Here is a 72,089-nt window from a genome sequence, read left to right as displayed (position 1 = left end):
GCCGCTCTCAGAATAATTTCAAAAACCATGTCAAGAGGCATTAATTTCCTCCATCGGTACTTCCGTCATGGTTATTACCCCCTTTGGATTGCTCAGTTTTAATGCTCCTAGTTTAAAAAGGGTGTCAAAGTAAGTCTCACTGACACTACTTGGATTCTAAGATCCTGCCCTGTGTAGTTATTGTTTCTTCATCTCTTCGAATTCCCTCTGGTGGGAACTCATGATTATAGCATTCCAGGTTTCTGGTTTAGCAAACCATTTGCTTCAGTTTTTGCCTGGAATTCTCATACTACTCAAACTTCAGAATTCTTCATAATCGAGGAACTCCTTCCATGTCTTATCAGCTCACTTTTTGTGGAAAGTCTTCGCCTATGACTGGATTGCCTCTTCAAGTTTTCAATCCATTGGACCGCTACCCTCATTTTGCATAAGCCGGCTTCTTTGGTTATCGACTTAGCAAATACATGACTTTATCTAGGCCGCCCTTTCGGGTTTTCAACCTAGTGGGTCTTCAGACTCTCGTTCTTTTCATTTCTTTCTGTTTTTGTTTTCAATTGCCTTGAACCTTTGCTCGTTTCACCAGAAGAACTTTATAGGTAGGCTCGGGTTCAAAAGGGTTGGATATCAGAAGTTCAAACGATTTGGACCGAATCTGGTCTTGCCAGACTACCTACGTACCCCAAAAATGGAGGATCAGATCCGCGTAGTTCGCTTTGGGTTTAACAAAGAATGGTTTAGCTTTTTAGCTTCAAAATTTTGGAAGGGGAATGATTTAGCTTTTATCCCCAAGGTTTGACCGAACCTGAATTGATCAGGTTGCCTACGTACCCCCGAAGAGTTGGGGATCAGGTCATGACGTAGTTCAGGTGCATAAAATGCCCCTGGTTTATAATGTGGTTGAAAGAATTATTTGGTTTTAAAATGTTAGCTCAAAGGGCTCACAAAAGGATTTTTTTTTTTAAAACATTGGGATTTTGGCTATAAAGGCTCAAACGTCCAAGAATGGCCTCCTGGTGTTTGGATGTACAAGCTTTTGAATGTTTAAGGTTCAAGACTTTGAAAAAAAAAATATTTTTTTTTTTTTTTTTTTTTTTTTTAGAGTCTGGCAGTATTTGCAACGAAGACTTCAACCACGGTGCTCCACTTAAACTTGTGCGCTTCTCGAATATCTTGAATTTATGCTCAAGATTATATCGCTCTCGATAATCTCCAAATGTCGGAGACAATTCTGATATTCAATCTATCTCATAGACTCCATCACTTGGGTCTTTGATTTTTCTAAGGAGTTGTCTATGGGACACATTCCCTTCTCCTTCTTGTCTTTCTCAGGCTCTTGTTTCTTTTAGATGTGCTCTTCCTTTTGGACATAAGAATTGTCCCTACTATCTGAATACAATGACTTCAAATCCCACCAAGATGTACAACACAAATGCTCTTCTTGGGGATCAAGTCTATGACTTTCTTTTTTGAAAGTCATCTCTCAATGTCTTCTCATCAGCTCGACTGGATGTCTGATGCTCATTTCTCTAACATTTTAGCTTCTGACTTGATGTCTAAAGCGGAAGGAGTCTTGCTTTTCGCAACAACAGGGCGTTCACTTGGTTTATCCTTATAGGATCAAGCAAGACTACCTCAAACCCCTATAAACAGGTTTATCAATTCTTCGCTCTCCTCGGGAGATAAAGTTTTGCCAATCCATCTTTCCCGAGTTTCGGATTTCAATACCACTATCAACAGCTTTGATTTCTTCTTTGAGTGGCTATGCTCGACGTTCTTCCTCTCGTTTGATCATGTTTCAGATTTCAAGGGGAATTTCGTCTGCATTCTCATCCGAGAAGGGTGTGTTTAATCATTTAAGCATTAGATCTAAGAGTGAATCACAAGAACACTGATAATGCTAGAATCAAATCTTTATTTCAACAGAAATTTCAAGTACAGTGATGACTTTTTTTTTTTTTTTTTTTTTGTTTTGACGCACCTCAATGGGTTCTACATTGGACTTGACAAAGACGATACATTGACTTTGAATGAACAAGACTGACAAACATGACTCTTTTCTCTTTCTTTTATCGACACAGTGAGACTTACCAACTTTGAGAGAGAAAAGTTGGTGTACACTCAATGAAAGACAAACCTAACAAACAGGACACTATTCGTCAGTAATGCACTGGCACTGAAAGGTTATGGGTGGCACTCCTTCCTCCATGATGTCCATAACTAGGGTTTCAACCCTGGTGCAGGTTCTGTTGACCTGGCTGGGTGAAATGAAAGGAAACTGGTTCAACAAATGGGTGAAGTCAATTAGGTCTGACTCCTGTCATGGAAATGACAAACACTAATTTTAGTGTGAGACAATCTCGTTGAATGTTATACACAAGTTGAAACAAGAGATAATACAAACACATCTCTCCCTTGGGTAAGAACCAACAGCATACCAATTGGAAGAAGGATTATGGTAAGATAAACACATGACTCATCAACAATCCCAAAAGATGGTGATCACATTGAAAATGTGTTGGGTAAAAATTGGCAGCATGACGGCCACACAAAAGGGACCCCACAAGTCATCTCAAGGGTATATGAATAATCTCAGTAGTATAGAACTCCCAGCAAGGATACTTGCACTCAAATGTTGGTAGCAAGATAGGCTCATGAGTGAAAAATAGAATATGGTCATCGGAGGGATGTGAAGGGCTGACCATGAATGACGACATTTAGAGATGGGTTGAATTTGCAACCAAAAGATCTAAGGATAGATCGTGACCATAAGAATGATGATTAGAAGCCATCGATCTGATCATAATCTAAAAGAATGAATAGATAGGGATAATTGATTAGATTAGGAATGAAAACCTAACTAAGAGGTAAACCCTAATCTAACAATGAAAAACATGGATCAATTTTAAGACCAATAGATCAAGGAATAGATAATGGATAAAGAACCAATAATCTAATGATAATCCACAGAATGGATAAAATAGAAAGGATTGATTAGATTACGAAGGAGAACCTAACTAAGAGGTAAACCCTAATCTAATAATGCACATATAGGATCAATGATACAAGGTATGAACCAGATCTATGATCGAAAGATCAGAACAAAGACCAAGGTCATAACGATGACAAATAGAAGTCACTGACCAAATCTAAATCTCAAAGAAAATGACTGATTGGATTAGATAGGAAACATTACAAAGGAGTAAGCCCTAATCTAATAATCAAATATATACATATATACATATATATCCTAACCAGGGGCACCAGCCCTAAATATAATTCCGCAGAGTCAAGAAGCTTGACTCAAGACAGACATGTGAGTGTACTAGGACCGCGTTGTAGCCACATAAGGTGAGCTACAATAATCTATGGATATGATATGGCTCCTAAATCTAGGCTCCAACATGTGTAAGCAACACATGTTCGTCCTTATATGAATGCAATATATATATATATAAGCACATGCAGATCCTAATTGGGTTTCACTAAATCAACAAATATATCCATGTACATAATATATGTAAAATGAAAGTAGAGCTCCGGACTCAATATATCAGGTACTATGCTTATGATCCATACTTAAAATGTATAACACAAGTACGCCTAGTGTTATACATAGTATGCTTCATTGCTCATCGGCTGCTGTAAACACAAGTACGCCTAGTGTTTACGACTGCAGCACTGGCGCATAGCTTGGTAATAGATACAACAGCACCATCTGGATAGTGATATCCCATGAGGTACGCATTATATCTATCCCATGGAGCTAATAATAAGAAAATCAATAAAAGAGAAAAGAAAAAAAATAAAATGATGTATGCTGTGCAGTGTGTGAATCCCTTGTTTTAAACACCCATCTGGTGCCCCTGGATTCTAAGCGATTGAATTCCTATTTATAATGATTTTAGCCCAAAATTCTTCAAAATTAGTAACAAATAGCATTTTAACAGAGTTAGGCAATATCTCGAAAGAGAATTTCCCCAGCAGAGTCGCCAGCCTGTGGACCCCGATCCGAGATAGGCGTGCGGTGAGGGACGTGCCCCCACGCGCTAACAGTCTCTATGGATCATCCACGTGAATGGAGAGCTCTACCAAGGAACTCTCGAAAGAAGTGCCCCTCACAGCATGAGTGGCGATACAAAAGGTGAGATACCTCTCGATTCGGGGACTAGCCCAGATTCGAGGCGTACCTTAAACAAAGAAGAGTCGCCATCCAATGAAAAAGGCAAATGGGCCTTGGATCCCATACTATGCTCTGTTGCAACGGATAACCAGAGATATAAAATAAGGTTCGTGCCTGGTTACGAATTCGGAAGGTCTAAAGAGCACCTCATCCGCCCAAGTGCAAACACCTGGTCTCTTATGCCATTTACTTAATAATTTTGAAGAACTTTGGGCGAAAATCATATGAAATGGGAATGAATATCTCCGAGAAGACGTCTATCTAATCATGCATGTCTCGGAGATGAAATCAAAGGCACACAAGATAAAATAAAAGAAACATGTGTCACCTAAGCATAGCTAGGTTATAAGTGACATGCCTAATGGGTGTCTAAGTTCTGATGAACAAACACATGCACGACACACCAAAAAAGTATAAGGTCTGCGCAATAAAGTAAGAAAACACTGCAAAACATAGAAAAATGACTCGATACCATACAACCCTAAGACTCTAATCTATACCTAGGCCCGAGTCTTTAGATGATCTGATGTTCATCCAAAGAAGCCTACGTATCCCCGCCTCCACGAGAATCAAGGCAACGTAGTTCTTCGCACCTATTCTAAGCTATGATGCCTAAGACATCTAGACCTCTATCCTAGACTCGATCTAAAAGACCGGACTAGCTCTTAAAGCTTCTTATGTGATTATTTAAATTCCAATGAATTGCAGATTTTAGAACACCCTATATGCCCTAACTAAATGCAGGTTAGCCCTAAGCTAATGCAGGTGGTTCCTATAATCTATGTGTAGCTAGGCTGTATATCCTAAGGAAAACAGTAGGATCTATCGCATCTTAGACCTAGTCATCAATTGGCGATGTGGATCGCCAACTGACCGGACGGAGGCGCTCCTATAACTCTAGGACAAACTCCTAACTCTAACACAAACACAAACAAACCACACAACACATCAAAGACAAATTCAAAACTCTAAAACTCTTTATCTAGGACAAACTACTAACTCTAGAGGAAGATCTTGTTGAAAACAAGGTTTTGAAGATTTTTGGTATTTTTTCTTAAAATGGGTAAATGATTTATTTACAAAGGTTTGGCTGGACCTGAGATAAGAATCTCAAGCTGCACTACGTACCTCGTGGAAGAGGATCAAGCCAACGTAGTTCGAAACAGATTTCCTAACTACTTCTAATGACTCAAGATTTTTGAGATTTTTGGTTTTTCAGATGTTTTTGTTGTTTTTAAGTGTTTTTGACTCAAGGGGGACAAATCCTGTCATCATAAGGGGAGGACAGACTCCTGATATCCCGCAAAGGTTGGACAGCATCCTATGCTTTGCGGGGGAAAAGAACAGAAACACAGCTCTGCAAGGGTTGGACAGCATCCTATACCTTGCAGGAGCGGATAGAAAAACATGATACGATGAGAAGTTGGATAAAATCCTAACCCCTATGATGATAGAATTTGATTCCTGAACAAGAGGACTGACTCTCTAGACTAAGGACGGATTCCTATGCTAGTGAACTATCAAACTAAGATAAAGCTCAACAAGTAATAAGGAAAAAGAGACCTTGTGCATATTTGACAAAGGTAAAACACCCAGCCGGGCCGGACAGCTACCTAGCCCTAGGGTGCAACAAATGTGCAACCCAATACCCATAAGGGTCGGGGTATGATGCCAAGCCGAGTAAGGTGTTCTCCCAAAAACCAAAAGACGCACAAAGAGGAGGATGCTAATAAGAAAATGAGACTGGATAAGTCTCTTAGACATAGAGGTAGGATAAAGAAAAATGCTAGCAAGACTGGGCAAGTCTCCTAAGCACAAGGATGGTCTCCAAGAGAGGTGCTGACGAGACATGGCATGTCTCCTAAAGGTGAACCCTCTAATGAGACAAAGCTTGTCTCTAAAGGGTATAACTTTTCTTATATGAGACATAGCCTGTCTCTCTAAATTGAGGCTCTAAATGACAAAGTTTAAGGGTATCTCAAAAGACTGGGCACGCCTTAAAAAAAAACAAACGAGGGGAGGGTTACTCGGACTACGAGAGTCCCCTAAGGATGGGCTTAGGCTAGCGCCTTCATCGCCCTACAAGAAAAGGGATTCTAGTATCTAAAGAAAATTAACAGCAATCTATAAGACTGTGTTAGTCTATCAAAGAGAGAAGAAAAGGCTACCAGATAATCGCAAATTCCACTCTATTCTTATAAAAATAACTCAAGTACTAAACAAAGAAAAAATTTCAATAAAACAATACACGATCTATAGCAATTATAAAATGATAAACAACATTAATTAGTCCAGACCAGCCGCTGGATAGCCTAATAAAGTAAAAACAATATCAAACACTTCAAAACCAACCACAAACCCCAATACGGGGACTCCAATGAAATCAGATGATGCCAAAGTAATCATCTGATATCAAATACACATGATAATATTTCTATATCCCGCCTTGAGATCAGACAGTACTCATGTCGATAATATCGAATAGAGTAGTCATCTGATCTCCTTCTTCCTATTAAACAATTTATTTAAATAAAAAGGAATGAGTATAATAAGCTTTGAGATAATCTCACCTGAATAATCCATTTATCTTCAGAATCTAACTCAAAACTATAAGATGAAAGAGAAATATTAAATTTCCAACAGATTATAGAAACACATTAAATGATATTTACATCACCCTAAAAGATGGGCTTGGGATAACTCCTTCATCGCCCCATTTAAATCTTACACAAAAATAATCAATTCACCATTCAAGGAATACTTCTAAAGTTCATATCTTATTCACATGTCATTATGCTACTAAAATCACGACATCAGAAAAACAATTTAGGACAAAAATATGTTCGTCATGAGCAGCACAAGATGTAACTGTAGCTTATGGAAATTAACTTCTTATGAACAATGGATTAAATGAAAATGAACATTATATATCTGACATGTAAATAACCAAACTTATAGAAAATGAATTTCATAGTAATTAACCTAGAAGCATAATTTGGGTATGAGACTCTGCTCCTGTCTCTTCTATGTGATAAGGTTTTTGCATCAAATGTTAAGTATTTGAAAAACAGCAAGCTACCCAATTAGATCCAATCTAAGCCTTAAGAGCTTGGATCAAATATGGGACTCATTCCCTTGAATTTCCGCAATCAAATCATGTTGGATTTGCTAGACCAAACAAATTTTACTATCAACAGTGATTATAAACAAACCAAATGTAGATCCAAACTAACCAAATCAGCAAGAACTACACATTAAGCATGAATTAGAGAGGAGGAAAAAGAAGTACCTGAGTTGTTAGTGATATTGCCAAAGAACTGAATCAATCAAAAGTTGCGGGTACTCACTAGATCATTAGGCTGGCCTTCAGATGTCTTGATTACTCTCATATCATTAGGTTCAGTCACAAACTTCTAATCCGATGTTGAAATGATTTCATGATCTTGCGGGTTGCCGGTTGAATATGGAGAAGCATTACAGTGCACAGGCATGTCGGGCACATAACCTTTCCAGCCCTTGAGCAGTTTGAACACCTTTGAGTTGTAAGTGCCCGCAACGGACGATCAGAGCCACCGGAAATTGAAATTGCCTCAATGCTTAAAGAAACACCACTCGCAGAACATCGAGCACATGCCAAATATATGGTTCCAAGGCAGTACTTGCATCTTTTCTTTTCTTGTTGCTCAACATTGTTGACCTCAACCAAAATTAACACTGAAATGATGCTCACTGCCCCACCCGAAAAGGATGCCATGATGAGATCGACCTGACTTAGTTGCAGTGGCAAGTGCAAGTTGCATATAAAATCTTCATATGAGGTATCTCCCAATCCAAGTTTCAGCTCCAGAGATGGTGCAAGTAGGCCTCCAAAGACAATTATCCCAGATATAAATGCAAAGCTTGTCAAGTAAAGCTGCTTCAATGCTTTCATTGTCATATTTGGTAGAAAGGGTATAGATGATGGAATGTCTAGCATCTCATTCGGTGCCTCGCAGTTCTCGTAGATATGCTCAGCATTCCTTATGCATTGTTGTACCCTCAATCTCCTGACCTCTTCCATAAACAATAGATGCATCAGAAACTGCCCATTCCCCTCCTTTTTCTTCAAGAAAAAAAAAATGCGCATTCCAGCATTTACAATTGCAATATCATCTTCCCTCCGGTGAGCCTGCTTGAATTCTTTTACAAACTCAAAAGGCCTAGTCCATGGTAAGAAAATAGAGAGTAAAATTTCATTATGTCCCAGATCCACCTTGCAGTAACCCAGAAAGAAATCCTTCGCCAAAGTAGTTCTGAGCTTCCCTTTGCAATCCACAATACAAAATTTTGCTCCATTTTAGCTGTTCAACAAACGCCTCACAGGATGAAATCGCATGAGAATCAAACTCTGCTAGAACCTTCTTAAGAACTTGTAGGAGCACTGTAAGTCTTACACCAGCACCAATCTCCAGCCCGTTATCCTCAATATTACCAATCACTAATTTTGCATCTGGATATCTTAATTTAAGAACCAACACATGTTGAAGTCTAAGAGGTCGATACCACTTGAGTCCACCAAATCCACCCAAACTCAAAGGCACAATCTTTCTCAACAAAAGCTCTGGAGGAAAAATAAGCTCATTTTCACTATATGAGCTTCCATCCATGTCGCTGTAAGAAATACGTTGGTAAATGTTGGAACAGGTTATAAGTTCAGTGGATGTTCCATTATGGTTTACAGCATTTTCTCCATAGGAACATGGTTTCCCAGTTGAGGGGCAAACAAAACCACCACCCGAAATGCTAGCAGAAAATTTAGTAGACATGGCATCATCTGTTTTAGCAAAAACACTGAATGCATCAATAATTGGTCTGTATCCTGTGCAACGACACAAATTTCCACCAAGGCTTTCTTCTATTTGCTCTTCACTAGGTGGCATTTCACTTGATCTCAATAATGCATACATGGACATGATAAACCCAGGAGTACAAAATCCACATTGTGAGCCGTGAGCTTCGGCCAAAGATTCTTGGATTGGATGCAAGCAATGGCGCCGATTCCCAATGCCCTCCACTGTTATTATGTGCATCCCTTCTACAGAATACAATGGAGCCAAGCATGCATTGATTGCATAATGCGCAATTTTCTTCAAATGTGGATCATAATAAGAAACCATAACAGTGCAAGTCCCACAACCACCTTCACCGCAGCCTAGTTTTGTTCCTGTGAGATCTATATCTGAGATTTCAAGACTCCCTGCAATAAATCCACTCCGAGACTTTCTCCAAGCAACCAATCTTTTATGTGAAAAAAAATTTAGAATCCGCTGATAATTGCTAGCTTAAGAGGATGAGCTCGATCTATACAAATTATTAGCAATTCTTTGGAACAAAGATTAGATCTAACAGAGGAAAGAAATAATCAGTTGATTTAAAATTTTTTTAAGGCATGGATCTGAGGACTATTCGAAGGATAACAGCAGATCTTGGTTTAGATTGAAGAAAATCATGAATCAACAGATTTTTAACTTAGAAAACAAGATTTAGAGGTATGGATCTAGGGTTCCTAGAGGAGAAACAGATAGGATTTCACAATGAAATTAAGAAATGAAGCGAGAAAACGAAGATTAGCAGAGAAATAAAAGGGAAATACTGGATAAGAAGATGATCTGCCGGATTCTATGTTCGTCGGAGAAGATCGATCGGAGAAAAGAACGGCGAGATCTACTTTCTCTCACCAGCTTTCTCTCTCTTCTGTGTTCCTTTAAATTTCACCACCGCCATAGCCTTGCAAGGGGAAATCACCTTTTTCTGCCTCCGATCTGATGAGAAAACGAAGATTTGTTTGAAAATGCAGAAAATCTGAGAGAAAAGCCTCCGATCGGATTAGAAAATCAAAAAATCTGTTTGAAAAAGTAACAGATCTGAGAGAAAAGGGAGATGAAAGGTTCGGCTTTAGAGATAAAGAAGGAAGAGAGGCACGGCCGGAGGTTTGGACCGGAGCTCGCCGGAGATCCCGTCGGAGAAGGTAGGTTTGGGGATTTCTCTCTCTCTCTCTGCCGATTTTTCTTTTTTTCTTTTTTTTTCAAAAAACGAGCGAGCTGCTCTAATATAAGAGGAAAATGAAAATTTTTCCACCCTTATCAGCTTACTTGGACAGCCCTTTCTATGATAATCCACTCCCTTTTCTGGTTTACACTACGGTCTTCTCGCGGTTTGTTCGCTAAGCAAACGCACTCCGATTTCAACGAAATTTTATGGGGACCTAGCCGGGACCTTGACCTAGCTAAGGGTGGAGTTTGGGACCCTACCTAGTTGATTTAATGGGGTTTTGCGCAAAATCGGAAGGATTAGGGCACAGTCAAAATGGGGTGTCTACACCCATTAAATGTACGGTTTGGATCATCCTATGGTAAAGGCCGTAAAATATTCAATACAATTTTTTTCTTTTTTGATAGGTAAGTTGGGGTTTTGCGGGGACCCCTACCGGCTTATTAAAAAATACTTCACTACATGAGCTTAGACCATATATATTCTAACAAGAATTTTGTGACAAAGCCTACAAACCAAAAACATATTTCTTACACTCCCTATTAAAAAAACAGTACTGTATAACTTACACCATAGGATGATCCAAACCGTCCAATTGATGGGCCACATCGTAAATAGGGTGTTCCCAAAAAACACATTTCCATGCGATGATCCTAGCCCTGCAGTCTATAGAGGAACGGCATATTTAGGAAACATTTATTGGTTGGAGGGTTGTAATTATGCTATGGAAATGAATTTTCGCACACAACTTGTTACATTGTGGCCCATGAAATGGACGGTTTGGATCATCCTATGATGTAAGACATACAGTACTTTCTAAAAAAATACTCACTATCAAGACTTACACTATATAAAAACTCTCATAATCACATCATTTCCCTCTAAATCATGGGGAAATGGGTGAAATAGGCCGGGTCAAAATCATACGGAAATGGACGGTTTGGACCATTAAATGGACGGTTTGGATCATCCTATGGTGTAGGCCGTAAAATATTCAGTACAATTTTTTATTTTTTGATAGGTAAGTTGGGGTTTTGCAGGGACCCCTACCGGATTATTAAAAAATACATCACTACATGGGCTTACACCATATATATTCAAACAAGAATTTTGTGACAAAGCCTGCAAACCAAAAACATATTTCTTACACTCCCTATTAAAAAAAAACAGTATTGTATAACTTACAGCATTGGATGATCCAAACCGTCCAATTGATGGGCCACATCGTAAATAGGGTGTTCCCAAAAACACATTTCCATGCGATGATCCTAGCCCTGCAGTCTATAGAGGAACGACATATTTAGGAAACATTTATTGGTTGGAGGGTTGTAATTATGCTATGGAAATGAATTTTGGCACACAACCTACTTATATTGTGGCCCATGAAATGGACGGTTTGGGTCATCCTACGATGTAAGCCATACAGTACTTTTTCAAAAAAAAAGTATTCACTATCAGGACTCACACTATATAAAAACTCATAATCACATCATTTCCCTCTAAATCATGGGGAAATGGGTGAAACGGGCCGGGTCAATATCACCCGGAAATGGACAGTCTGGTAAATGGACGGTTTGGATCATCCTATCGTGTAGGCCGTAAATATTCAGTACAATTTTTTATTTTTTGATAGGTAAGTTGGGGTTTTGCAGGGACCCCTACTGGCTTATTAAAAAATACTTCACTACAGCAAACCAAAAACATATTTCTTACACTCCCTATTAAAAAAAAAGGTACTGTATAGCTTACACCATAGGATGATCCAAACCGTCCAATTGATGGGCCACATCGTACATAGGGTGTTCCCAAAAAACACATTTCCATGCGATGATCCTAGCTCTTCAGTCTATAGAAGAACGACATATTTAGGAAACATTTATTGGTTGGACGGTTGTAATTATCCTATGGAAATTTTGGCACACAACCTACTTACATTGTGGCCCATGAAATGGACGGTTTGGATCATCCTACGATGTAAGCCATATAGTACTTTTTCAAAAAAAAAAAAACTCACTATCATAGTCACATCATTTCCCTCTAAATCATGGGGAAACGGGTCAAATGGGCCAGGTCAAAATCACCCAAAAAATTTTATGGGTCATTGGGCTTGGACTCGCACCCGGCCCGTGTGGGTCGGGTTGACCTGCGGGTCAACCGGAATTTTGATGTTTTTTTGAAGATATTTTTTTTGTATAGAGATTTGCTAGCCACCTTTGCCAAGGCTACTTGTCTGCCTGTCGCCCATCCTTTGCTGCAAAGATTGGCAGAAGTACGATTTGTGCAAAGGTGGCTAGCAATACATAATAGCAATAAATAATAATCATGCAGGTACTAAGTTTTAAATGAAAAATTACAGGAAAATATAAGCAAAGTAGCAATAAATTAAGAAAAAAATACCGAAAGAGTGTAATAAAATATGACAATTACGGGAAAAAGTACAAAGGAAATTCAAAAATTATGTCAATTACGGGCAAAAGAGTCATAAAAGGAGACAGCTGGGGTCTTTTTTTTTTTAAAAAAAAAAAAAAAACTCATGTGCAAGGGTATATGAGAAGCGGAATTGACGAAAAAGAAGTAGTGAAAAAGGACATATGTAGGAGTTTGACGGAAATTAAGGCGGGACGCATAAAGCAATAGCAGGAAAGAACGTGCGAAAATATAGGATTCTCGCTTTTAGTATAGTAAGGATTTGATTTACCGCCTCTTCTATTTTATTTGTTTGTGATGCAATATATCCATTTGGGGAAGCCTGTATTAATGCTCTTGTTTTAGTCCAAGTAGACGGTTAGGATCATTTGATCATCTCGAAACATGACCAATCCAAGGTTGGGCTAGCTAGGCGGACAGTCTGGGGGAACCCTAAACGAAGCTTGATCAAGTCTCGATGGACCAATAGCTTAGGATCATCTGATCAAGGTATTCTCAACATGGTGTAGACCATTCGGCCATGAAGCCACTTGTGCGGTGAGATGGGCCATTAGAAAAATAATAATAATAATCTCTGAACAGGGGAAAAATAACTTGAAATACCTTCCAAAAAGTTGCATAAAACTCCTTCCTATTTGGATGATCTTAATCATTCATTCAATGGTTCTCCAGAGAGAGGGTTCCACTTCTTGGGACCCCGGGTAGAACTTATCCTTAAAAGCTAGCGATTAAGTGGAGGCGTCCAAGTCCTTATAAGCCCTTCTACATCCATACCCTTTTTCGATGTGAACGGAAGCCCCAACCTCGATATCTATCATTTTTTGAAGTTTGTAACCATGTGTCACCCACACGGACTAAGGGTGTTATGATCTGGTAATGTTTATGGCCATCAACAACTTGATATGTTTTTTCTCTATTTAACAGGTCAAAAGTTTTAATGTTGGAAAAGGACTGCTTCAACAGGGTGGGAGAAGAATGCTTCAATAGGGAGTGACCTCATTGTAATACTGAGGCACGCTGCAGTGGGTCCCACCTTGATCTGAGCCATCATCTGAGAGGCCATGCATTGGATCCCTACGACCCAAAATACACATTATATATTGGAGATTGCACTATTGGAGCGTTCCCTAGCAAGGCAAGAGGTCTCACAAGTATTCACCATTGAGCTTGTGCTTTGATTATTCTTGTCCAAATTGCAATTTCTTAAAAGAAAACAACCATGGGATAGTTATTGTGAGGATAGATGATAAGAGGCAACTTTTGGGCTCACCAAATTTTAAGGGGTGAACCAATCGACTCATTGCACACTATGGAGGATCAGGATAATCAATATAGTAGGCTCTAACTCACGCGTAATGATGCAAAATCATACTGGTTGGGTCTGTTGATCAAAGAGGAAATCATACTAGTTGGTTAGTTTTAGACATTATTGGACATTGCATTGTATTACAATGAGGTGGCGCACTATTGGAGCGTTCCGCAGCACTAGTATTCACCATTGCACTTTGATCATTCTTTTCCAATGCGAAATTGAGGGGAAAAAAGCACCATATGGAGGATCTGGACCATCTATTGTAGGCTCTAACTTGGATGTGCAATGATACAAAATCATACAAGTCAGATTGAAATCATACTCAGTCGGTTCATTTTAGAAATTTAGGGGTAGTTAAAAACTTAAAATGGCCGCTGGTAAAAAATCAACTTTCCTTGCATAATCAGATTTGTTGACCTGAGAGGAAACCAGGCCAGATGCCATTGAGATCATGTTGATTCGATAATCCTATGCCGTGATCCACAATCCTCGTTTAGGTCTTGGCCAAGAATAGTTAAACCATTGATTTTCGTAGTCCTTTATCTAACCGATGGAGGTGTCCCTCCAGGATGGGACAGAAATCACTAGGTTGGTTAATATATAATGTTATACAAGATCGACGGTCTTGATTTTACATTAATGGTATCCAAAACGGGAGATGATATTTTCACCCCCTCTGCAGTACGCATTCGCCCCCTTATAACTATAACACTTTTCGACGTCAAAAAACACGTTAAAAGGGGGGGCAGGTGAAAATATCATTGAGCTAAAAATTAGCTTCCATCTTTGATCGAGAAAGTGATTTAGAGAAAGGTAAAGATATTAGTATTCTACTATTCTAACTTTCTAAGAGATGGTTTCAAGTTCAACGGCTAGAAACAGCAAAGAAACTTCCATTTTAAATCTATTTCTTTCCCATTTTTACACCGACTCTTGTCTCTCTACGCGTAGTGTGGTCTCTCTCTCTCTCTCTCTCTCCGCGGACTCTTTCTATTCTAAGAAAATAACGCTCTTTTCCCTCTATAAATTTCCTCATCTCCACCCCTATACTCATCATTATCTCTCTCTCTCTCTCTCTCTCTCTCTCTCTAAGAATCCCTAAACCCCTATCCCTCTCTACAGAAAAAAGAAGATGGGTTTTTCAAGCAGGACCATCCTTGCAATCCTAATGATGGTGGGATTGTTCACAGGATCCGTTCTTGCACAGTCTCCCAGTGCTGCTCCTGCCATGGCTCCAACATTGGCGCCACATCCGGTGGCTCATTCACCCATCTCTCCGGCACCGGCCACTACTCCTATTGCTTCGCCACCGAAAGCCTCAGCTCATGTCCCTTCATCATCAACACCCACCTCTCCTGCTCCTTCCTCACCATCTCCATCCATCGCTATGCCACCATCTTCTGATTCTCCGGCTGGAACTCCCTCTGCCGCCGCTCTACTCACCTTCAGCCGAGTCGTAGTTGCCGGATCCGGCATCCTGGCCGCTGCCGTTCTCTTGCTTTAAATCCTCACCGTCCGATTTCAACCATTATCCTCCAATTGATCTTGGATGGTTTTTGCTACTTGATTTCTTTTATTTGTTTATAATAATAATTTCATCTTATAGAGAGACTGAGAGAGAGGTGTTTGATTTTTACCCATTATTATTGTAATTTGATTTATTTATTCATTGGAATATATATTGGTTTATTTGACCGGAAATTCCACTTTTTTATTCTTTTTGATGTCAGATGTGGATCAACATTGAGCCACATGGGGACATGTGTCTGCAATCTACACCCCCCTTTTTTTTCTCTCTCTTTTTTTGAATGGTAATCTACAGCGTTCATGGTAACCTAGGGCGAAACAGAAAAATACAATAAAAAAACATAACCTTAAGAAAATCACGATAAATTAAAGGATGGAGATCGTGTTCAGTTGGATTGCAAAGGCCTTAACCCTAACCCAACCTGAAATTAAATCTGGTTGGCTTTTCCTAACCATAAACCAACCCAAACCAAGCAAATGCCAACCCAATCCGATCCAAAATCGGGTTGAACACGTGCACCGGCTGGCAACTTGGGTGAATAACGAACCCGGCGCAATGGGCGCTAAGGAAATGCAGCAGTATAATGTGCGATGGATATCATCGCCATGATGACTTTACATGACTCTCGGCAACGGATATCTCGGCTCTTGCATCGATGAAGAATGTAGCGAGGCTTAGCCCGATCCAATTTGCACCCTATTTGTCTATTATCTCAACCCGCATCGGATGATTCTAGACCTTTGATCAAGTAGGGAAACTCTGAAATGGGCATTTAGATCAACGTCCCCTATATCATGAACCACTTTTTCCACGTGGATCATGGTCGTTTTTGTTCATTAAAACAAGATCCTCTTTTTCAGTTGATCACATAGAAATACCTCAAGTGTGAGGAATGGAAAATCAGTCGACCATCTCTTTCTTGGTTGCTCTTACACTAAGGAGGTTTGGTGCCGCATCCTATATAAGTTTGGGATTTTTTTACACGTAAAATATTGGAGCTAGCAAAGTAGAAGAACGTGGTGACATGATGCCGGCCCTTTTTACTAAGAACCTCGTATTTTCTTTAGTAGACCAGGTGTCATATGTGGGAGCCACCTCCCTAATGCATGATTGGTTACGGTGGAAATCTTTTCAAGAAAAATATTTCTTCATGCATGTGAAGCCAGGGGAGAGTATGTCCAAAATCTGAAACTTGACTTGAAAGTCTTCATGAAGGAAGGGTAGTATATGAAAAACAAAACTTCCACAGTTTGGTAATCCATTTTTTTGTGAAATTTTTTTCATAAAAAAACTTTCATCTAGAAAACTCATGCCATATATTCAGTTCTTTTTTTCTCTATTAAAACTAGAAAAACATGCTCATTATTCTTCCTGTTTTATAAGAGGTTCATTGGATAGCTCAAAAATATTATGTGTAAATTAATAATATTATAATTAATTATGATTTTTTACTGATAATGGTTATAATATTTTGGAAGGGAAATGATATATTTGTCCCTATTTTTTTTAAATTGGGACAGCCCCCTCTACTGTGAAAGAGTAGTGGGGCAGTCCCAAGTAAAAAAAGGGACGAATCTACCACTCATTTTGGAAATGATATAGTTAATTGCTTCCAACTAGGCCTTAATGCCCATTTTTTAACCTACCAAAAAACATAGAGTGGCATCCAAAGAGGCCCCACTTTGTTTGATTGCTATGTCATGAACTGATGCTTTCCTTAATTGATTATCAACTGCTCTCTAACTAAAGTCTCAATGCCCGTATATTAGGCCAGGCACCCTGCAGGGAATCAAACCGGGTAGAACTCGCCCCTCCACTCGGCGGTAACGTGGGAACCACGAGATAACTACACTGGGTTTTCCAGATCTTTCCCGAGGGACATTCTCACCCTCGGAGGCAAACCATGGTTACCACGACCTAGCTCTAATACCACTTGTTGAGAAAATTCGCCGGACAAATCAATCTGATCGTGCACAACTTAAACGGAAAGTAAAATAAACAAATCAAGCCACAAGATGAACCTCAAGATTTTACGTGGTTCGGCCAAGCCTACTCCACAGACGAGAAACACGATCTTTCACTATGAGGAAAATAATATACAAGGATTAAAATAAATTAATCACAAACCCACAAACCTGAAGTGCGAAATAATCTCAGATGGCAATAAAATTAAGTTCTACTCAGTTCAACATCGACAGATTTGACAGAAATTGCAGTTTCATCCTATGGCAGATGAGGGTGAATGACATCTTTGTTCAACAGGGCTTGGCTAAGGCGTTGAAGGGAAATGATGGGAAGCCGGAGAAGATGATGGTGCCGAGTGGGAAGACATTGAGTCGAAGGCGGTCAGCATGATTCGACTATGTCTGGCAGATAGCGTTATGTTTAACGTCATGGAAGAAGAAGATACGCCTAAATTATGGGAGAAGTTGGAAAAGCTTTATATGTCAAAAAGCTTGGCCAACCAGTTGTATCTGAAGCGGTAATTATACGGCTGAAGACGCAGGAAGGCGAAGATCTTCTAGAATACATCACAGTGTTCAACGGGCTTGTGGATTAGCTCCACAAGGTTGACGAAAAGTTGAAGGAAGAAGACAAGGCCATTTTGCTTCTTACTTCTCTTCCTGATTTGTATGACAACCTGGTGACGACTTTGTTGTATGGTAAGGATACAATAACATTACAAGAAGTCACGGCATCACTCTTATCGAATGAGATGCGAAAGAAACCTATTCTAAGTGAAAGTGAAGAGCATGGGTTAGTTGTTCATGGTGGGAATCAAAGAGGAAGGTCGTTTGACAGGGGATCGGGGAAAGGCAGGTCAAGATCCAGGGTTGGCAGAAAAGGCGTGCAATGTTACCGTTGCAAGGAATATGACCACATCAAGCTGGATTGTCCAAAGCGAGATGACCAGGTGGACAATAGTTCTACGAATGCTGTGGTGGCTAGGGGTGTAAACGAGCTGAGCCGAGCCGAGCTTGGCCAGGCTCGGCTCGGCTCGTTAAGCTCAAAAGCTCGGCTCGGGCTCGGCTCGGCTCGGCCAGGCTCGCGAGCCTTACCGAGCTTGGGTTATATTAAGTTCACACCCCTCATCTTCCTTGGACAGCCCTATAGAGTGTAATTTGACTACTTTTTTTACACTATGGGGGGTGGTCCAAGTAACAAATGGGGTTCCTAAAATGAAGTGACATATTTTGCCTCCCCCTTTCACTCCCTGGACAACCCTTTTAGTGTATATATTAATATATAATATATATATTTAAATATATTAAATTCTTAACGAGCCTTAACGAGCCGAGCTTGGCCTAAATCGGGCTCGACTCGTTAAGCTTAACGAGCCTGGCGAGCCGGCTCGGCTCGTTAAGGATTCGAGCCGAGCTCGAGCCGAGCTTTTTTCGAGCCGAGCTCGAGCGAGCTTCCAAGCCCAAGCCAAAATTGACACCCTTAGTGGTGGCGGGTGAACAGAGCGAAGTGTTTGGAGACGTTCTCACAGTCTCCTCAAGTAATCACACTTCTCATGATGAGTGGATTTTAAATTCATGGTGCTCTGTTCATGTATGCTCCAGGAGGGAATATTTTGATACGTTCCAGGAGACAAGCACAGGTGTAGTGTCCTTGGGTTGACAAGTCTACTTGTGACGTTACGGGAGCTGGGACGGTAAAGATCAAAATGTTTGATGGAGTGGTTCATACTTTGGGTGGTGTGGCGTATGTCCCAAAGATACGGAAGAATCTAGTATCTATTGGCCGGTTGGACTCTAGGGGTTGCAAGATTTCAGCTGTAGGTGGATCCATAAAAATCACACACGACTGTATGGTTCTGATGAAAGGAGAGAAGTATGGCGGACTGTATCGTCTGGTCAGGAACACGGTGATTAGTGTTCCTAAGATCTCGATGGTTAGCTGGAAACGGAGTGGTAGCGGGTGCACGCGTAGGGTCTTTTGCAGTTGGTTCAGAAATAGGTTTCCGGGTTTCAAACGATGGTGAGAGGATGATCGTACCTGCGTTGGGGAGGATGGATCGAGATCCCTCTCCAAAGTTGACTGGGTAAGTCAACGGATTGGCAGCTACACAGGTGCACTGGCCGTGTTGATCGAATCGGAAGGAGTCAGAACAGGGATAATTCGAGGGTGTGTAGCTGGTACTTCAGAAGGCCAATGGTGGTTTGCGGCGATTGGGGACCGGTGGCGACATCAACAGAAAATCTTCAGGTGGCTGGGAAATAAGGCAAGGTGGAGATTGTTGGAAAGTTGTCTTATTTCCCACTCACATGGGTTGTCTTGGGTGGGAAGGCAAAGGCAAATTAAGAAACATGTTTTTTTGTTTCTTAATATTTGTTAGGTTTTGGAAAACCCACAATAGACATACTCTTTGAACGTCAATAGTAGGATTGCAGCAAGAGTGTGGGAGTTCTCTTGGGGAGAGGTGTGTCAGCTTCCTCTTGAGAGAGAGAGAGAGACGAAGAAAGTGGGGTTTTTTTTCTTGGGATCCTCTTTGATTTCTTGTTGGGATTTTCTCTTGGGTTATTCTCTTGTGAGGACTTGGGTGAGAGAAGCAAGGAAAGGGTTGCGGGTTTGTGGGTTTGTGATTAATCCCTTCCAAAAAGTTGCATAAAACTCCTTCCTATTTGGATGATCTTAATCATTCATTCAATGGTTCACCAGAGGCAGGGTTCCACTTCTTGGGATCCCGGGTAGAACTCATCCTTAAAAGCTAGCGATTAAGTGGAGGCGTCCAAGTCCTTATAAGCCCTTCTACATCCATTTCCACATCCATACCCTTTTTCGATGTGAACGGAAGCCCCAACCTCTATATCTATCATTTTTTGAAGTTTGTAACCATGTGTCACCCACACGGACTAAGGGTGTTATGATCTGGTAATGTTTATGGCCATCAACAACTTGATATGTTTTTTCTATTTAACAGCTCAAAAGTTCCAATGTTTGAAAAGGACTGCTTCAACAGCGTGGGAGAAGAATGCTTCAATAGGGAGTGACCTCCTTGTAATACTGAGGCACGTTGCAGTGGGTCCCACCTTGATCTGAGCCATCATCTGAGAGGCCATGCATTGGATCCCTACGACCCAAAATACACATTATATATTGGAGATTGCATTATATTACAAATGCGGTGGCGCACTATTGGAGCGTTCTCTAGCAAGGCAAGAGGTCTCACTAGTATTCACCATTGAGCTTGTGCTTTGATTATTCTTGTCCAAATTGCAATTTCTTAAAAGAAAACAACCATGGGATAGTTATTGTGAGGATAAATGATAAGAGGCAACTTTTGGGCTCACCAAATTTTAAGGGGTGAACCAATCCCGACTCATTGCACACTATGGAGGATCAGGATAATCAATATAGTAGGCTCTAACTCACGCGCAATGATGCAAAATCATACTGGTTGGGTCTGTTGATCGAAGAGGAAATCATACTAGTTGGTTAGTTTTAGACATTATTGGACATTGCATTGTATTACAATGAGGTGGCGCACTATTGGAGCGTTCCACAGCACTAGTATTCACCATTGCACTTTGATCATTCTTTTCCAATGCGAAATTGAGGGGAAAATAGCACCATATGGAGGATCTGGACCATCTATTGTAGGCTCTAACTTGGATGTCTTAGAGAAAGGTAAAGATATTAGTATTCTACTTTTCTAAGAGATGGTTTCAAGTTCAACGGCTAGAAACAGCAAAGCAACTTCCATTTTAAATCTATTTCTTTCCCATTTTCACACCGACTCTTTGTCTCTCTACGCGTAGTGTGGTCTCTCTCTTCTTCTCTCTCTCTCTCTCTCTCTCTCTCTCTCCGAGGACTCTTTCTATTCTAAGAAAATAACGCTCTTTTCCCTCTATAAATTTCCTCATCTCCACACCTATAGTCATCATTATCTCTCTCTCTCTCTCTCTCTCTCTCTCTCTCTCTCTAAGAATCCCTAAACCCCTCTCCCTCTCTACAGAAAAAAGAAGATGGGTTTTTCAAGCAGGACCTTCCTTGCAATCCTAATGATGGTAGGATTGTTCACAGGATCCGCTCTCGCACAGTCTCCCAGTGCTGCTCCTGCCATGGCTCCAACCTTGGCGCCACATCCGGTGGCTCATTCACCCATCTCTCCGGCACCGGCCACTACTCCTATTGCTTCGCCACCGAAAGCCTCAGCTCATGTCCCTTCATCATCAACACCCACCTCTCCTGCTCCTTCCTCACCATCTCCATCCATCGCTATGCCACCATCTTCTGATTCTCCGGCTGGAACTCCCTCTGCCGCCGCTCTACTCACCTTCAGCCGAGTCGTAGTCGCCGGATCCGGCTTCCTGGCCGCCGCCGTTCTCTTTCTTTAAATCCTCACCGTCCGATTTCAACCATTATCCTCCAATTGATCTTGGATGGTTTTTGCTACTTGATTTCTTTTATTTGTTTATAATAATTATTTCATCTTATAGAGAGACTGCGAGATGTCTTTGATTTTTACCCATTATTATTGTAATTCGATTTATTTATTCATTGGAATATATATATTAAAACCAGAAAAACATGCTCATTATTCTTCCTGTTTTATAAGAGGTTCATTGGATAGCTCAAAAATATTATGTGTAAATTAATAATATTATAATTAAATACGATTTTTTACTGATAATGGTTATAATATTTTGGAAGGGAAATGATATATTTGCCCCTATTTTTTTAAACTTGGGACAGCCCCCTCTACTGTCAAAGAGTAGTGGGGCAGTGAGGCAGTCCCAAGTAAAAAAGGGACGAATATACCATTCATTTTTGAAATGATATAGTTAATTGCTTCCAAAGAGGCCTTACTGCCCATTTTTTAACCTACCAAAAAACATAGAGTGGCATCCAAAGAGGCCCCACTTTGTTTGATTGCTATGTCATGAACTGATGCTTTCCTGAATTGATTATCAACTGCTCTCTAACTAAAGTCTCAATGCACGTATATTAGGCCAGGCACCCTGCAGGGAATCAAACCGGGTAGAACTCGCCCATCCACTCGGCGGCAATGTGGGAACCACGAGATAACTACACTGGTTTTCGACATCTTTCTCGAGGGACATTTCCGCCCTCGGAGGCAAACCATGGTTACCACGCCTTAGCTCTAATACCACTTGTTGAGAAAATTCGCCACGCAAATCAATCTGATCGTGCACAAATTAAACGGAAAGTAAAATAAACAAATCAAGCCACAAGATGAACCCCAAGATTTTACGTGGTTCGGCCAAGCCTACTCCACAGACGAGAAACACGATCTTTCACTATGAGAAAAATAATATACAAGGATTAAAATGAATTAATCACAAACCTGAAGTGCGAAATAATCTCGGATGGCAGTAAAATTAAGTTCTACTAAGTTCAACATCGACAGATTTGACGGAAATTGTAGTTTCACCGTATGGCAGATGAGGGTGAAGGACATCTTAGTTCAACAGGGCTTGGCTAAGGCGTTGAAGGAAAAGGATGGGAAGCCGGAGAAGATGATGGTGCCGAGTGGAAAGACATTGAGTCGAAGGCGGTCAGCATGATTCTACTATGTCTGGCAGATAGCGTTATGTTTAACGTTATGAAAGAAGAAGATGTGCCTAAATTATGGGAGAAGTTGGAAAAGCTTTATATGTCAAAAAGCTTGGCCAACCGGTTGCATCTGAAGCGGTAATTATACGACTGAAGATGCAGGAAGGCGAAGATCTTCTAGAATACATCACAGCGTTCAACGGGCTTGTGGATCAGCTCCACAAGGTTGACGAAAAGTTGAAGGAAGAAGACAAGGCCATTTTGCTTCTTACTTCTCTTCCTGATTTGTATGACAACCTGGTGACGACTTTGTTGTATGGTAAGGATACAATAACATTACTGGAATTCACGGCGTCACTCTTATCGAATGAGATGCGAAAGAAACCTATTCTTGGTGGAAGTGAAGAGCATGGGTTAGTTGTTCATGGTGGGAATAAAAAAGGAAGGTCTTCTGACAGGGGATCGGGGAAAGGCAGGTCAAGATCCAGGGTTGGCGGAAAAGGCGTACAATATTAGCGTTGCAAGGAATATGACCACATCAAGCGGGATTGTCCAAAGCGAGATGACCAGGTGGACAATAGTTCTACGAATGCTGTGGTGGCGGGTGAACAGAGCGAAGTGTTTGGAGACGTTCTCACATTCTCCTCAAGTAATCACACTTCTCATGATGAGTGGATTTTAGATTCATGGTACTCTGTTCATGTATGCTCCATGAGGGAATATTTTGATACGTTCCAAGAGACAAGCACAAGTGGTGTCCTTGGGTGACAAGTCTACTTGTGACGTTACGGGAGTTGGGACGATAAAGATCAAAATGTTTGATGGAGCGGTTCATACTTTGGGTGGTGTGGCGTATGTCCCAAAGATACGGAAGAATCTAGTATCTATTGGCCGGTTGGACTCTAGGGGTTGTAAGATTTCAGCTGTAGGTGGATCCATAAAAATCACACACGACTGTATGGTTTTGATGAAATGAGGGAAGTGTGGCAGACTGTATCGTCTGGTCAGGAACACGGTGACTAGTGTTCCTAAGATCTCGATGGTTAGTTGGAAACGGAGTGGTAACGCGTGCACGCGTAGGGTCTTTCGCAATTGGTTCAAAGATAGGTTTCCAGGTTTCAGACGATGGTGAGAGGATGATCGTACCTGCGTTGGGGAGGATGGATCGAGATCCCTCTCCAAAGTTGACTGGGTGAGTCAACGGATTGGCAGCTACACAGGTGCACTGGCCGTGTTGATCGAATCGGAAGGAGTCAGAACCGGGATGATTCGAGGGTGTGTAGCTGGTACTTCAGAAGGCCAATGGTGGTTTGCGGTGATTGTAGACCGGTGGCGACATCAACGGAAAATCTTCAGGTGGCTGGGAAATAAGGCAAGGTGGAGATTGTTGGAAAGTTGCCTTATTTCCCACCCACGTGAGTTGTCTTGGGTGGGAAGACAAAGGGAAATTAAGGAACATGTTATTTTGTTTCTTAATATTTGTTAGGTTTTGGAAAACCCACAATAGACATGCTCTTTGAATGTCAATAGTAGGATTGCGGCAAGAGTGTGGGAGTTCTCTTGGGGAGAGGTGTGTCAGCTGCCTCTTGAGAAAGACGAGAGAGAGAGAGAGAGAGAGAGAGAGAGAGAGAGAGAGGGGAAGAAGAAAGTGGGGTTTTTTTTCTTGGGATCCTCTTGGATTTCTTGTTGGGATTTTCTCTTGGGTTATTTTCTTGTGAGATCTTGGGTGAAGAAGCAAGGAAATGGTTGCGGATTTGTGGGTTTGTGATTAATTCCTTCCAAAAAGTTGCATAAAACTCCTTCCTATTTGGATGATCTTAATCATTCATTCAATGGTTCTCCAGAGGGAGGGTTCCACTTCTTGGGACCCCGGGTAGAACTCATCCTTAAAAGCTTGCGATTAAGTGGAGGCGTCCAAGTCCTTATATGCCCTTCTACATCCATTTCCACATCCATACCCTTTTTCGATGTGAACGGAAGCCCCAACCTCGATATCTATCATTTTTTGAAGTTTGTAACCATGTGTCACCCACACGGACTAAGGGTGTTATGATCTGGTAATGTTTATGGCCATCAACAACTTGATATGTTTTTTCTATTTAACAGCTCAAAAGTTTCAATGTTTGAAAAGGACTGCTTCAACAGCGTGGGAGAAGAATGCTTCAATAGGGAGTGACCTCAATGTAATACTGAGGCACGTTGCAGTGGGTCCCACCTTGATCTGAGCCATCATCTGAGAGGCCATGCATTGGATCCCTACGACCCAAAATACACATTATATACTGGACATTGCATTATATTACAAATGCGGTGGCGCACTATTGGAGCGTTCCCTAGCAAGGCAAGAGGTCTCACTAGTATTCAAAATTATACGAGTCGGATCGAAATCATACATAGTTGGTTCATTTTATACCGCGGATAATTATTATACTTAGGGGTAGTTAAAATGACCGCCGGTAAAAAATCAACTTTCTTTGCATAATTAGATTTGTTGACCTCAGAGATGGTTTCAAGTTCAACGGTTAGAAACAACAAAGCAACTTCCATTTTAAATCTATTTCTTTCCATTTTCACACCGTCTCTTGTCTCTCCACGCGTAGTGTGGTCTCTCTTTTCTTCTCTCCTCTCTCTCTCTCCGAGGACTCTTTCTATTCTAAGAAAATAACGCTCTTTTCCCTCTATAAATTTCCTCATCTCCACCCCTATACTCATCATTATCTCTCTCTCTCTCTCTAAGAATCCCTAAACGCCTCTCCCTCTCTACAGAAAAAAGAAGATGGTTTTTTCAAGCAGGACCTTCCTTGCAATCCTAATGATGGTGGGATTGTTCACAGGATCCGTTCTTGCACAGTCTCCCAGTGCTGCTCCTGCCATGGCTCCAACATTGGCGCCACATCCGGTGGCTCATTCACCCATCTCTCCGGCACCGGCCACTACTCCTATTGCTTCGCCACCGAAAGCCTCAGCTCATGTCCCTTCATCATCAACACCCACCTCTCCTGCTCCTGCTCCTTCCTCACCATCTCCATCCATCGCTATGCCACCATCTTCTGATTCTCCGGCTGGAACTCCCTCTGCCGCCGCTCTACTCACCTTCAGCCGAGTCGTAGTCGCCGGATCCGGCATCCTGGCTGCCATGCTCTTGCTTTAAATCCTCACCGTCCGATTTCAACCACTATCCTCCAATTGATCTTGGATGGTTTTTGCTACTTGATTTCTTTTATTTGTTTATAATAACATCTTATAGAGAGACTGAGAGAGACGTGTTTGATTTTTACCCATTATTATTGTAACTTGATTTATTTATTCATTGGAATATATATATATTGGTTTATTTTTCCGGAAATTCCACTTTTTTATTCTTTTTGTTGTCTCTTGAACACCGTATTGATTTTGGAAGAGTTAAAGTTGGTAAATAAACCGACATATCACATGGGATCAACATTGAGCCACATGGGGACATGTGTCTGCAATCTACACCCCCCCCTTTTTTTTTTTGAATGGTAATCTACAGCTTTCACTATAACCTAGGGCGAAACAGGAAAATCGCGATAAAATTAAAGGATGGAGGTCATGTTCTGGTTGGATTGCAAAGGCGTCAACCCTAACCCAACCTGAAATTAAATCCGGTTGGCTTTTCCCAACCCTAAACCAACCCAAACCAAGCAAATGCCAACCCAATCCGATCCAAAATCGGTTTGAACACGTCTGGGTTCAGGTTGAGCCCGACCCAAGTTGCACCCCTAATTGCCAATTATCTCAACCTTCATCGGATGATTCTAGACCTTTGATCAAGTGGGGAAACCCTGAAATGGGCAGTAAGATCAACGGCCCCTGTATCATGAACCACTTTTTCCACGTGGATCATGGTCGTTTTTGTTCTTTAAGACAAAGATCTTCTTCTTCAGTTGATCACATATAAAATCCTCAGAGTGTGAGGAATGGAAAATCAGTCGACCATCTCTTTCTTCGTTGCTCTTACACTAAGGAGGTTTGGTGCCGCATCCTATGTAAGTTAGGGATGCCCTGAGTCTTTTTCTCGTCTTTCTTGTTGATTTGCACTTCCCCTGGCCGTTGAAAGGCCTTCTTAAAATATCACCATTTCAAAAAACAAGTTTTTATCATGTGGGAGTGGAAATGCTAAGAAAGGGGCTGGACTAATCATTTCCTTCATTATTAATAGGTGTAAAATCCGATCCAATCGTGCACCCATCTATCCATATGATGACTGTCATAACCCAAAGATACACCAATCAGATGATCCTGACCACCCATTTGGAAGAAATCCGAAGATTGCAGATGGATAAATCCCTCCAATCGGACCCTCGGCAGCATCATATCAATATGACTTGTCGGCAAAATTATCAATGGAATCCCAACTAAGAATAGGGAGAGAAGGGACTGGCTTTATTGAATATTAGTTTCGAATATTAGTATTTTGCAAAGGCAGTAAGAGAAGGGACTGGCTTTATTGAATTACTTGGATGTATGAAAATGTTATCCGTGATTTGAAGCACTATGTATTGTACACTAGTTCCTCAGACAGAAAAATTAGAGGTTCTTAGATTTTATTTTTTTTTGTGTGTGTGATGATCTTACATTAGAGCCCCCCTGATTCCCAATATCCCTGTTGGGCAGCCTTTTTAGGGTTATGGTTGGCAAGATTTAGTCCTAGATGTGGCAAATTGGGGTCCTCCCAGCAAAAGCCTTCCTTTGGGCCAACTATCTCTGTTTGTTAATTTCGTGGTTTTGCTTCGAGAAGAATGGCAGAATATGGAGCAACATTATATATGCCTCCGGTAGCAAGGACACCCTTTGGTATGAAATCATTCGGAGAATCAAGTTTAGTGTCTGCCTGCAATTAAACAAACAGCACAATAGTTTTGTGAGCTTAATCCGAAGATAAGCACATAATTTAGTAGTAATGTTGCTTTAGGTAACACAAACTATCATAACCATTCCTATCTTAGGCCACAGATTCCATTAAGAAGAAATGCTAATTTGAATTTAGGAAGGCTACTTGACTTTGTGGTCTCATAATAATTCATGGAAAAATATTTTTACAAATCCTTATTTAATTCCATGTGCTTTATAGTTCCATAAGACTTTTCTTGGGAACCCATTTTACAAAACCTTATTTTCATGTACTGAAAGCTAAGCTTCACCAAAATTAAGTTGCACATGTTGAGCTTATCACATATGACGAGAAAATGGTCAGACTTGTGAAGGGTCAGTGCCTAATTAGTTAATGATGATGAATTTTTTGGAGAGATGGGAGAAGATAAACAGACACGCACAAAAGCTCACATGATCTCTCTTGTTCGCAGTGAGTAGAGGAAGAAAGACTGGGTTAGAGAGATTGTAGGATTTTCATCATGAGAAGAAGAGAGAGGGTTGTGGTTAAGGTCAAAGGGGATTGTGTGGGATCTATTGTAATCCTTGTATTTTATTATTTTCTCATAGTAGAAGATCAATCTCGCCCCTGGACATAGGCGTTGTTTCTGAACCACATATCTGTGTTACTTGCATGTACTGCATTTCTTTGTATTTTCTTGTTTTATTTACTTTGGTGTGCAGGTGAATTTCGCTGTACAAATCTCAACATATTGGAGAAGGCAGAGGAAATGTCCCAGAAAGGGCCAAGTGTCGAAGTGAAAAAATAATGGTCATTCAAATTGAATAGTAATTTCCATGAGGAATTGTCCACTTCAAGTGATCCATATATTCTTTTAAGAATCTTTTCGAGATAGAATGGACAAGATTGTGTGTATGGGGGAAAAAACCTAGACATAGTGTTACAGTAAGAGACTTGGGAGAGAAGGTTAAAGTTCATATTGGACAGGTTGGGCTTGACTGAGACTACTACTCATGTGCTGAGACCCAAGAAGAGTTAAAAGGGTGTTATTGTCTCTTTGTGTAAATGTATGTATTTGGCACTAATCTCTGAATTGACAGTTTAGCGTGTAACATTTGACACTTTCAGTTATCAATAATATACATAGAGAGACTAAAGGGGTTGGCCTCGCTGTTCTCAATTGAATCATTTTGCTTGGTGCGTAGCTGAGATAATCTGGCAGTTATAATTTTGTAATCAAGTTTTCCAAAAATGTACCAAATACATACATTTCCAGTTTGTCAAAAAGAACCTAATTTACAAACATGTTAAGATCTCACATATAAAATGAAGAACCAATTGATGTAAATCTTAACCAAGGTGGTTTAGGATGGCTGAAGTTTATAGCAGATAAGTTGGGAATTGACATGTATTCGTGGACTAACTTGAGGGTGATGTTAAAGACACAACTCCTCAAAGGTACTATTCATTTTGTATTTGTAACTAGCACTGTATTAAGGCTAAAGTTTATAGCTGACACAAGTTGGGAATTGACACGTATTCATGGACTAACTTGACGGTGATGTTAAAGACACCACTCCTCAAGGGAATTATTCACTCTGTATTTGTAACCATTGTTTTAAATTTCGGCCGAAATCCGAAATTTCGGTTGGGTCTGAAATCTGACAATTTCGGATTTCGGCTGAAATTTGGTCATTTTGACCGAAATTTGAAAAAAAATAAAAATCGGACCGAAACCGAAATTTAAATCCATGTGTGTAACTAGCACTGTATCCATAAAGTAACTTATCATTAATATAAAGCCGGAAGCAAAGGGGTCATCCCGGACTATTTCCTTTCAAATCTTCTTGGTGATTGTGATTCACATGTAATCTATATTTAACTACAGGAAACAATAGAATGATGGGAGGAATGATATTTACAAAATGACAGAAGTGATGCAATGATTTGGGTGAAAGGAAAGGAAATATAACGTATTGAAAAAAATTTGATGAGATATAAATTAATATGATGAGAGCAAAAAAAAAAGGTGAGAGAAGAAAAATGAATGAAGACAGGTGATGGATGGAGAAAAAACAGAATGGCAGAGTAATATGGATATGATCTAGAGAGGTGAAATGAAAAAGGAAAGCTCCAATGGAAGCAAATTTTAGGTTCTGTCAAAGAGATCTGAACGAGTTCCTAAATATGGGTGGGTGTTATTTAATCCCCTGGTTTGAAAATGTGATTTCACGTACAGGAGAACTGTATCAATAGTATGCAATGGATGAACTGTGAGCTTAAAGATTTTTTTGTGTAGCAATGCATAAAAGTTTTATCCGTTTTAAGGACCTTCACCACCAGCAAGAACACTGACTGTTGGTTATCTTTTGGGCTACAAATAGGAAAGTCCACAGTTTAGTTTTGCAGGGAAACTTTTTAAAGTGGTGAATTATGTAGAACACATGCAATCAATTTGTAAGAATCAGAATTACACTCTGGTGATGTAAAATATTTAGTCAATGAGTTAAAAATAGAAGAAACCATACCACTCGGTACCATTGCCTCTTATGTGGCGGTGAGGGTATTGCAGCTTTAACAAAATAATCATGTGAATTGAAAGCCAAGTATATGTCTCCAGAATTTCCACCATGAAGCCTACAAAATGAATCGTTCACCAATGATAAGCATGGTGAGAAGATTAATGTTTCTGCCCAATGAAAATTAGTTTGTCGTTGTCATTCAATTCAGGATGAGAAGTGGAAAACCAAAAATAATGTGTTACAAGAATTTTCAGTCCAAAATTTAATCAATAAGAAGAAGGGTTTCCTTACGTAAATGCAAGGAATTTGCTCTCATAGTTGTCCCACTTATCCTCATGCCAAGTGATATCATTCTGCATGGATAGTTGAATAAGATTTTTCGACAAGCAATAGATGAATCAATGTTACAAAATATAAGTCTAAAACAGAGTGATAATACATTGGAAACAAAAAGACCTGTAGATAAAAGGCAATGCAGGACCTATCTTGCTTGACAGGTTAGCCCTTTAGAAGGGGGATCACTGATATTGCACAAGATGGCAAAAGTACCTCTTTGTGTCAAGAAATATTATGAGCAACCTATCTATTTATGGGAACTTAACAAATTATAAAGAAACATGTGAATTGGTTTTTTCTCAATTTTTCAACATTTTCAAGATTATTGTACGTTTTAGAAAGAAATAAAAGGGACTTTTGGTGATTCTTCTAGCAGACGAAACAAATGAACATGACGGAATGCTCCAAATAATGGTTCCCAAACATGCCCTTGGGCTTTCAAGCATCTTATGGGATTCAGACCAAACTTTTAGAATGTTTAGATCAATTGTCAATAAGGTTATCCAGTGTATCTTGAGAAGGTTGATATAGATGTACGGTTGACTAAACTTATTCAAATTTGCAGTATGCGTGTAGTAATTCAGTGTCATGGCACGTGTTCTTACTGCCAGAAGCCAAGTTTCTCAGCTGGTATGTCTGGTTATAGGGACATATCCATGATTGACTTGCAACTACTAGAAGGAGCCAGGACATATGATCACAGATTTTACAAGCTACAATTTCCAAGTTCTCACCAGAAGTCAGAGATGGCTCACTCCGCCGAGACCCCACCAACTACATTTGAAACACATGCCACCATTTAAACTTTGCAAGGCCATATCTATGTTTCCCATTAACAACAAACGGCCATCTACTGTAGAAATCAGATTTTAATTGTACTGCTGAATTTAACTGAACCAACAAAACTCTCATCACTGTTGCTTTAGTATGGGAATCTGTGTTAAATTCCTAACTTTGTAAACTTTGGAAGGAAAAGATATTGAGGATTTTTCAAAGTGACACTCGGAATTCTCAAGTTATGATGGGCATTTGTACCAATGGATTCCAAAGTTATGATGCAGGAATTTTCAGGCAGTCTTCTTGCATTAATCGATGCAATAGAGGCCAATAGAAGGTACGAAGGAAGGGTCTCATGTTGGTTTTAACGTACTCTTTGGTTACCAAGGGAGGTGCCCTTAATGTCATTAGATAGTCTAAGAGAGCTGCCTCAATTCACTTTTTTGGTTCGACCTGTAATAGACATTCAAGAAAGAGAGATGTCTTCCAACCAACCACTCTATGAAAACCTAACTTTATAGCCACTAGAAACAAGTTAACCAGACAAATAAGAAAATGAACAAAAAGCAAGTGCCAGCACTTGTATTGTGTAAACAGGAAAGCAGCCACTGTAAAGAAGAATTGCTGGCTTCAAGCAATTTAATATTCCTCAACATTGCAGAGTGAAGTTAAAGTAGAAACTTTGATTACTAATTCTAACTAAGCAATATTGAAAAAAAAAAAAATTCTAACTAAGAAAAAATGACACAGATTAACTTCCAACATGATCAGGCTGAGTCCATGATGCGTCTAGATAGATTGCACATCATCAACCTTTCCTCAATATATATTCATGTGCTCCACTAGATGACAAAAGCATCGAAGAACTTGCCGAAATTTGTATTTCTTGTTCATATAGAGAAATCAGTTGCCTGATCACGCGAAAACTAGGAAGTGGAAACATTAGATCAATGACGCTTATCAAAGGATAAAATACAATTCTACACAGTTTTAAGTACTTCCGGCAACTATAAAACAGGAAAACTATTTTTTTTAATTCTTTTTTTTTTAAAGCTCAGGGTGATCGTGGGAAGTGATTTTTTTAAAGCTCGGGGTGATCGTGGGAAGTGACTGATGAAAGATGTATACTGCATGAATCCTATTAGTAAGAAACTAATGAGATTTACCTTGTCAAAAAATTTATCACGCCCCAATATAGGATGCTTGTGGCGAAACTTTATTGTCTCCGAGAAAAATCTAAATTGATTACTTTTCTTTGCCTCCAACTGCACTTAAAGGATTAGCTTGTCTAATTTTTTTCATGAAATGAGTTTCAGGAATGAAAAAAGCAACATATAATTTTACCTGTCCCCATTGGAAATGGTTAATAGCAGTGTCAAGCCCATAGCTGTTGTTGTTTCCAAAGCGGGTATGGCCATACTCATCTCCCATTAGCATCATTGGTGTTCCCTATTTAGAAGTACGCACAAGCACTTAGCAAATAACTAAGTACTTTAAAAGGGCTAGTTATTTAATCAAAACTCCATGGTCAACCAATCCTGAACATTCAAATTTCTGAATAAAAGAATATGTTCCTGAGAATCTTGTAAATGGTAGTAGGTGCAGCAATTTAAGAAAGAGCAATGAATCTTTAGACAACCAGAATCTTAAGGCTTGATGATGTATGTTTAAACGATATCTATTTTCCTTATATAATCAAGGTCATCAAAAAAACATTCTAAAGTTATCCATAACTGATAGGCAGATAGCTGAATTGCTGATTTTCTTTACCAAATAGCATATTCACTTGGACAACCTCCCAAGACACGCTATATTGTGTAGATAAGAGCATTCCTCTCATCAAAATGAGAAAAAGAGTCCCCGTTTGAATCACAGTGCATGCTACGAACAAATGAGAATATTGGGATACCATCTTTCATTTTGAATTATGTGGTTCTCACACAGTTCTAATGTTTTACTGCTAAACGATGGAATAGAGCTTTTGGTTAGGTCTCCACACATATATTTCTTCTTAGAACTTACTAAAATCCCTCAAGGAGCTTAGCAAATTGATGCAGTCTCCTTATTCCCCTCTCCGAGGCATGGTACCAGAGGCTAAAGCCGAATGATCAGTGACGAGTAGTATACTGTTGCAAAAAGCATGATGAGGGCCACATCTGGACATGGCCGACCAAGTGGAAGAGGAGGTGTTGCATGAGCTTGGACACCCTCAGGCCCATAGGAGATCTCGGCTAGACTCAAGGAAAAGGCAACTAGGGACATGGAAAGGGCGGCTAAGGAAATGGCCCACATGTAAGAGGAATGGAATCACTTGTAATAATTAGTTGTAGTAGGATGCATTTGTACTAGGGGCATTCTTGTAATATAAGTGATGTAGTGAGGCCTGTTGTATTTGAGAGAGAATTAGACTTGGAGGCCTCCTATAAGTAGGATTTTTTTTAGTTGTAGGACTTTTGGCTCTCTGCTCATTTACTGTCAATGACAGCAATTTACTGTTTTTTTTTATGTAAACAGCAATTTACAGTTTTTGAGCTATTTTTGAACTGTTTTGAGCAATTCCTTTCATTCTATTACTGTTTTGCATTGTGTTCTAGCTTGTATTTTGATTTGATCTAGTAGTTCAGAAGTAGATTTACACAAGATCAACAACCAATTTGGTATCAGAACCAGATCTGATCGAAATTCTCATTTCGACACAATCCGAATTGTAATTTTCATTCGATTTCCAGCTATGATCATGTGATCTGAATTTTGGACGATTTTGGACTGATTCTATTACATTGCTACTAGAATTGTCCTGAGAAATTTCCAAATTACTACACGAATTTAGGTTTCTCCATTTCTGCCAGTTTCTTATCCAACTTTCTTCAATTTCGACTTGAATTCGAAAATTTGCATTGATTCTTATTGTTTTCTTCTAGATTCATTGACTTTTCATAATTTCTCCACGAATTGCATTTTTCGAAAGGCTTATATTAAAAAAAATTGCCGCCTAAGTCAATTTTTCTGGCAATTTCATTTTCTCCTAGTATTCTTTGAAAAGTCAACTTGCAATCTCTTCGTTTCCTAATTTCTATTTCTTTTATTGTAATTTGACTAGAAATTCTCTTAAAATTTGGTAATTGGCAAGCAAATTTGAGTTACACATAGTTGCCAGGATTGTCAAATCTCCTTGTGAACGTGTTTTCCACCAATTCGATCAGGACAAATTCACTTCCCATTGTTTTCTTTCAGTAATTTCTATTTCATTCTGAATGTTTACCATCATTTGAGCTTAGCCTCCACGAAATTTACTTTTCCCACCTCAATTTCCATTCATTTTATATCCCACCTGATTGTTTTCAAAAGTTAAAGGCTATCTCTGCGAAATTTCCTTGTATTTTCCTCTCCAGGCAAGCTTTGAACTGTTGAAGTGAACCCAGCTCCCTTTGACAGTTTGAACTATCAGTGCTGTTCATTCTAGAACATTGGAGACACGGTTACTATTCCATATTTATGATTTCTGAGCTGCAACTAAAAAATTCCACAAGTCTGCTGGATCGCTGTTCCTTATCACTTTCAGGGGGGATATTTCTTGTTGCAACCTATTTGAGAGCAATAATCTAGTCAGATTCAGATTTTGCGGAGTTTGGCCTCCTGGAGAAGCCAGGGGTATATATCGAACACATATTAGCCAATTATAATCAAGAATGAGATATTTAAAAATATTTGAACAGAAGAAGCTAGGATCAATACCATATCAAATTTTGAAATAACAAAGAATGGGATATAATCAAACCGAAGGAGATAAGGGTCTACTACGATCTCAATATTTCAAGAAAAGAGAAGATTTTCCTTTACTAGTTTAAAACAACACATATTTATGACCTAGGTAGCATATAAAATGGCAAGACTACACTTCCACCATTACTCAATAGCAACTTAAGGGGCATACAACATGGAATGATGTGATCAAGTGCCATATAGTTTGCTGCAGGCTTATTCTGAGCAACCTAAACATTTTAAATCTCTTGTATGATACTCCTAAGAAAGTAATGATAAGCTACTAAAACTAAACCTGGAAAAAAGTTACCTGGGAGATCATTAGAGCCAAATGAAAGTTTTTCATTTGTCGTGAGCGTAGAGATCTAATATTAGGATCAGTAGTTTCACCTGTATAGAACATGCACAATGAAATGAGTATGATTTGTTGAGATATAAAACAATATGATAAGGGTAAAGGCACACACGCACGCATATCTAAAGATGGAGTGTCAAATAGACTTTTGATCATAGTGCAAAACAGAATTCAATCCATCGAGAAAATAAGAAAAACTCAGCAAAATAAGTTTAAAATAAATAAAAGACTAATGCATTTTTTTTTATGACATAGGGTATCCCCACCCCAATTTTTAGGGCGGGACTATTCCCTACGGCTGCGCACAGTCACCCGTAAACCACGCGCATCGAGTAAGCCCGGGGTATTCGAACTCGCATCAATGTGGAGCATACCCATGACTTTAAGCGAAAGAGCCACACCCGTACAGGTTAGAGACTAATGAAGTTATGTGTGAAAAATATTGCAACAGTGAAGTGTGGAAATAGAGCATCTTTCAATCATATCCTTTATATACTGACATCGTTTTTTTATTTATTTTTTGTTGTGGGTTCTGCCTTCTATCAATTGATCGAAGTAGTTAACAATAAAAAATAGAACTACCTTGCTTTCACTAAACCCAGAAATTTAAGTTCTCTAAAATTTCAGAGTTAGAAATTATATCATCTTCTTGTAATTATTTGACTGTAAATCAAATCTCTATTTCTTTGTTTCTTTACAGATGAAATGAATTTAGATTTCCCACTCTTAAATATTACTATCAAATGAATCAAGCAGCAAAGCTTACTCAAATTGACAACCCAAACCATTTATTTAGTACTCTCCATCATATATAGGTTGTGGTACAAAAATTTCTTGAAAAGATGATTTTATTCATCTGATCTAATTGGTATAAAATGGACAGTTCATAAAAGTTATACATTTACGTCGATATGTGATCACTGGAACATTAGAAACAAATACCTTCCTCAGTTCAACCTGCACATTGGAACATCGACAAGTGATTCAAAGAATGTCACGAAAGTTATACATTGTTTGGCTGATTGCATCTCTTCCTCCTAAATTTCCCTATCAAATGTAAGCTAAAGCAAAGTAAGTAGATTACTTCGAGATGATTTATCCCGATGTGAGTTATCCCCTCGTATTTACCCTCACTAGAACAGACCCAAAGAAGAAAGAACCAACCATCTGTTTCAAGATCAAGTGAAGTGTTAAGGCTAAGTATAAAGCCATGGTCCATGGGGTTGGTAAGTTATTTTGGCTAAGGGTTCTTCTATATGATCTGGAAGTGAAGGGGGAAATGCTAATGCTTTATGCGACAATAAAACTGAGATTAACAGAGCGCATAATCTGGTTTATCATGATTGTACCAAACTCATTGAGGCTAAAAGGTTTTTGGAGAGAGAGAGAGAGAGAGAGAGAGAGAGAGAGAGAGAGAGAGAGAGAGAGAGAGAGAGTTGCTTCTAAGGAGATCTGTTTTCCATTTGTGAAGATAGGAGATCAACTTGCACACGCCTTAACTAAAAGGATTGTCAAATCCAAATTTGAGTCTATCTTGTGCAAGCTGCACATGATCAATATTTATGCTGAGCTTGAGGGAAAGTGTTGATATGCTTAGCTTTATATGTTATTGATGGGTACTATCATTTATGGATGGCAATCTTGTAAGTTTGTCATGTTTGTTCATATATATAATAAGTCGTGGGGTTCAACTTTGAGACCCACAAACTCTCTTCCTTCTCTTCTCCTCCTTGCTTCTTTTCTCTTCCCCTCTTTTTTGATTTTTCACAGGGCTAAATAGCAACTATCTGCAAGATGGATGGGGGAAATGATCTGTCCTTTTTACATGCTTGAATAATGGAACAGAATATTTTCAACTACCCAATATAATGGAATTGTAGGGTGAAAATACAGACTATATTACTTGAAGTGGAGGAGATAGAGCATGAGTGGCAAAAAACTGAAGAAAAAAAATTCCTTATCACCCAACGCATTCAGCACTCGTGAGCTCTTGAAGCGAGTGACACCCAAAGTAGAAGAGTGCTAAATTATAATATAGACAAGACAAAAACTGATCTTTCCATATTATTCACCAGCAGAGCTCTTATGAAAAAAACTGACAAAATCTTGACTACAGCTGTTGAGGTAAGAAATTAGTTGCATAGAAAGCGCATGAATTCTCTGGAGAACAAATGAAAACATGGCAGAATTGTAAAACATTCAGAAAGAAAAAGTGCTTGGGAACAATTAGTAAAAGATACCTTAATTTAGAAGCTTATGTAGCTTTAATCTAAACATTAAACAAATGATCATTAACATTAGAATAAATCATATAGGAGTCACTCCAGCCATCCAAATAATTGTCACATGCAAACCAAAGCCTGGAACAGACACAAGAAAAGTAGGGACATAGAGATACCTTCATAACCACAGTTCCAACTAAAATTGTCATTACATCCATCTCGCCCACCTTCTCCATTGGCATCGTTGTGCTACACAGGCAACAATTGAGGGAAAAACTTGAGTCCCATAAACAATTTCTATTTAAAAATTAATCTTCAGATTGTGGGAATACCTTGAAATTGTAGGAAACCAGGTCATGCAATGTAAAGCCATCATGTGCAATGACAAAATTGATACTGTGAAATGGCTTGCGTTTGTTCACCTATCCAATAAGTTTTGATGTCAGGCAACATAATCACAATGATTCCCAATAACAATGACTTTGACAAAGTTAGACAGTCCAACTCTTTATATAGGGTTTGATGTGAAAGTTAGACAATGACTTTGACAAAATTAGACAGGTTCTTCTATGTGAAATATTCTTCACTTTTTGATTCCCGATACAATGACTTTGACAAAGTTAGACAGTACATAGTAGAAGCCACAGATATTTTGAAGGATTATGGGTTAAATGAACCCGTGGAACTTTAGGTTCAGTGGAAAAAGTGGTTAATTTATATGGCCTGAATTCGATTTTTTTTCGTAGGTAAGCTGGGATTGAACCTCCGACCTCACGGTTGAAGAACATAGTATTTACCCATATAGCTAGAGGCTTAACCCCACTTGACTTTGATTTTTATCACTGGCACACACGCACAGAGACAGAGACAGAGACACACACACACACAGAGACAGACACACACACACACACACACACTAGTAAAATACCCCGTGCGATGCACGGGCCGACAAAGAACTGTAAGGACCACATCATAGGTTGATCCAAACCGTCCATGTGATGGAACACAAGTTACACAACATCAATAGGTTGTGCCCGTAAAATCATTTCCATAGGCTGATCCTAGCCCTCCAATCTATAGAGGTTTCCATAATTAAAAAAGCATAAAGGAGGGGGGTAGGATTGAAATTATGTGGCTTTAATGGGTGCCTTTGTTAAAAAGCATAAAGGAGGGGGTAGGATTGAAAATATGTGGGTTGAATGGGTGCCTTTGTTAAAAAAAGTCAAAAAAAGTAATGTGTCATTCTCATAGAATTTTGGGAGAAATTCAAATCCTTTTCTCTTCTGATATATATATATATATATATATATATATATATATATATATATAGACCCTCCAACAATCCACCTCAAGTTATGCATGAGCCTCGGTCATTCCTAGCTTGTCTAATTGGAATTTAACATCTTAAGATATCTTCTTGATGTTTTGTAGTACATAAACTCATGATAATCTTGCCTATCACTTTCTTATAAAGGCCTACATAGGCCCACAAAGACCAAAAAGTCCCACAAGAACGTAGAAATAACGACAGGGGTATTAATACCTCACACCTTCTCTTTGTAAGAATTTACCTTACGTTTCAAGTGACTTAAGAGTAAAACAGTTATTCTCAATTAATTACTTAAAGTAGGGTTGTTTTGGGGCTGTAAAACTCTTTATAAGAAATTGGATGTGTAGAAGTTGTATAGCAAAGAACAATGTAATTAAACTTTGTATAGGGTTTGATGTTAAAGGGAGAAAGAGATACGAGAGGAATAATATGTTATGCAAAACTTTTTTGATTATTGTTTAGGGGAAATCATTTCCTTCTAAATTCTCCATGCAATGTGAAGCTTTTCCCCTAGTTCAGGCCTCATTTTACAGCCGGTTTATGTTCTTGTTTATTTTCTTTTGCATCTTTTCTTTGGATAGCATTTGTTGCATGTTGCATCAATTCAATGCTAGAAGATATTAAACAATTAAAAAGCAAACAATTATGAACATGCAGTAAATATAAAAGATTACTTGCTTGTGAAAGGATTAAAGTGTTGGTGCTTGAATGCAATGTTTACAAACAATTATCGGTCAAGAACTTGTCAAGGCATAGCCACAGTGACTAAGGTGAAGCAATAATTTACTAAGGAAAGTCGAAATTGTTTTTGGTTGCCCTTATGTCGCTGAAACAAAATGAATTAACCAGACTCAATTATTGGCCCGGTGAGTTTTTAAACATTTTTTGAATGTGATGATGATGTTTAAATTCTTCATAATCACAACTAAATCATGGAAAATAAAATTCAATATATATACATCAATGATGCTACAATTCATTCTATGATCTGTGGACACGGATTCATGTGTCAAGTGCCAACACGGATACAAGCTGCATGACACAACTCCACCTAAAAATCTGAAGAGGAGACACACCCGTACACGTACTTACATATAAAATTGCTGATTATTAATCGTAATTTGCAACAAAATATATATATTATTCATTTAACAAGCTAATAAATTCTATGATTAAACAACTATAAGTCTCAAAGAAACACGAGATAACAAAATAACAGTGCTTTCATCAATCTAATTTGGTTATCTTCAATCTTGAATATGCATCGAGAACGAGAGACCAACAGGATACAATGAATATAATATTGAAAGAGTATTTACTTTAGGTTAAGGAGAGGGAAGATAACAACAAAAATTAGTTCAAGAAGAGTTAATAATAAAATAGGTGTTAATGAAAAAAGAGGAGGTAAACACAATATTTGATAATAAATAGTATTTCAGTTGACACGGTACAATAACGTCTTGATGCGCCCGTTAAGTCTGACAGATCTAGCAGCACATTTATAAGTGTCGAAAGAAGACAATACACGTCGACACACGCGTCTACTATATATTCAAAGTGTCAGATAAATCATAGGTTTCAGTATATAATCTCACCTGGTAGAGATCAGAGGAACCAGCCACGCGAGTCGCAAAATTTCCTTTCATGCCTGAGTCACCCTGTAAAAATGAGCATGGATAAAAACAAAATTAATTACTGACTAATTTTGATAGTTATCAATCTAGATAAATTGAGTGATTATCAAGAGACCATAGTGCTTATATACATCAAGCAACTAGAGACTCCAAGTGAATTGACCATACCCAAATTAAAGAATATAAGTGAAAAATATCAACATAAATACACTACAAGATCAGAAATACCGTCGAATAGAGAAAATAAGAATAACAAAAGAAACACTAAGCTAGCTAGAACAATAGCTGAAGAATGAGAATAAAACAAACAATGAAAACCTCAATGAACAATGAAGTTCGATTATGCAAATAAATGTCACAAAGAAGAAAGAAGATAGATGCATGGTTTTAAATTTCAGCCAAAATATTTCGTTTCCGCCGAAATATACCAAAACGAAATTCACTTGGATTCAGAAAAATATGAGATTTCGGAAAAATACCGAAATCTCGAGATTAAGGAAGTGGCTGAACTGCCCTGTAGGAAGCAAATTTGCTCCTAAAAAATACTCCTATTTGCATAATTACCTAATAATTGGGAAAATGACTACAATACCCCTCACAAAACTTTATAACATATATTGTTAAACAATGTTTTATGACTTTTATGCTTTTCCACTAGCACAATAAGAATAGTAGCATATGAGTATGCATCCTTGGGAAAGAACAAAAATAATACAAAGAAGCTAGTAATTGTGCATCTCAAATTGGTACGCTAGCGTCGTGGAGAAATAGGAAATAAATTGTCACATGATCAAGTACAGAAGAGTGTGACAGCTTGAAAGTAGCAGTTGTTTACAAAATCAGGGACAAAAAAACCAGTACTTCTATGTTAAAAGATTTCTAAATCATATTCTCGCCTGACAAATTGCATGACATGCCCTACTAATAAATAGTGGCTCAAGCCCAACCATGATTACTTTTCTAAACAGCCAGAGTGGGGTCCCTGCGTATGGGTCTTCTATTGGTTTCAGATTCATTTAACTTTATTTTATTGTGCAAGGCATTGAGATTGACTGAATCTCAGGTTCTTTTCCTTTATCTTTCTTGTGTTATAGTTCAATAACATAGCACTGGCAAGTAGCTAGACTTTGTTGCACACACACACACACACGTTTATGCAGACCTGTAACTTTTTTCTCCTACAGTTTTGGATTTTCCTATTCATTATTGCTCCTCCTCCTCCTCCTCCTCCTCCTCCTCCTCCTCCTCCTCTCTTCCCCCCCCCCCCCCCCACCCCCCACCCCACCCCCCACCCCCCCCCCCCCCCCTCCCACCACACACACACCCACACAATGGAACTGTATCCTGAAGACTAAGTTATAAAGCTGTTTTGAAAAAACATAGATGGAGGAAAACTGTATTTCAGAAAGTCCAACCTCTCGAGTAAGTTATAGGCAATGTTTTAAGTTGGACACAAGGAAGCTTCTAAATAGACAAATGTAGATCTACAAGGCAAAGAACATGACAGATGGTTTGATCAGTTGTCAAATGATTAAGGGAATATGTGATTGATTACAAGAGACAATTTTATTACTGACAATTTGATTTGGCATAATTTTTCCATTTGAACACCTAATTGACATGAAGAAGCACTAGGATTGGACCTCAATACGATTCTGATCTATGTGAGCAATCTATGATTAAATTTCATTATAAATAACAAATAACACGATTAGTATCACTCGTATCACCTTTATGAATCTTCTAATATCATCACGGTATTTTCCGTTCCATTCAGCCCACCTACAACATAAAAAATTCAACAAGAAACAGCTGTGAGCAGATTTTTTTGTCTTTATAGTTAAATAAACACAAATATCTCAACTCTTTAGGACATAAAACACAAGCAATTGGAAATTGAAGACCTTCCATTCTACTAAAATCAGTCCAGGAGCATTGCCATCCTTCCTTTACCATTTCGGAATTCAACAAATAAAAGGAAATTGGGAATAGCATAAAGAAGAGAACAGATTATTACACAAGAAGAGAATCCATTGAAAAATAATATTCAGATATTGGCACTTAACCAAAGTAATTTTGGCTGGTGCAGACTGTTGAGTACTGTTAACTTACCAACTTCTCCAATAGCTTAAACTATTGGAGAAAGGCGTTATTTATCTTTTATACTTTAACACTCCCCCGTACGTGTGGCCCACTTGGAAAACACGTGGCACATGTGGTCCCACTTTGGGCTGACCATTGCATGTGAATTTTCGTTATCCGAGAAGTTTGAACTCAAGACCTTTGGCTCTGATACCATGTTAACTTACCAACTTCTCCAATAGCTTAAGCTGTTGGAGAAAGGTGTTATTTATCTTTTATACTTTAACAAGTTCATTTTCGAGATGATTTAGCATGGCATGAAATGTTGGAGTTGTAAATTTGTCCTTTTTCTTCTTCTCTTTCTTTTTTCCCATTTCCTTTTTATTTTTTGTCTTTTCTCTTGTATTGGCCTGATTGATTTTCCTTTTCTCCAGTGAATCAATGGTTTAAAATAAGAAAAAAATAGTAATCAGAAAATATATAACAAGCTAAAGGAAGAATACCTATCCCAGTTTGGAAATCTTCCCACCAGATAAAGTCCTCCACAGTCCCAAGGTTCTGCAATAATTTTGCATCTCGAGAGAGCAGGATCTTTGGCAATTGCCTGTTTCATCAAATCACGGTAAAATAGATGTCAAGGACGGATTAATCAAGATGTCACTGATTAGAAACATATTAGGATCTCGGAATCAATTTATCATGCATTCTCTAATATTTCCAAAACAACTCAAGTTATAATCCATCACTGACACAATTACTAAAAGCACATCAATTTTTTTGAACTAGTGATTTTATTAAGTATGAAATGGCTACAAGGGAACAGGAGAAAAGAATACAGAAAGAAAGAAGGAAACAGAAAAAAATCTCCATGCAGAACACCCACAGTTGTTTGGGTATTAGTTGTTTGTTACATCTATTGATGATTTCTCTTGCGCGACATGGGTATATCTGATGCATGGAAAGAGTGAAGTTTTATCTTGTTTTAAGATTTATTCACAATGTGATTTTTACTCAATTCAACACGAAATTCAAAGTACTCATGGTATTGCTGATCATAGTGATTATGGTATTGTTCGCTAGACGACCTGTGTAGACACTCAACAAAATGGAGTTGTGGAAAGAAGAAACACCTTGGAGGTAGTGAGATCCTTATGTTTACCATGAAAAATCTACAGTCTTACTAGGGGGATGCAGTCCTTTCTGCTGCCTGCCTAATTAACTGGATGTCATCTCTCGAGTGCTGGGATTCAAAGCTCCCTTCGAAGTTTTATCAGTTGCTTCCTGACTTTTCTCCTTGTAACCTCGAGTGTTTTGGCAACATCTGTTTTCTCTACACACAAGGGAGATCCAAAGGGAAACTTGATGCCAAGGCCTTGAAGTTCGTTTTCTTGGGATACTGAATGACAATAAGGGATACAAATATTATCATCCTCCAACTATGAAGAATTTTTTGACATTGGATGTCACATTTTTTAATCCATAGCCTATTTTTCTGCCTTGAATACACCTCTTCAGAGGGAGAGTGGTAGTGAAGGAGAAGAGCTGTCCTCTCTACCTAGTGCTGCAGTTTGAGTCTGTGCCGCGATAAGAGGAATCAAATGAAAAGGGGGAAGGTCAAGCGAGAAACAAGGAATTATAGGTGTATTCCAGAAGGCAGAAGTTCGATCATTGCATCTGCTCACAATCCCTACCAGTTGGACTCATCAAGTTCAGATAATGACTTAAACCCCACATCTTTGTCTTCCACTCCTGATATTAATGACTCTGATCTCCCTATTGGTGTCCGTAACGGAGCTAGCTCTTGCACCCGACAACCCATCTCTAACTTTGTGTCCTATCATTTGCTCTCACCTTCATAACATGCATTTTTATCCTCTTTGTCTTCCTTGAAAATTCTTCTGGGTTGGAAGGATGGAATAGAAAAACCTGACTGAAAGGCAGTCACTGTAGAGGAGACGAGAGCCAATGGGAGTTGGTAACTCTTCTAAAAGAAAATAAGACTCTTGGATGCAAATGGGTATTCACCGTGAAACAAAATGCTGATGGCTCAGTGGAAAGTTAAAAGGCAAGGCTAGTAGCTGAAGGCTTCACTCAGACTTACGATATTGATTATCAGGAAACTTTTGCCCCAATAGCTATGTTGAATTCTATTCAAGTTCTTACCTTAGCAACAATTTTGGGATGTCCACTTCTGTAATTCAACATAAAAAATGATTTTCTTCATGGGTACATGAGAAAGTTTACAGGGATGTTCCTCCAGGATTCTCTTCTCCATCTACAAAATGCAAGGAGTGCAGGTTGATGAAGGTCATAGATGGTTCAAAGCAGTCACCAAGGACATAGTTTGAGAGATTTCACAGGACCATGCTGTAGTTTGGATACAAGCAAATCCAAGTTGACCATACCCACTTCATAAAGGACTCTCAGACTAAGATTATTGCTCATATTCTTTGTGTAGATGATATGCTGATGACTGAGAACAACCCTAAAAAGATGCAAAATTTCAAGGTTCATTTAGCCAAGGAGTTTAAGGAACCAGAAAACCTGAAATACTTGGACTTGAAGTGGCAATGTCAGAAAAAGGCATTTTTGTGTCACAGAGGTAATACTTTCATGATCTCCTTTAAGACACGTGAATGCTTGGATTAGACCTATCAACACACTTATAGATCCAAAATCCAAATCACAAGGCTGGGCATGATAGTGAGGGTAATTCAGTGGACCTGGAAGATATCAAAGACTAGTACGAGGCTTATTTATCTGTCACATACTGGTCCAGACATTGCGTAAGTTGTAAGTAGAGTGATTTGGTATATGTATGCTCCCTGATCCTCTCTTGGAAGCTATCTTACAGGATTTTGTGATACTTAAAATCCTTTTCCTGAAGCTGAGTTCAGAGTATGAGGTTTGTCATTTATAATGGTTAAAAATCACAGTTCAAGAGTTGTGCATTAATCAACAGGGCCCTATAAGACCTTACCTTGACAATAAGGAAGCCATCAACATCGCTTATAATCCAATACATTACGACATGACGAAGCATGTTGAGATTGACTACAATTTCATTTAGGAAAAGCGGAGTGTCAGTCTTATTTGCAACCCATTTGGGAGGACATGAGATCAACTTGCAGATATCTTGACCACAGGGGTCAACGGTAAAAGATTTCATACAATTTTGTGCAATTTGGGCATGTGTGATATGTCATGTACTAGCTGGATGGGGAGTGCTGACTATGTTCATTCCAATCTATTTAGTGAGGGGTATTTTTGTAGTTTCTCTTTTGATGTGAGTAAAATATGATACAAAGAGATGGAGAAAACACTAAGCTCTCTCTCTCTCTCCTTTTCTTCTTTCTTTCTTCACTTCATATCAAATCTCTTAATAAGCAAACCAACCATTAAAAACCCTGAAGTTTGCCATCTCCGTTTTTTTGTCCCATATATGTTAGCCAATTACTCATTCTCTTTTTCCAAAATAAAGTACATGAAAGAGAAGACAATAATTCCATGTCATCCCCGTACACGCTTCTGCAAATTTGATGTGCAAAAAAGCTTCGACAAATCATCCTAAAAACTATGTTTTAAAAGAATGAAGTCAAAATAATCAATATACCTCTACAAAAAAAATCAAGGAGAATGACGAAAAAATTTAAATAGTTGTCTTATCAGGAGAATTTCAGATAAGTAGAACAAATATCAAATAAACCACAAAAAGCAGCAACAAATTTGAGGCAACCGTTGAATTTAGACCCCTCTTTCTCATCACTAGTACGGTTGTCAGGAATCTTCTAGTTGAGAATATGGAGAACTACAACTTGCAAGTGCATTGCATTGCGGTCAGATTCTTATGGTAGCTCCCATCGGAAGATATGAAATCATCTTTTTTTTATAGGTATATGAAATCATATCTCTGCTAGCGTTGGAATGTTATATGATTGGTTGATGCATGGAATAATTGGGTGTTGATCAAATTGGGTTAAAATCTGTGCTAAGCCTCAAGAGCCAAGGTTGGAGAAGAGGGTAGTAAATATGATTTGCAAACAAATGAAGCCCAGAACGAAGGAAAGAACACCGAAAATTTCAACAAACTAAAATGCTCCAAAAAATCTTTTTAAGTGCCAAATAATCCAAAGTATCTACAAAATTCCAAGACAAGACCAACACAATATATGGACCAAAGGTAGAGGTGAAATTCACTGATATGACACAAATTGTAGAAACAGATATTCATTAAACCAAAAAATGTAAGAAAAAACAAAATATACAACAACCAGAGTAGGGAAAATTAGTTGACTGCTCCTTAATCTATTTGTTTTAGACCAAAACCAGTTGCAAAAAGCTACAATCTTTCTCCCATAAGGATAAGAAGTTAATCTGACACCTAACACGTCAGTAATTGCATGACAGATGTCTCTACACGATAGACCACTGACACATGGCCTAATCATCATAAAAAAATAATCCACATCCTATCATATATTATTGGAATAGAGTAGATCCATTGCAATTATGAACAACTAAAACAATGAAAATTTGGGGTTCAACACAGAAAATATTCATCAATCATGTCCAAGAATAAAGTACTAATTTTTTCAACTAAGAAACAGAAGAGAAAACAACTATGAATTAAATATATAAATGAACCCTAAAGATCTTAATCCTAACAAAGCAGAAGAGATGTACCAAAATAATGGTCAATGATAAGATAATTTTAACCGTTATGCATCATAGAGTTACACCATATAATCATTTAATTGGGTTATATAAATGTGACAACTAGCAAAAACAATCACCTTAACAAGTGGTGGTGCATTCAGTGGAGATCCATCAGTTCCTCGACATAGAATACTTGCAAGGTCAAAGCGAAATCCGTCCACATGATACTCCATAACCCTTGCATCGGTGACGATAAAACATAAAAAAATAGAATAACATAAAAAACATTGAGAACTAGAAGATAAAAGCATTCAAGCAACAATTGGTCCACTTAAGGGGCAACATCCTGAAGGATTGGACTAAACCAGCAAAATATAAACCCATTGATGGAAGATATGCTCCTAGAGTAGAATTAAAAGTATTGTACGTACCAGTGTCTCAAACTCTCGAGTATAAGTTCCATGACCACGGGATGGTTGCAGTTCAATGTGTTTCCTGGAAATCCAAAAAAATGCATTTGAGAACACTAAAAAGATCTATAACAAGGATTTCGATATACCTGAGGGTATAAGACAAGGCATAGTGTCACATGCTGACCTTTTTCAGTTATTCTTTGAGTATTCAAAAGCAAAATGATACAGAAAGATGAAATATGCACAATAATAACAGAAAGGGATTTAGAAGACAAGGCATAGTCTCACATGCTGACAAGTGATGACACTGGCTTGAAAGTTTTTTGGATGGGCCATGCAATCAGCATAGCAGCCGTTAAAGTCAGACATGATTGGCCAAAGAGGCTACAGAACTTTCCCACATTGGAAGATAGTAAGCCTAGTGAATCAAGTTAATGGTCCATTGTCAAGATATGAGGTGAAGCAACCCAAAACATCCTAAATGAAAATGAAATATTTGAGAGCTTAATAGTTGAAAAAACTCCATATTCACCATGAAAGGCGTAGGAGCCCCCTAATGAGAAGTAAGAACTTTGTAGAGTTGGTCAAAAAAAAATCCCTTGACTATGTACACAGAAATAATATACTAGTCCAAGTTAAAAAATGAAAAACACCTGATATATACAACAATTTGTTACAACATTGACATCATCAATTCTTCCCCAAGCACATAAATTATTGGGCTTTGTCTTGGATGTTTTCCTAGCAATGAATGTGATGGTGCGGCGTAGACAAAACAACTGTAGAGTTGAGATTGCACATCAAATTAGCAACCTAGTCAAAACAACTATAGAGTTGAGATTGCACATCAAAGTAGCAATCATCGGGCCTTCACAAGTAGGGGAAAAGGCTGTTAAGTTACCTGAGTCACCTATGAGAATGGCCATTTGCATGCAGACAAAAACAGAATCATCATGGAAGCTATACTATACAGGTAATCCCCAATCATAAACTAACATCACAGATGTCGCCACCTGGCTCACACGTTGGCTTTAAGCCTTAATCACTGAAGCAACTAATCTGACTCTACACGTCATCAAGTTAGACTCATCCCATCATGTTAGTCTCATCCCAAACAAATAGCCAAGGTAATCGACATTATGTAAGAAGCAAACCTGGCCTACTCTAGACATAAATCAATCATAACGAGCAAAGTACATCAAATCAATAAAAAAATTTCCCATGAAAAATGCATCAAACTAATAAATGAACTACATAATAATGCAAAATTTAAAATATCCACATCAAATGACTGAAAAACACACAGTCTAACATGAATTAGCAGGTGTCTTCCTATTTTGGTGTCTCCCTATTATCATAAACCTCAAAGGTGCAAGACACCTTTATAACTTGGCATTATCTCAATATGAGGAAAACAAAATAGCAAGAAAAATGATTATTTCCAGTATTAAAAATATATATAATGAAACAATTGAAAAGAAGAACATTGTAACTAAGCATTGCAAAAAATTTGTTCAGAAGAGAAAAATAGTCTGAGGACAAATAGAATTACCACAGCCTGAAAAATTCAGAAACTGAGTATTGTTGTTAAGATCCAGCATGTAGTATACCTATAAATGGAATAATACAAAAGATATCACAAGAGAGCTGAATTTGTTACGATTCATAAAAATTTAATTGCCAAAGCATAGCATCTAACCATCTCTGAACAGGAAACTATAGTAATCACCTTATTATCTATGCCCCGAAAAGAAGTAGTATAAGGATTATCATCATCTCCTTCATTAGTATGGTTGTATACCACATCCAAAATGACCTATAACAGAATTACTTTCTCATGAGAACACAAGAATAGCTATATCAGAAGACGAAAATGTCAATTAATGTAGATAGGTGTCAAATCCGTTACTAAAGTGACAGAGAGATATCTCAAACCTCAATTCCAGCATCGTGCAAGGCTTTCACCATTTGTTTGAACTCCAGAGAAGCAGCCAGAGGTCCACCCCCCGCGCTAGCATAGCGACTCATGGGAGCAAAAAAATTTATCGTAGAATAGCCCCATGTATTTAGCTTAGAAATCAAAATTTTTGAAAAAAAAAAAATCAGAAAGAGTACTGATTCCCAGAAAAGTGTCCTTCACAGAATTTAAGGGAAAACTGGTAAATGTATGCATACAAATAACTTTTAGCCCATTTCAAAACCAGTAAAATAAAGAGCATCCATTAAATGGCACAAGCAAAAGAAGCTTACACACTTTCACAGTGACATGACAATGAATAAGACAAAATGTCTACACAAATAAATTAAAGGGAAAGAAGATAGAATTGTTAACAGATTTTTTTTTTTTTAAAGTACAATCACTAAAGCATCAAATTCCGACCACAGGATGGAACTGTAAACCTGCAAAGCGAACATGTGGAGAAGTGTGGATTCGAAATGCATAAACGGGAAGACTCATTTACCATATGATCTCTTGAGTTTGGACGCCTCTGAAACTCGAACTCATCGAACTCAAAAACTGGCAACAATTCCACAGCATTGACACCAAGCTCCAACAGGTGTGGGATCTTAGAAAAGAAAAAATGTCAGATCTTTTTCAACAAAATAAAGTAGTTTAAGACACTTTCAATAGATACATCTAAGACCATATAAACAAGAAAACACTTCCATTTATTTACGCTAGAAATTAAGTTCGCCATTTATTCTATGCCATACAAATGCATCTTCTCTTCAACAAGTAATGGCTCAAGAACTGGTATAGAAATTAATTTGATGAAGATCATTACAAAATAACATCCTTATCATGGTTGTAAAAGGACTACAATAAACCAAGAACCTCATTACAAACCAACATCCTTATCATGGTTATGGGAGGACTACAATAAATCAAGAACAATCTTCAATTAAATACCACATTTCAAGGCTTACTTGATAATACAACCATATATTCAATTCAACCAAGTTAAAACCCAATATATATATATATATATATATATATGGAAATGATGTCAGCAGTAGCACAACCATGTTTTGATATTTTCATTAACCCATCTTGCCTTTTAGTATTTAAAGAGCTGTCAAAGGTTATTACAGTTCCCAAAATATCTCACAAAGCCAATTTAAAAAGAAAATACAAGCTAGGTTTGTGCAATAAAACATGGTTGTGCTGATATCATTTCCCTAACACACACACACACACACACACACACACACACACACATATTATGGTAAACAGTGGAAGTTTCATAAAGCTAGCCCCTTCATGGTACGTACACAAATAGCCATTTGTTACAATGATTGTTAGTTTGACGCTACAACAAAATTCACCAACCTTGTCAATGACACCAAGATAACTGCCACGTACACTCGGATCTAGCCCACTTGATTTATCAGCAGTAAAAGCGCGAACATTCATTTCGTATATAATAAGATCTTTCTGTAAAGAAACCAAAATAATAGAAAATGGACAGACTGAATAAAAGTAGAAATAGAAATAATTAAGCATCTTATCAGGTTTACCTCGGATATATTTGGAAGCTTATAATTAGCTCCCCAATCAAAAGGCAAGGTAGTAAAATCATATGTTCCAAGAAACTTAGACATCTTGTTGCTAGAGTCTCCAAAAACTTTGCGACCGTCAATTAGTTTTGCATAAGGATCTAGAAGGACAAGACTGCTGTCAAACCGATGCCCATGCTGCCAACCTTGAGGCCCATCAATACGGTAGCCGTAAAAAACACCACATCGAGGCAAATCCTACAGTTCACAATGATATCCTAAACCGCACTAAATAAAAAAGAAACAATAAATGCACAAGACAAAAGAACACATGTTACACTATGCTCAGCTAATATATATATATGGAGAACTGCAGTTTCGGAATATGAAGACATGTCAACCATGATGAAAGGGGGAAAGTTGACTAAAAAAACACAACAAAAGAGATTGAAAGCTAAAAATTAGCACAGTAACTAACTCTTCAAAGTAAAAACAAAAATGGGCTAAATTTCAGTTCCCGGTAAGTATAGGGTGAAACAAAAATGTAAGAACTACAGTGCCAGGAGTTGTTCCATGAATAATCAAAAGGGTTCTAAAATGAATCAAATCTGTTTTATTGTATCATTTAACTTCTAAGATGAACCCATAAATCCTTAGATTAGTATTTCTTTATTTCAATTTATTGCCATGACCTTCCTCACCTCTGTAATATTTATGTAAGCATTCCAGAGCCCAAGTGTTATGGCGAGAGATTGAAGTGCTTCTGGACTAGGAGTTATGAGTGGTGAAGAGCACAAAGGGCTTCATCAGGCAACAGAGCAAAACGGATTAATTTATCTCCAATAAGAACTGAGTAGCGTTATCCCCTAACAGAGAGAAAGGGACGATGCAATCAGAAATCTCTCCACTTCATTAATCAATTTTTTTTCTTTGAAACAGGCGCCATTGATCTACACGCAAGCACGCACATATAATATATATATATATATATATATATATATATATATATATATATATATAGAGAGAGAGAGAGAGAGATTAATGGAGGAAGGTTAATCACATTTGGGCTCCCCACCAATTCTCTCTACTTCTTCGTGAGACATTCTCCTCTTCCTCTTGTTTCACTCTTGCTTTCTATCATGGTATCAAAGCAAGAGATGAGATCTGACCATATTCAGTCCCATCATCATCTACAACAGAGCTGCAAGAGATCCCCTTTAATCCATTTCTACAACAGTCCCATTTTTTTACAGGTCTACATCACTCACATTTTCATTCTCTCATGAGACACCTATACCATCAATCTCGTTTCCTTTCTCCACGATCAGACCAATTCATCTGTATCAGACCCAGGAAAATAGTCAGATGGGCAACCTTGGGGTCCAGATCACAATGGTTGTATTGGACGGATCAAACTATCTTGAATGGTCACAATCTGCTGTTTATAGGGATAAGATCTAAACTAGAAGGCACTGATAGAAGAGTAAAGGAACCAAACGACAATGATTCATACTATGAGAGATGGAAATCCGAGAAACTCATGGTCATTTCATGGTTGTAACATTCCATGCAGCCTGAGATCAGTAGGGACTATTTGTTCATGCATACAGTGAAAGATGTGTGGGATACTATATGCAAGACATATTCCCACATGAATAATATTGCTAGAGTCAATCAGCCACATTAAGACATAGAAAGGGGGAGATATCCAAGAACAATTATTTGGGAGATATCCAAGCACAACAAGATAAATAAGGAATACTTATAAAAATGAAATACTGAGACTACCTCTACACCAATGTGCCATATGTCTCCTGTCTTGTTCATCTGAGGATCCAACTTGATCTCCACCATCGCAGTATCCAATTCTGGAATTTTTCCCCTAAGGAAACATATGACTAAGAGACAGAAGAATAATTTATAGTAATAAAATACAAGAAGTTATCCCAAGTTCAGATTTTATTTTATTTTTAAAAGATAAAAGGAATTTCCAGTTCCAACTATCAACAATATCATGTGAAAATATATTTGATATACATACCATTAGGAATTTAGGGTCCAGGTGAAAATAAGAGTGCATGTTTCTAATCATTGCTATTCAAAATAGCAATCGACATCCAACAAATACATGTCAGACAAAACTATCAAATGCAGAAGACATTAATCAAAGAAACTAATTGCCAAAACCTCTCCAAAGTTTCCAAGTTATAAATTATTTTAGCAGCCCTTGAATACAATAACGCCAATGCAGATGGAAAAAATAACCACTTTAATTTGTCTTAGAATAGTAAGATATACACAAACTCGGCAAGGGTTATCAGTCAGGCAAGAGGCAAGATTTATGAATTAGTCTTTTTCAAAAGATGAAGTACAAGCACTGGGCCTATGTCCCCTATTTGTAAGATGGTGAGGAGCTCAATCGATACCCAAGAATCTCTCGTTTTAACTTGTACTTTGTGGATGTTGTGCAGATGTCTTGTATTCAGAAAATAATTCATCACACTGGCAATCTAATGTGTGTGTCGTCAGCTCGCTGGGGTGCATGGGCTGAGCAGCCCTCCCGGGGTTTCTGAGACAGTACCCTAGAAAGAAAATGCAATTTTTTTAATTTCACTAGCGGTATGTCAGTAATTCTTAGTGTTGTGGCATCAATATATATAAGCCACATATTACGGTTACAGGCGATATAGTTTTCTAGAATTTCTTGGCTAAGATAAATGGTAGAAAGGAGAGTTTGTAACCGTAATATCAAAATAGTGAACCACTTCTTTTTCAACCTCTCAATCGGTCGTCCATTGACTTTGGCGCAATCAATATCTTGTTTTCCAAAAGCCTGATGTACGACCAACCTTGCCTCTAATCTACCAGGCAATATTAAATGCAGTAAACAATAAAGCAACCTGTTGCTCAATGCAGCTTTCAAGTAACGCTGATAACATACATGAGTTGTCATATGGAATGCACTAAGGCTGTGTTTGGATTGCCAGAATAAGAAATCAGAATGGCATCAGATTACGATTCATGTCCTGATTCCTCTGGAAAGGAATGGAAAATTAAAATAAAAAATGTAATTCAAAAAATTCCAATAAAAATTCCATTCAAACAGGCATGGCTTGGGGCGGGAAAAATATATCAACATTTTTTCCCAATTTAATTCTGCCCAACTGTCATTTTCGGCCCTTAATTCCATTCATTTTTTTAAAACAAATGCTAGAATCGGATGGAATCAGAATAGGAAGCCGAATCGAGGGCCTAATCCAAACGCACCCTCACAAGAAAGCATTTAAAGACACATTCTTCATTCGGAGACTAACTACACTCCATAAACAATAAACATAATACTTCAAGTGTTAATACCAAAGCAACCTTTGGTATGATAAATGCATTGAGATTAAACTCATGTTTAGGGGTATATTTTTGTCATGACATAGATTTTAGTTGTCATTTTTTGGGTTTGGGGAGAGAGAGAGAGGGGCATTGACATAGGATGGAGAAGATAGATTTAGGTTTTAGTTGTTTAGGGTAAAGAGGGAAAGTTAAGCCTACGTTTAGGTGTATATTTTTCATTCTAAATGAAAATGGAGACTTCCTTAGCCGGTATTTCCAGTTGCAACAGAACATATTGCTATCTCTTAAGAATAGCACTTTGAATTAAGAGTGAAAATCAAAAGGAGCAGGGACTATAAAGATCTCCTCATTTACGCTTGGAATTGGAGACTAAGAATGGATGAAAAACAAGTCATGAAGTGTAAGCATGTCCTTGTGTCCTTGTGTGGGATACGTTGCATCTCGAGCAAGAACATCCAAACAAATTATTTATATTAAATCTCCCATGGCCATGTCACAATTTACAATAATTAAAAGAAACCTATGCGTCAATAGCACTTTGAATTAAGATTGAAAATCAAAAGAAGCAGACATTATAAAGATCTCGGCATTTAAGCTTGGAATTTGAGACTAAGAATGGATGAAATCTTTGTGCGGGATGCGTTGAATCTTGAGCAAGAACATCCTAAAACATCATTTATATTAAATCTCCAACGTTATAATTTATAATAATTAAAAGAATCCTATATGTCACAAGAAAACAATAACAGTTCCACACAGCATCTTGTTCTTAAATCAAAGCATTTTTAATTACATGTACTAATATAAATCTCAGGTTGAACATCAGCATGCTTTAACAAACAGATAATTGGGCACTCATACACATGGAAAAGGCTTCCACAAAATAATTGAAGATATAACATTGTGAAAATAGTGAGACTTGGCAACAATATATGACTTTCCCACTGACACAAGAATTACACATTTGCTATATAAACAAGAGAACAGTCACCTTTCTGGAACTGACAAACAAAGTGTGACTGAGGATGCATGTCGTGAGAATATTGCAAAGTTGATCCCCTTTTCCATCTCCGAAGCTCCAAGTGGAAAAGATTGGCCAGGAGAGACTTTAAAAAATGGACTGATCTCAGACATTTGAGCAGTCTCTTCCTAATGTCATAAAAATGTAACATTGAATCATAGAATGTGTTAATGATCAACATTTTATATCAGATTGACTATTTATTGTATGCTCAAATTATGTTTTCATTCAATTTAGAAACTGTAAAAATGAGATTTCAGCATAAGACTTTGAAAAAAAAACAATAGTTGGTGTCCCATCAAACTAAGAAAACCAGTAGGGCATATTGAATAGCAGCAATAAGAATAAATTCTCACAAAAAGCATTCGCTACACTTACTAGAATGTTTAATCATCAGTATGGATGATTTAGTACTTCTGTTTACCATATATGCATTAGACTCTGTTACTTTATCATTTGAAGGTCCTTCATACCAATATATAGATAAACATAAATTCACTTATCTAAAGGAATTACAATCATTTGTCTTATATTATAATGTCTAGAATTAGAATGAGACAAACTTATTAGAGGTTCCATGTTTCTGCTAATGGTAGCAAAGCTACATCAGACAAAGATCCTAGATCATTTTGTATGTTGTGACCCTACAAATTGTGAGGACACCACTCTGCCCACACACATTTTTATTTCCCTCGTAATTTTTCCTCCTTTCACCAATTCCAATATCATTGTCTGTCTCTTTTTTTTCCATCATGATTTTTTCTTCTTTTTTTAATAGTGAAAATTTTATTAAAGGATAGCATTAAAAGGAGAACATTAAAAGCGAAACATTCCCATTGTAAATACACTCTCAAGGGGGAATGTGATCGAGTAACACCATCGCCTCTCTATCAACACCCGCGAATGAGCAAGTAAATCCGCACCTTAATTGGCCAATCGCCAAATGAGTTGGGTCTCAATATCGTGACCCTCCAGCATGGCCAAAATCTACTCTATACCATCTGCAAATCTCCAAGAGTAGCTAATCCATTCTCTCAACCATTTAACCATATTGAGGGAATCTCCCACAATGATAATATAATCTAATTGAGACAAATCAGAATTAAAATCACATTATGAAGCGTCTGAAGTTGTGCCTCATTAGATTCCTCCCCTATAGGGTCCCAAAGAGTCCATAGCACCTCTCTATCTGCATTCCACATCAGCCCCCCAATGCTAGCCAGGCACGGGTTGTCAATGCTCAAGTCATCAAAAGTTTCTCCCTCTTTGAAGGTACTAGTCATCCTGATCCACTTCCAAGACATTGGAATGAGGTCACAGCAAGATTACTAACTGTAGGAGAGATCAATGTCCATTGAAAAACTATAGAGAAAATTTTCCTCTGAATATTATGGACAACTTTTGATACATCTTTAAAGACTCGTGTTCCTTTTCTTCCAGACAAGCCAAAGAGTGCAGCAAGGTACTTCACAAAGTGCTATCGCTAAGAGGTCATGGGGCGCAAACTCATGACTCAAAATGATCAACAATATGACCAGGGAGAAACGAACTGATTCCAAGGAAACCAAAGATAAAGTACCAAAGATCGTGCGTAAAACGGGAATGGAGCATTGATGATCTACATAATCAACATCAACGAGGCATAATGCATAATTATTAACAATGATCTTCAGTCTATGTCGGAGGTAATCAACATCGACGAGAAAGTTTCTTTGAAGCTGCTCATTTCTATTTATCACTAACACTGGACAAAGGAATACGGACATGAAGTATAGTAGAAGATTGACCAGAACTGGATTGATTAAAGTGATTCTACCACCTAAAGCCAACAAACCTTTTTCCTCGGAAGAGTCTCCTTTCCATACGCTCAATTGTCGGATCCCAAAGGATTTTCGCTAGTCTGCCAAACAATAGAGGAATGCCTGCGTATAGTTAGAGATGGTTCCCATCTAGCACCCTAAAATATTGGCATCTGCACCCAACCCCCAAGACCACGGATTTAACAAGTTTAACTGTTGACCGGACATCGCTTCAAAGCATCTAACTGCGAGTTTAAGAACTTTAGCCTTGCATAAGTCAGGGCTGCTGAAAAGTAAGGTAGCATTTGCGTATTAGATGTGGGATATTTCTAATCTTCAGGTGACCCATATAGAAACCTTCAATTAAAATTCTAGATCAAGCCCCATCCATCATTTTGCTAAGAGCTTCCACCATGAGTGAATAGGAAAGGAGGCAACCGGTCTCTTTGTCGAAGATCCCTAGATGTTTTGAAGAAACCTTTTAGATGATCCATTTACCAAAATCGAGCACCACATTGACAATAAGAAAACACGTCTCTATTTCATATCACTTGAAGACTATGAAAGCACATCCAAGGTGTGAACATTAGAACTAACTATCCAAATTTTGTATCATTTTCAAGACCAAAAGAAGCCAAGCCCTATAAATTGATTAAAACTTTAAAAAAAAAAAAAAAACTCTTGTACGGTCCCAGAAGCTATGATTTGTGGACATGGACACGAGTATCGCGTGTCGACACTGACAAGGAGTGTCGGACACGGCAAACCCCCAAATTTTAGAAACGAGGACACATCTAATATAGAAAGAATATCTAATCATAATTTGTCAATATGGATTCGTGTGTCAAGTTTCGACACGGATATGACGTGGCAACTTCTAAAAATCTATAAATGATAACAAGTACATACACATAAAATTATTAAATTTTACACAAATACGTGTCCACACACGCACATTAACTCTAACACTACAAGCAATACATTTAGAAGTGTCCAAGGAAGTGTAACCACGTGTGGACATGCGTGTCGTGTCAGACACGGCAGGACACGTGAATCAGCAATAAATTAAAAGTGTCAATCATGAAATACAAGATATTGCTCAAATTTGGTTATATGTTCTTTCATGTTGTTGGTTTTTTACTCTGTTTACCGGTTTGATGTTTCAGTTTAAAATCTTTTGTTTTTATTAAACTAACACCATGTTTAGTACAAGATTGCTTCACACCTCGCAAGGTTCTTCGGGAGCTCAAGGGTAATCAGCCGCGGGGGGCACCGAGCAAAAATCCAATTCCAAACTCCCACTTCTAATTTGTTGTCGACACCCTTACTTTCTTACAGGAGAGCACGGAGTGCTCAACAATTTGAATCAAATTTTCATATGGTTTGAAATGGCTTCTGGGTTGGAGATCAATTTTTCAAAAAGTCTCCTAGTAGGGCAAAACGTAGAAAAGGAATTGATAGCTCAATATGCAAACTTTCTTGGCTGTAGGAGCGAGGACTTGCCACTAACGTACCTTGGTCTGCCGCTGGGTCATGGAATTCCTAAAGCCTCCTTATTGAGAAAAAATCAGCTACATGGAAAGGGCAATATCTATCACTACGGGTAGAATCACCCTAATTAGCCATGGCAAACATACCAGTTTACTACTTTTGCTCTATAAAGTCCCCTCTAAAGTAGCCAAGCGCATAGAGATGTTGCAAAGCCAGAGAGATTTCTTATGTGAAGGAAGGGAGGACAAAAGCAGGCTAAAACATCTCATGAGATGTGTTGGGCGTAAAATCGATCGACTCGTGGGACAGAGACACGTGGCAAAGGGTCCACAGAAGGCCAAAGCCCGCCCAGCCATCTCGCGGCTTGGGCCGAGTACCGCCAACCACTCCGCTTAACAAAATCCAGAGTTACGAGGCCCCAACCGAGAGGGAGCCCTCGGAGCCGAGTCCCGTGGATGAGTGCCGCCATGTAGCAACACCACTACCTTGGCCGAGAGGAGAGCCCCCGGCCGGCCGACACCGGAAAAGCTCACAACCGAGTGCCACCATGTGGCATGGCGCAAGGACAGCAAGAGCCGAGACCCCCGGGTGATTCCCGGCCAAGTAGGAGTCCTTGGTGGAGGTAGGAACCTGTCTCCATCATCTACCAGACCACTGGCACATGCCATCGCCTGAAAGCACGCCGGTTCCCATCGCCTGCTAGCAACATACGCTGCCCCCTAGTCGTACCAAGTTCAATTACCCATCATCCTATTGGCCTGCCAGTCCTTGCAGGTCGCACAGCGTGCCTCCATGTCGCATAAAGTCCCATCATCTATTACCTCATTGGCATGTCAGGCCCAGCCAATCGTAGAGAAGCGCCTCCATGTTGCATGATGTCCAATCACCTGCCATTCTATTGGCTAGTCAGCTCTGGCCGACCGTACAACGCCATCCCCGGAGCCCGTACAAGCGATCACACCGTGCCATGTTGGTGTTACGTCAAAAGGGAACCCTCCACTCCACTCATTATGTTGCCTATATCTGACGAGTGTTGAAGGGTTCCCTTCCCACTCCGGGTGTCCCTAACCTTTTGTCTGTGACCTGGTCACAGACCCGGACCACCATTCTTATGCGTAAGCTAGACCAAAAACCAGAGATGTTCATACACTCGACCAGATTTGAGCACCAACAAGATGGAAAAGGTATGCAGGTTGAAACATCAAGGAAGGATGGCCATCAGTCAAATCAAGTTGAGAAACATCTCCTTCCTAGGAAAATGGCTATGGCGGTATGGTGAGGAACAAGAGGCCCTATGGCATCATAACAACTGCGGCAAATACGGGCAAGGTGGGTGGATTAGGATTGCAGGATCCCTGGTGCGGGCAAAGGCTCAGGTGCATGGGAATCTAACTGTGGCTCCAGAAGTTTCTTCGATCCCTATATTATTGCTAGTGGGAAGAGAGGAATTCACTTGTCTCTGATCAGATCTCTGATTGGAGGACTCTGCTCTTAGCATTGTTTTCCCATACCTATATCAATTAGCGGTCAACAAATAAGGTCGTGTTTGAGAGTATATGGATAGAACAAAGGATGGGAGAGGGATAGACTGGATAATCAGACTCGGGAGGGATCTTAAGGATCAGGAAATCATTAGTTTCACCCAAATTTTATCTCTTCTGGAGTCCTAGTATTGCTCTCCGGCATGTCAGGATCGTAGGATTTGGACCCGAGACACCTCGGGTAGATTCTAGATCTTTTCCGCATGTTGGTGTGCGGAGACGACCAGGAGTTCAAATATTCCATCATTTAGCATTCGTCAATCCCACCCCACGTGGTGCGGCCTTTGCTTGGATAGTAGCTCATAGAAGGATAAACACATGTGATCATCTTAAGAAGCGTAATTTGTACGTAGTTAGCAGGTGTATTCTATGTAAGGTTGCAGACGAATCTTTGAACCATGTTCTCTTTGTCTTTGCGGTGGGCCATTATTAGGAGTTTTGGTTTTTCTTGGGTCTTTAACAGATCCATCTAAAGAACCCTGCTATTTTGGGCTAGTAGCCGCTTCAGCTAATTAGGTCGTTCACTCTGGGGTAGTGTTTAAAAACTCGTTGACTCGACTCAGAACTCGTCCAAGTTGACTCCCTTTTACCTTGGCCGCGTTCCGTGGTGCACCACATCCGCATCCCGCGTTTTGCCCTACAGAGTCAATAAAAACTCCTTTGACTCTCCCGAGTTATGACCGCGTCAACAACATCAACCACGTTCTTGGCCGCGTCTACGCCGATTCAACAAGGATTTTTCTTGGCCGTGTTCCGCATCATATCTGCATTTTTAAACACTAATGGAGCATGGTAGCTTTTGCTATTATGTGGCATATTGGGCTAGAGAGAGAACGGGGGAATCTTTGAAGACAAGGAAAAGAACTTTGCTAGGATCATATCAGAGATCAAGATTGATCTCATAGCTTGGGGAAAATCAGCCGGCCTCTTGGCATCATACTTAGTGGCCAATATTTTGAAAAACTGGGATGCGATCATTTGGAACAAAAGAGTAAAAAATTGCCATACACTGTCTTCAAAGCTGCCCATTTCTGGCTGGTATAAGCTCAATTTTGATGGCAGCGCTAAAGGTAAACTGGATCTAGCAGGAATTGTAAGACTCATTCCTGACATCTAGGAAGCACGGGTACTCTCCCGGGGCTCCCGCACCCGACACGTATGGGGTGCGGGTACGCCCCGGGTACATCCGGGTACGCCCCGGGTACGTCCGGGGTACGTACCCCATTTTTAAAAAAAAGAAAGAAATAGTTTTGGTGGTTGGGTGCGCATCACGCGTACCCGACACGTTCTGCTTCTTGTTGCTGCTTCTCTTTCCTCTCCTGTACTTCTCTCTACTTTCCTGTACTCGATATTTACATGTAAACCATTTAAGTACCATTTACTTACGATTTACATGTAAATAACGGAATACCCCCCTTTTGGATTTATTAAAAATAGTTTCAACACCCAAATCTAAAAGGAAAAAAAGTCAACTCTCCAGTTCTAGTACAAAATTCAAAGATAAAGGGTCGGGTCAAAATTTTAACTTTCTTAACTTCCAAACGGTGGGGTATTTTTCAAATTTTAAAAATTCATAAAATCTATCGTGTCCAAACATTATTAAATCCCAAAAGTCCGATAAAAAAAATCTCATAATTTGGTCTCTAAATATTATTCATCTTGTCAGGCACTGGTCAACACACTGGTCAACACACTGGTGACAGACTTTTTTTTCTAATGAATGATGTATTGATGCCTCATGTTCTGAAATATGGAACTTAATCACTTATGAAATGAAGAGTAATATTAGAATTTTCCATTTTGGTGATGTTATTATTATTTGATTGCTCTACAATTATTTTTTTTAATTTTTATAAATATATAATAAAATATTAAAATATATTATTATATTCGGCGTACCTGAACGTACCCGCACCCAGTTTTTTTGGCAAATCACGTACCCACGTACCCGTGTCGTGTCGTACCCACACCCTGTACCCGTACCCGTGCTTCATAGCCTGACATTGAGGGTAATATCATATTTTCATATTCAGGCCCGGCTGGGGTATGCGAGCCCAACGAGGCGGAAGCGAAAGCGTTATTGCACAGACTAAAATGGTATTTCACTCATCGACTCGACCCATTGATAGTGGAGGAAGACTCTTCCAATGCCATCACTACGGCAAGTGGAAAAAGCTTCGGGTCCTTAGAAACTCGCTATCATCATTTCGGAAATTTGGGACTGTTGCTTGATCATTCGCCCGAGTTTTCACATATTTACAGGTCCACTAACGATAAGGCGGGCGAGCTAGCAAAGGCCGAAGTGGGCACCCACTGAGTGGAGGAGACTCGTTTCATTGTTCTCTTACGCATGAGGCCGCTGATTAGAGTGTCTTTATATCGTTTAAAGTCCCAGATATGATTCTCATTTTGCAATGGGGAGGCAACTTGTCCCCTTCATCAATTTTTTTTTTAACCCAGAATTTATCTAGGAACCTGGGGCGGCACATGAAATTTTATTGATAGAACTTGTCCCCTTCATCCATCTGTATGGTTGTTTATAATCAATAAAGTCACCTATTTAAAATTAAAAAAAAAAAAAAAAAAACTTGTACAAGAACTTGTATAGAGAAGGATTTTCCACAAGCCACACAAGTTGGGCCAGCATAAGGTAAGCTAACTTGACCAACAATGAAGGTACCATTTCAACAGTGTGGAGGATTTCCAATGTTTCGGCTACTTAATCATACAGAACTCACAAGCTGAGAGAGATAAAACATTAGACATTAGGCAGAATATGTGAATAAAATACGTGCAGGCAGACTTGCGAGGATTAGGATGACTGGAATATTTTAGAGCCAATAATCAAAGACCTTAGTTTGTTACCTTCTATATAATATTTATTAGATTAGATTGTCCCAACTTTCACAGAAGGATATGTAATTCATACTGCAAAAAGTGACATCAATTTGTATTGCTATCATTCTTTTCAGATTAATGATAATTACAAAAAGAAACATCTGTCAAACTGGTTACCACTTCTGGTTGACCTGATTTTCCAATCATAAGAAGTGAACCTAAAGGTATAGTTCCAAATTTTAGCATCACTTCATATGATATTACTGCAAGCATGTGGGATGAACTAAGATAGAACACAATACATATTTTGCAAATTTAAAATTGGTTATTGCTATTCATACTGCAAAAAGTGACATCAATTTGTATTGCTATCATTCTTTTCAGATTAATGATAATTACAAAAAGAAACATCTGTCAAACTGGTTACCACTTCTGGTTGACCTGATTTTCCAATCATAAGAAGTGAACCTAAAGGTATAGTTCCAAATTTTAGCATCACTTCATATGATATTACTGCAAGCATGTGGGATGAACTAAGATAGAACACAATACATATTTTGCAAATTTAAAATACCTCGAGCACGCTTTCTTGGGCACGGCCGCCATAAACATTTGTAGCTTTACACTTGACGTGATCACTCTCTCGAACCTGCACCATTATCGGTTCTTTGATTAAATAGGAAAAGAAAACAATAAAATAAAAAGAAATCTCAAATGAATTCCTCTGAAAAGAATATGACTCATGCCTTACTGATACATCGTTGTCTGTTGGTGGCAACTGCAGTTTTACTTGATCTCATTCTGTATAGCAAGTTGAAAAAGTTTAGAAATCAACCAAATCCATCACCCAATAATGCATTTACAGTAAAACCGTACCGAAAACAATGTGGAAACAAGAAACATGTATAAATACTCATAAAAATTATGACCCCCATCTCCGAAACAAGCAAATCGGCCTCTATTATCTTCTGGGTGAACATGGAATTATAGATAAAAGATGCCCAGGCCTATAAAACTCTTCAGTTGGATTAGCAAACCTCCAAGGATAATGTGCGCTGTCGCTGAGCCACCAATAACATTAAGGGAATCTCCTTCTATTAGAACTGCCCTAAAAGAAATAAATCAGAAAGCTTGGCACTTCATAGAAGATCCGAGACGTATGCCTCACTAGAGTCTTAAATTCCGACTAGCCCAAGTACACCATCATAAGTTTCCCCATATGACCTTTGACAACCCCACCTACTCTTGTTGGAGAGGGATTACACAAAGAACACCTGATAATGTTTAGGTTGATGTGCCCCCACTCTGCAGAATGACCCACCTTTCTCTAATCTTCCCTCAATCTCCTCTACTAACTACGACCTCTCCAAAGAACATGAATCTCATTTTCTTTGATTCCCTTGAACTCCGCTCAGATATGCACCCATGAGATAAAATGGATTTTTATTCTATAAGATGTTCCCAAACTTTGCCTTATGGATGAAGTTATTTCATTCTTTGCAAATTGACATATGACAAGACACCGAGAAAGTCTCCATAAGATGCAATTCCTAATCACAGAAAGTAGGATAGACCACATTTCCAGCATCAAACCTAGTTTGATTGTTGAAAATGAAAGAGAGAAGAGAGAAAAAACCACATGAAACCCTAAGTCAAGCTCACAACAAAATCAGAGTGAGTTCAAGTCACCCTCATGACTTGCCTCTTCTCCTATCCATCACTCATATTTTAAATTTTGGCCGAAATCCGAAATTTCAGCCGAAACGAGGTAGGAGCAACAAGATCAACAATCAGAAGATGAAAAATAAAACAGCACCCTAGATGGTGCAAGGAGACCTAACCTACCAGAGAAAGCTCAACATATATCTCCACCTAATTCATGACCTAACATAAAAGATGCACCTACTCACCATGTCCATATCCTTCTATCCAATGTTTTGAAAATCGGAATCGAATCGTAAATCGTAATCAGGGTCGAATCGTATCGGATTGTAAATCGTAAGATTCATTCAAAAATATAAAAAAATATGTATAATAAAAAATTATAAATAAATTAAAGAATAAAAATAGCCAATTATTCATTTTTCATCCAAATTCATTAATTCAAACAGAAACTACCATGATTAGCATTCAATATCGTAATACGAATTGTTTGCTGACAAACTTGACACATACTAATCATCTAATTCTCATCCAAACCATGCATCTTGGTTAATAATCTTTAAAAAAAGACAAGATCATATCAATTCTCAAAGTCTCAAACATCAAATGACAAATATCAATCATAAAAGACGGGAATCGATGTTGTCCTTAATATGGTAGTCTCCCATCTCGACTCCCACCTCGATGTGAGTAATGCCCTCAACAAATGCTTTGTGCTCGACTGGTTCGATTTGTTCGAAGTCCTACTCCTCCTCTATCTTCTTCCTTCTAAAGAGGGGGATTTCAAAGGCTTATTGTAATGTAGAAAGGAAATAAGGTATTTTGAAAGAAAGACATATTTTCTTTTATAAAAAACTTAATTTGGATAAATCGCATAAATCGTATGAATCGTACAATTTATGATCGAATCGTAAGATTCATACAAATTAAGATTCAATCATGGGATTCAAATCGTTTGCCTAAGAAACGTAAATCGAACCGTAAATCGTAAGATTTTCAAAACAATGCTTCTAACAACTCAGCAAAAAGAAACATGACTCCTTGAATCAGCCCAACATATTCAACAACCTTCTGGCCATAAGAAACAGTCTAGCCAGATTGGTTTTTTTTTTCTTTTTTTTTTTTAATTACTAATCTATGATGAGTCTAGCCAGATTGTTATGAGTCCTCATTAATAAACAATGTAGAAGAAGCACCCACATGAGAAAGATCAACAACCTCAGTATGCTCGATAATTGCAAATAATCTCCCTCTCGAGTCTAACATAAAATATATTATTCCTCAAAACCCATGTCACATCCTGAAGAAAAGATTCCACTCTCTCCCTCTCCCTCAGACCCTCCCCCTCATGTGCTTAGTTTCAACACCTTGAACATTGAACCAATCTCGACAATGCTCACACTAGCACTTTCTTATCACATCATAGTCCAGTACACTACAGATCATGCTGTTGCATATATCTCTGTCTGAGAACTCGAAGACAAAGCACTGCACACATGTACACGATGAGGAAGACACCAAACGATAGAAACATACTTTTTGAAATGGGGAAAATTTAATTTAACATTCAATAAAAATTTGATGCTCTTCAATTTTCTCCAGTTTTTTCTCACATGTATTGATTTAAATTTTAAAATACACAAAATGGAAGAAGAAACTTTCAGTAATTCTGCAACTACTTTTGCAACTCCTACCAAAACAACAAAATCCCCACACTAGTGCAAAAATGGTAACAAACTTCCTCCTCCATGGAAATTTTAAAAGCACATATTTAACAACAGTCTAGAAAACTTTACTTTGCATTTAATAAGATTCGATGCACTTAAAATTTCTGCAGATTTTTCTCACAGATCTTGATTTAAATTTCAAATACACAGAACGGAATCAGAGCTTCAGTAATTCTGCAACTAACATTCCAACTCTCACTACAACAACAACAAAACTTCCATACACAAAAACGAAATGAAACACCACAATCAAGATCAACGAACTCAACAAGCTCAACAATATTACTACAGAAATGAAAAGATTCCACTGACTTTACAACATCGAACGATTTCCAGATCAAGATCAACGAACTCAATAATATTACTATAGAAATTAAAAGACTCAACTGAATTTACAACGGAAGATCTCTAATTGTACGGAAAAGAAGGGAGATCTTGAGTGTTAGAATGTATTAGATCCGATCTAGAAAGATCTGACCATTGGATCGTTATAGTGGTAGATTAAGAAGTTATTTTCGTTATGTACTTCGAATTTCTAACACAGAGGAGTAAGAACTTACCCCATGACAAAGAGATTGATCGCGTCGCGAGTGAGAGAAGTTGAAACAGATGAGTTGAAGAGAGAAATTTTAGCGTTTAAATCAAAGAAATGCGAGTGGAGGAACATTGCTTTAGCATCCATGAAAGAGAATCTCCAGAGCAAAAGCCAGAGAACGAATCTCAATTTTACAGAGAGAGAGAGAAGAAAAGGGAAGAGAATCAGGTGAAAGGGCCTTTTACTTGATTCACCGTCTTTTCTAAGATTTCTCAGGTCCCAAGACCGGACTCTCGGCTCGCGCCTTTTCATTTCACGTGAACAGAAATGGCTATGTCTTTATTATATCGACACGTGTACTTTGGCTTTCTTTGATTTTTGTATCACTTCTCTAGAATTCTATCTTTCTTACGATTTCGTCTTGATGTATGAGATGAGATCGTCCGTTGATCACCCAGCGTACACGTGCAAATGGAGATCTCATTCACAAGATGAGACCTGCAAAAAATCAAGGGCTAAAATATTTTGAAGGATGCCCTTTCATTAAGCTGAATTGCAAAAGGCACCGCCCTTGATATTTGATCCAGCAACCAGGGGCGGAGCCAGGAATTTGCACTGGGGAGGGGACTAATTTACACTAGCCTGCATTGGGGGGGGGGGGGGGGGGGGGGCCATGGCCACTAAAGTAGCTAAGAATGCATGTACTACCTTTGACCATAAAAGGGGCTTTGCAAGTAATTGAGGGGTCCATTGCCCCCCTCAAGCTATATGTGCCTGCCTCCGCCCCTGCCAACAACAGAACAATTTTTTAAGATGCTGCTGTTGAATCAAATACCAACGGCCGCATGCTCGTCTTACCATGCCCGCTCGGGCACCATATAATTTCTCCATTAAACTTGATCCAATACCAAAACAATCGCTCTAAAAATATATTTCCTAAATTAACCTAGCATAGAGATCCATAGTTTTAAGTATCTTATACAGTGGGAATGTTTTTTAGGATTGTAAAGAGTTTGGCCACTTCAAGCACAATAGCCTGGAGCATGATGAAAGTTTTGGTAGCACTGTGATAGCAGTGGTGGAGGATCTGAATAATTTTGTTAGAGAAGTTCTCAGTCTCCAATGTAATAATATTTTTCTTCATAGTGAGTGAATTTTGAAATATGATTGTTCTGTTCATGTGCATTCTAAGAATGAATATTTTGATAAGTTCTAAGAGATATGGCCGGTGCATTGTCCTTAAGTGACAAGACTACTTATGACGCCACGGGTATTGAGTAGGAAGAAATTATACGGTGAATGCGCATGTAGATCGGTGTATGGTATATGGTATATGGTATATCATGGCATATTGGACTCCATGGCTGACAAGTACCATCCATGGCTGACAAGAACCAAGCTGCAGAAAGAGCCATGAAAATCACATATAACTATACAGCCTTGTTCAATTGAGAAAAGTGCCATGGTTTGAATCATCTGATGAAGAATACACTATTAACAGTATTTGTATGCAGGGTTGATAAGAACAGGGTGCACTGAGTGGCAAGAGCTTGTATAGTGTTTCTTTAGCAGTCGACGACGCAGATGCAAATATAACAAATTTTCACGTTATAAATGATTGTGAATGGATGCTTCTTGTGAGAGGAGAGGACAAATGGAAGCCCCGCTCAGGAGATGACTTGGGATGATAACACATGTGCTTTGGCTGTGTTGATCAGGTTAATTAAAGTCAGGGCCAAGTTGACTTGATGGTGTGTGTAAGTTACACTTCTTAAGGCTAATGATTTGTTGAGATGAAAGCATACAAGTGGAGTTGCGGACAGAAAATTTCCAATTCCGCGATAAAACAAGCCAAAGTAGAGAGTGTTGAGTTTTATCTTATTTTATGGCCATTAAGGTTTCTGACGGTTGGGGGATTCTCTTGTTGTTTTCTAGTTCAATTAAGAGAGAATACTTCAGTTTTAAAGAGAAAATTAAGGTTTCCAATGATGTCGGGGTTCTCTTGCTGTTTTCTAGTTTAATTAAGAGTGAGTACTTTTACGAGAATACCTAATATAATTATTCTTATAATGCCGTAAAAAATGAGAGAAGATAGAGTATTGTTTGATCTTTGTCATCGTGAAAGAGGATGAGAACATGAGGTTTTCATTGAGAAGATGGTAGTGTTTACATATGGGATTTGAGATCTGTTATTAAAAAAATGCCATTAAATGTTTTCATATATCATATAATATCTGCTGTTGAACGTTTGATTGTGCCTGTAAGGTCTATTGAAAAATTTAGCATTCATGATACAGCCTCCCGTTTTGATTTGTTCTGTACCTCACCATTACAACCTGATTCAATTTTATTGGATCATATCATCTTGTGGTCTTTGAGATTTCCCTCATAGATTCAGTTAATCACATTCACTTTTGGTTTCGAATCATGATGAGCACCACAAGAATGCAATGGTTTCAATAATCTGGCTATGATTAAGTTAAGCCCCATATACTACTGGTGCATGTGACTAATGGCCTTCGTTAAAGGTCAAGATCTTAACAGTACTAACAAAATCGTTGCCTTACCTGATCCAAATTTCAATATTGCCTTTTAAGATCCACACCATAACACAAGTTCTTACAAGAAAGAACAACTCATCTTTTTTTACAAGGGATGGAAACATTCCAGCCTAAGAAATGCATACAAAATCTGCTAAACTACATGAATTTGGTAATCATCCCAAATTACCGATCAACTTGCAGGTTCCAATGTATTACGTTCCTTCTCTGTAATTGATCTTACTCCATTTTGTTCTAGCTTCCTTTTAGGAGGGAAACCCTGGAAACTCGCACGCATCCATTGATCTGTGACACAAGCATCCCAAATTCCTGATCAACTTGCAGGTTCCAACGTACGATATTCCTTCTCTGTAATTGATCTTATTCCATTTGGTTCTAGCTTCCCTTTAGGAGGGTAACCGTGAATTCTCGCCAGCTTCCATTGATCCGTGACACCACAGTTGATGGCATACTTGATCATGTGCTCCAAGTACCCTTTATCAGTGGCCAGATGTGGCTGGACAGTCAGCATTCTCATGAGAGCTGAAAATCGAGTAAAATGGGAGTTAATATAATGAACTTGGTAAAATGGGAGTCCCTAAAATGAATTGGGAGTTAACCATAATGAAGTTTCGGTTTTGTTCATAAAATTTTCTCTCAAGCTCGCTTGAAAATTCTCTCTTACGCATAAATTTGTCTAATTAAGAATTTCTTTGCTATTCCATGAGAGGTATATAATTAGTATGGGTCCAAAAGATCCTACCTGCAACGATAGCGTCCCCTGATGCAGACATGTCACAAGTGAAGGGAGTAATGGGTGGATCCTCCATTCCACGTACAAAGCCATTGTCCTTCTGTGTGTAGTAATGTATTTTAGAAGTCCCATTTGTCACAAACAAAACCTTGAGACTCTCATGCCACAGTGGCATGATTACCTCTGGTTTGTGATGGATAAACTTTGACTTGTCGTTGTCCTTCGTATCAAACTTTTCAGAGGGTTCAATACCACAGAGAAACTCCAGTTCTTGCTTGGTAACCTCAATAAAATCAGCATAATTCCATGCTTGCTTGATGAACATCTTAGTTTCCTCGCTAGAATGCCGCAATGGCAATGGAAGGTTCAAGTCAAAGAATATGAGCCCACCAAGTCTTTTAGAAACTTTGATAGCCTGCAGAGTTGTTGATCTCATGTTTTGGTCGAGCAAGGATGATGAATTGAAGTAGAACATTTTCGCCTGAACAAAGAAGCATATACAGATACAGAAAAGTAACAATCATGAATGTTTTGTATAGGGACATAGCTTAGGAACTTAAATCAAAGTCTAGCACCTATCCAAAAGATTGCAAGACAGATGCCAAAAGTGAAAGATTGTCAAGGTGAAAAATTACTTGTTCCAATCGATTAATTTTCACAAGAATGATAATTTATAGAAATGGTGTTACCTCCTATTTTTCTCAAAATAATGCAGAAACCATAAATTTTTTATAGAAATAATGTTACCTCCTTCAACACATCGATGTTGATGTCAGTGGTTAATAAACAATCTTCTGCACAGGGCTTGACAGATGTCAACCTTAGGCCACCCCTTCTAGAAATCTTCACTTTAGATACTCCAGTACGTTTTGATTTATCAACTTTGACCGATCGAGTCTGGACATTGTTTGCATTCAAATAATAGAGCATGGATTGACCATACTCATCATCCCCAAGTTTTCCCATGAATGCAACCCGACCACCTATGCTTGAAAGAGCAACTGCCACACTCGATGATGCTCCCCCAGGTGCCCTTACAAACTTAGGTGGGGACCACAGCCAATCACTGTTTGTTTCATGGATCTCATGGTCTATCATTCTGTTTGCCGGCCTTCCAGAAGGTATGAATGCATGTTGGGCTGCTCCAAAGCAGCAAACAAGAGGAGGCCAATCGTAAGTGAAACTAATATCTTCCCCATCATCTCTAAATTGTAGCTCCTCGTTTCCATCTTTAGCATTTTCAATTAAACTGGGCCCCTCATGATGACTAATTTCGACACCATTGATCTGATCCTCCATACTAGGAATCTTCTTTCTGGTTCTCCTTTTCCTAATGACCTTCTGGTCAGTGCTCTCTCCGTCTGAGATAGCCATAGGTGTAGCTGCAATT

General features: G+C 38.6%; 2 protein-coding genes, 1 long non-coding RNA gene and 2 pseudogenes across 3 annotated transcripts in view; 1 reads left to right on the top strand and 4 right to left on the bottom strand.

Annotated features, from left to right (window-relative positions):
• Positions 1–5,429: 5,429 nt before the first annotated feature.
• LOC143847873 (protein ORANGE-GREEN, chloroplastic pseudogene) lies at positions 5,430–8,240 on the bottom strand (annotated as a pseudogene).
• Position 8,241: 1 nt separating this feature from the next.
• LOC143847872 (xanthine dehydrogenase 2 pseudogene) lies at positions 8,242–9,943 on the bottom strand (annotated as a pseudogene).
• Positions 9,944–26,569: 16,626 nt separating this feature from the next.
• Positions 26,570–27,567, top strand: LOC143847827 (uncharacterized). The gene is made up of 2 exons (XR_013235237.1): positions 26,570–27,011; positions 27,185–27,567. It is a non-coding gene; the product is annotated as an uncharacterized LOC143847827 (long non-coding RNA).
• Positions 27,452–67,729, bottom strand: ISA3 (isoamylase 3). The gene is made up of 24 exons (XM_077356608.1): positions 67,431–67,729; positions 64,228–64,282; positions 64,056–64,130; positions 55,783–55,940; positions 53,232–53,325; positions 51,465–51,701; positions 51,277–51,381; positions 50,408–50,512; positions 49,881–50,015; positions 49,675–49,761; positions 49,498–49,555; positions 47,964–48,027; positions 47,670–47,769; positions 43,380–43,480; positions 42,525–42,576; positions 40,756–40,818; positions 38,163–38,252; positions 38,007–38,079; positions 35,564–35,643; positions 32,836–32,940; positions 32,658–32,756; positions 30,670–30,731; positions 30,385–30,493; positions 27,452–27,856 (listed from the first exon to the last, which is right to left on the bottom strand). Exons 1-24 carry the CDS (start codon positions 67,715–67,717, stop codon positions 27,737–27,739), a joined length of 2,514 nt encoding a protein of 837 aa, XP_077212723.1. The 5' UTR covers positions 67,718–67,729; the 3' UTR covers positions 27,452–27,736.
• A 2,234-nt stretch (positions 67,730–69,963) lies between these two features.
• The window catches only part of FLN2 (fructokinase-like protein), a 5,942-nt gene continuing 3,816 nt past the window's right edge, over positions 69,964–72,089 (bottom strand). The window contains exons 3-5 of the mRNA XM_077358097.1: positions 71,447–72,081; positions 70,709–71,180; positions 69,964–70,488 (exon numbers count right to left, since the gene is read on the bottom strand). Of these exons, the coding sequence (XP_077214212.1) occupies positions 70,280–70,488; positions 70,709–71,180; positions 71,447–72,081 (1,316 nt within the window). The 3' untranslated portion in view covers positions 69,964–70,279. The remainder of the gene's footprint in view (positions 70,489–70,708; positions 71,181–71,446; positions 72,082–72,089) is intronic.

Source organism: Tasmannia lanceolata, unplaced genomic scaffold, assembly GCF_043159265.1.
Source record: "Tasmannia lanceolata isolate RefF3 unplaced genomic scaffold, GAP_Taslan_0.1 ptg000016l, whole genome shotgun sequence".
Classification (NCBI taxonomy): Eukaryota; Viridiplantae; Streptophyta; class Magnoliopsida; order Canellales; family Winteraceae; genus Tasmannia; species Tasmannia lanceolata.
Note: the sequence above shows the minus strand (reverse complement) of the source record. Positions and strands in the feature narration are given on the sequence as shown.

Coding starts and splice junctions, on each gene's coding strand:
- ISA3 (XM_077356608.1), bottom strand. CDS start 67,717: ATGAAAAGGCGCGAGCCGAGAGTCCGGTCTTGGGACCTGAGAAATCTT. Junction 49,762..49,880: donor TGCACGATGCTGGAATTGAG/GTTTGAGATATC, acceptor ATTCTGTTATAG/GTCATTTTGGATGTGGTATA. Junction 38,253..40,755: donor GTTCCTCTGATCTCTACCAG/GTGAGATTATAT, acceptor CTTATTGGATAG/GTGAACAAACGCAAGCCATT.